This window comes from Amblyomma mixtum, chromosome 9 (genome assembly GCF_055824585.1).
Source record: "Amblyomma mixtum isolate Tamu chromosome 9, ASM5582458v1, whole genome shotgun sequence".
NCBI classification, from domain to species: Eukaryota; Metazoa; Arthropoda; class Arachnida; order Ixodida; family Ixodidae; genus Amblyomma; species Amblyomma mixtum.
In genome coordinates, this window is record NC_143020.1 from 87,605,592 (window position 1) to 87,676,417 (window position 70,826).

General features: G+C 45.3%; 5 protein-coding genes and 1 long non-coding RNA gene across 6 annotated transcripts in view; 1 reads left to right on the top strand and 5 right to left on the bottom strand.

Annotated features, from left to right (window-relative positions):
- Positions 1–8,571: 8,571 nt before the first annotated feature.
- Positions 8,572–9,540, bottom strand: LOC149330031 (uncharacterized). Its single transcript, XM_089559351.1, has one exon. It carries the CDS (start codon positions 9,538–9,540, stop codon positions 8,572–8,574), a length of 969 nt encoding a protein of 322 aa, XP_089415477.1.
- Positions 9,541–22,529: 12,989 nt separating this feature from the next.
- On the bottom strand, positions 22,530–32,162 carry LOC149330032 (uncharacterized). Its single transcript, XM_089559352.1, has 5 exons — positions 31,209–32,162; positions 28,557–28,628; positions 26,539–26,628; positions 25,727–25,815; positions 22,530–22,629 (listed from the first exon to the last, which is right to left on the bottom strand). Exons 1-5 carry the CDS (start codon positions 32,160–32,162, stop codon positions 22,530–22,532), a joined length of 1,305 nt encoding a protein of 434 aa, XP_089415478.1.
- A 6,517-nt stretch (positions 32,163–38,679) lies between these two features.
- LOC149330033 (uncharacterized) lies at positions 38,680–43,358 on the bottom strand. Its single transcript, XM_089559776.1, has 4 exons — positions 42,360–43,358; positions 40,534–40,605; positions 39,664–39,753; positions 38,680–38,856 (listed from the first exon to the last, which is right to left on the bottom strand). Exons 1-4 carry the CDS (start codon positions 43,311–43,313, stop codon positions 38,758–38,760), a joined length of 1,215 nt encoding a protein of 404 aa, XP_089415902.1. The 5' UTR covers positions 43,314–43,358; the 3' UTR covers positions 38,680–38,757.
- A 5,583-nt stretch (positions 43,359–48,941) lies between these two features.
- On the bottom strand, positions 48,942–52,892 carry LOC149330034 (uncharacterized). The gene is made up of 4 exons (XM_089559353.1): positions 52,840–52,892; positions 50,822–51,722; positions 50,287–50,358; positions 48,942–49,079 (listed from the first exon to the last, which is right to left on the bottom strand). Exons 1-4 carry the CDS (start codon positions 52,890–52,892, stop codon positions 48,942–48,944), a joined length of 1,164 nt encoding a protein of 387 aa, XP_089415479.1.
- A 13,973-nt stretch (positions 52,893–66,865) lies between these two features.
- Positions 66,866–70,826, bottom strand: part of LOC149330035 (uncharacterized) — a 6,879-nt gene continuing 2,918 nt past the window's right edge. The window contains exons 2-4 of the mRNA XM_089560744.1: positions 68,648–68,719; positions 67,697–67,786; positions 66,866–67,356 (exon numbers count right to left, since the gene is read on the bottom strand). Of these exons, the coding sequence (XP_089416870.1) occupies positions 67,258–67,356; positions 67,697–67,786; positions 68,648–68,719 (261 nt within the window). The 3' untranslated portion in view covers positions 66,866–67,257. The remainder of the gene's footprint in view (positions 67,357–67,696; positions 67,787–68,647; positions 68,720–70,826) is intronic.
- LOC149330036 (uncharacterized) overlaps positions 68,684–70,826 on the top strand; it is a 287,954-nt gene continuing 285,811 nt past the window's right edge. The window contains exon 1 of the long non-coding RNA XR_016285433.1: positions 68,684–68,693. This is a non-coding gene — a long non-coding RNA (uncharacterized LOC149330036). The remainder of the gene's footprint in view (positions 68,694–70,826) is intronic.

The following is a 70,826-nucleotide window of genomic DNA, read 5'->3' on the forward strand; positions in this document are numbered from 1 at the left end:
TTTTCTTGAGACGGTCGTTACCAGTTAAAATGGGGTGGTATTTCCGCAGGATATTGTTTATGTTTGGAAGCGCGTTTGAGTATTTCGTTATAAGTGCAGGGGGTCGTTGACTGTTAGCTTTTGTTCGTTTTTTAAGAACTACATCTCGTTTCAAAGTGGTTGCTCGTTGGAACGCATTATTAAGGGTTGTCTGTGGATGGTTTCTGGTGATTAGTGTGTTTTTTAGCGAGTGGAGGTGTTTCAGGTAGTCATCGTCGTCGCTACATATTCTTCTTAGTCTCGTTGCCTGTCCTACGAATATACCTTGTTTGCAGTGTCTTGGATGATGGCTAGTGAAATCTAAGTATTGTTGTCGGTCAGTAGGCTTCCTGTAAAGTGTGGTTTTGAGCTTACTATTTTCTAAATGGACAGTGGTGTCAAGGAAATTGACGCGTTTTCGAGGAGTTGAAGGTGAATTTAATGCTGGAGTGGAATGAATTGAAATGTGTGACGAATGCCTTCAGGGTCTCAGCCCCATGCTCCCATATCATGAAAATATCGTCTATGTACCGCAGGTATATGAGTGGTTTTTTTAGAAATGAATTTAGAAGTTTAGATTCTAGTAGCCCCATAAAAATGTTCGCGTAGGTGGGTGCGAAGGGAGTGCCCATGCTTGTTCCAAATACTTGAAGGTAGTAAGAAGAATTTAATTCAAAGTAGTTGAGTGTTAGTACCAATTCAAGTAGCGTGAGGTACACTTCAGTTTCGTGCGGGTGAGGACTTTGAGTTAGAATTTTTAAGAGTGCGTCGATACCTTCATTAATGGGAATATTTGTGTACAAAGCGGCGACGTCAAGTGTGACAAGTATGCTATCTGCTGGGATAATGGAAGCGTCATTCAGAGACTCTATTATGCGGAGAAAGTGCGGTGTATCCTCGACAAAGGAAGGGAGGTGGGTGGGAATATCTGCAAGATAGTTGTTCAGGAAAATTGATAAGTTCTCTGTGGGCGTGTTATTGTTTGAAACGATAGGTCTGCCGGGGATATCTGCGGTAAACAAGTCTTCTGCGGAAACCATATGGATTTTGGGAAGTAGGTAAAAGCGTCCTGCCTGTTTGTTTAGCGGATTTAAGAAGTGGTAATCGGACTGCGTGATTAGTTCTCTTGATAGTAAGTTTGCCAGTTTGTTCAGAATAAATTTGCAGAACTCTGAAGTGGGATCTGAATCTAATTTCTTATAATGACAAGGGTTGTTAAGTTGCCTAAAAGCTTCTTTTTTGTATTTTTCGGCTGGTAGGATAACTATGCTACCTCCTTTGTCTGCAGGTTTAATGACTATATCGGTTCTAGAAGCTAAGTGGTTCAGAGTAGCCTGTTCCGTTGGGGTAAGGTTTCTGCGTTTTCGAGCTTGCTTTGTTTGGTCTATAATTTCTTTCGAGACAGATTTAATGTACAAGTCTAATTCTGGACTCTGCTGCGCTTCCGGCGTCCACGTGCTTTCGGCTTTGAGAGGGATGGGATTAAGACTGGTTACTGCAGTAGGGTGAGCACGTGTTGATCACGTGTTACAGGAAAGAGCTAGGTTAGTAATTGGGGTGTTTGCTTTTTCGGCAAAGAATTCCTTAATTCGCAATCTTCGCGCAAATTCTGTGAGGTCTCTGTGAAGTTCATACTCGTTAAAATTATTGTTAGTTGGACAAAATGTAAGGCCATGCTTCAGAATCCGTTTGTCGCTATCACTTAGGGATTTGGAAATATCGACAATGTTGCTGTCAGTGTCCTGCGGCGGAAAATGCGTATCTTTTGTCTGTATCGAAATTGGAGGGCGGTTGTTAAACTGTCCAGATGTATTCGTATCTAGCGGAAATTTATCTCTAATTTGTTTATGCTGTTGTTTATCGTGCAGCTTGCGTTCCTTTCTGGCTACAAAATCTGCTAGTGCCTGGCTATCGCCCGAATTTAGTTCTATCTTACTAAGTTGATCATCGAGGGAATTTAACTGCTCTTGACAATGTTTATTAAAATAGCTATGAATGAAAGGGATGCGTCATTTGAAACCTTTTCTCATCGAGCGAGGAGTTCAGGCCTGAGCGCACCGAGGGAGCACCTAACATTAACTCGAAGTCCTTTGGGTATTGTCCTGTGCTGCGAGTAGGATTTGTAAGTGTGTAGGTGGAATCGGTAGTTAGTTTGTTTAGTGGCTAGTTTTCTGGCGACCAGGAAAATTCGTCTTTTGGGTTCGGGGCGATTGGTGCTGCCAGATGTGAGTCATCTGCGCTTGTGCCGAGTGGACCTCTTGACGGGTGTTGTGTGTTTAGGGGACTTCTGTTTGGGGGTGGTATCGGTGTCGAGGTCCGCGTCGGTGACAATCTGGGTGCTAGTGTGCGTCACTAATCGCTTAGGTGTCTGTGTGAAGTGGTCGCTTTGTTGTTTAGTGGCTAATTTCGGTGTGATTCCTACGTGCTGTTCCGCTGGTGTGGGATCCACGGTTACCGTCTGTGTGCCAGCGTCGCGAGTCTCTGGAGTGAACTGTGTGGAGGTGTCCTGGGTCCTAGCGGGGGCAGGCTGTGTTCGTTCAGGGGTGTTGTCGCTTTTGTGGGTGGTCTGTTGTTGAGTGTTGGCCAGAGTGGGAGAGGGAGCATGAGTGGGCTGTAGCGTCCGCCTAAATGTGTTTCTCAGCCGGTACTTTATGTTGTCTGCCATTACTTGGACGCCAAAAAAATTAGGGTGAAGTCCATCTCTGGCCAGAAGTGCCTCGGGGTCATGATGGATCTGAGCGTGGTGGATGATTTCAACGTCTTTTTGGTAATGTTCCATGTCCAGCAAAAAATTGTTGAGCTTAAACGAGTCCTGTGCGTGAGCTGCGAGTTGGCGGAATTGTGGCATGTGTCTGTGGTGCAAGTTGACTACCCTAGGAAGCACGGTTGTCAAGTGCAGTTTCGTGTTTGGTCTGTTGGCATGGACCTCGTGTACCAGTGTATTCATGGCCTCAATGGTCTGTTCCGCACTGCTGTGTTTCAGGTCATTAGTCCCGCAGTGAATGACGAAGTGCGTTATGTTCTGTGGTGCAGCGGCTATCAGTTTCCTTATGTCATTGGTTTTGGCGCCGCTCTGAAAACTAATGTATGGTGCATGTTCTCCGGGAGGAAAGTGATTGTGGATGTGCTTGTATTGACTATCACCTATCAACGCTACATGTGCAAATGAGAGAAGGGGGAGAGGCTTACCTGGTTCCGTCATCTTCCGTTGACTGAAGTCCATGGTAGAGAGAGGGTGCGGTAGATGGTCCTTGGCGATCACAAAATGAACAAGGGAGGGGAAAACCTCAGGTTGCTAGAGCCAACGTTTCGACAAGGGGACTTGTCTTCGTCTGGGCAAAGCGTTCATCATCGGCAGGGATTAAATAGGGCCTTCGCTCCCGGAAGCGCAGCAGAGTCCAGAATTAGACTTGTACATTAAATCTGTCTCGAAAGAAATTATAGACCAAACAAAGCAAGCTCGAAAACGCAGAAACGTTACCCCAACGGAACAGGCTACTCTGAACCACTTAGCTTCTAGAACCGATATAGTCAATAAACCTGCAGACAAAGGAGGTAGCATAGTTATCCTGCCAGCCGAAAAATACAAAAAAGAAGCTTTTAGGCAACTTAACAACCCTTGTCATTATAAGAAATTAGATTCAGATCCCACTTCAGAGTTCTGCAAATTTATTCTGAACAAACTGGCAAACTTACTATCAAGAGAACTAATCACGCAGTCCGATTACCACTTCTTAAATCCGCTAAACAAACAGGCAGGACGCTTTTACCTATTTCCCAAAATCCATAAGGTTTCCGCAGAAGACTTGTTTACCGCAGATATCCCCGGCAGACCTATCGTTTCAAACAATAACACGCCCACAGAGAACTTATCAATTTTCCTGAACAACTATCTTGCAGATATTCCCACCCACCTCCCTTCCTTTGTCGAGGATACACCGCACTTTCTCCGCATAATAGAGTCTCTGAATGACGCTTCCATTATCCCAGCAGATAGCATACTTGTCACACTTGACGTCGCCGCTTTGTACACAAATATTCCCATTAATGAAGGTATCGACGCACTCTTAAAAATTCTAACTCAAAGTCCTCACCCGCACGAAACTGAAGTGTACCTCACGCTACTTGAATTGGTACTAACACTCAACTACTTTGAATTCAATTCTTCTTACTACCTTCAAGTATTTGGAACAAGCATGGGCACTCCCTTCGCACCCACCTACGCGAACATTTTTATGGGGCTACGAGAATCTAAACTTCTAAATTCATTTCTAAAAAAAACCACTCATATACCTGCGGTACATAGACGATATTTTCATGATATGGGAGCATGGGGCTGAGACCCTGAAGGCATTCGTCACACATTTCAATTCATTCCACTCCAGCATTAAATTCACCTTCAACTCCTCGAAAACGCGTCAATTTCCTTGACACCACTGTCCATTTAGAAAATAGTAAGCTCAAAACCACACTTTACAGGAAGCCTACTGACCGACAACAATACTTAGATTTCACTAGCCATCATCCAAGACACTGCAAACAAGGTATATTCGTAGGACAGGCAACGAGACTAAGAAGAATATGTAGCGACGACGATGACTACCTGAAACACCTCCACTCGCTAAAAACGCACTAATCACCAGAAACCATCCACAGACAACCCTTAATAATGCGTTCCAACGAGCAACCACTTTGAAACGAGATGTAGTTCTTAAAAAACGAACAAAAGCTAACAGTCAACGACCTCGATCACTTATAACGAAATACTCAAACGCGCTTCCAAACATAAACAATATCCTGCGGAAATACCACCCCATTTTAACTGGTAACGACCGTCTCAAGAAAATATTTCCTGACGCACCAAGGGTAACATACAGACGCAACACAAACCTGTGGGACATCCTGGTGCATGCTAGGCTCGGTAAGAAACCACCACCGACAGTAACTTCATGCTCTCGACCTAGATGCAAGACATGCAAACATTTACAAAGGGACACTACGGTTAAAAGTACGGCAAGCGATTTCAGTTTCGATATAAAGACCAGTTTTGACTGCACATCGTCCAATATTATCTACATGCTCCAGTGCTCCTACTGCCAGAAACAATATATCGGAGAAACCGGACAAACAATGAGTGCCAGATTAAACGGGCACCGGGCTGACACAACACGGAATGAACAGAAGGCAGTGTCGACCCATTTTAATCAACGCCATCACAAATTCGACGAACTCAAATTGTTCATTCTTCAGTCAGGCTTCAAATCGACTAGGGACAGAAAATACAGAGAAGCATTCCTAATCCACAAATTTAAAACACTGCAACCAACAGGGATCAACATGTCCAGAGGAAACCTGGAATCTCTCAGGTACATTCCAGGGTCAGCATAATTTTAAATTAACAAATGTCTTGCACGTGGTCAGACTATTTCCTAGAACCTCACATAAGTATATTGTCGCTCCTTGCACCCTTCCCAAGTCATATCTTCCACCCCATTTCCGGCCTTGTCACCCTCTTCCTTTGTTCACCTTTTTTTTCTTTTTTTTCTTTTTCTCCTAATCCCCTGCTACCAGTTCTCGGAAACCATGACACTCCTGTTACCCCCTCTGCCCCCACTTTTTGGCTTTCTCTGAACACGAGCCATTCCCCCCCCCCCCCCTGCCTTGTCCTTCCTTGGAAATGTCCCCCTTCCTTTCTCCTTCCAGTGCCAGCCCCCCCCCCCCCCCCCCGTTTTTTTTTTCCCTTGTTACCATTTCCCTGTACCATGCTGACTAATCCTTTTATCTGAGTTTTGCAGATTCACCCAGCGCCTCCCCCCCCCCCCCCCCCCCGTCGCAGCCCCTTCAAAGCCTTTTGTTCATTGCATACCCCCCGGATATAGGTTGTTGCACTATTGCAGCCTAGCGAATGATGATTCACCTCCCTCCCCTCCCTGACACGCATCCCCTCCCACACCACTTTCTTTCCCCACCCCCGGGGCCTTCCTCCTCGGAGCGAAGGCCCTATATAATCCCTGCCGATGATGAACGCTTTGCCCAGACGAAGACAAGTCCCCTTGTCGAAACGTTGGCTCTAGCAACCTGAGGTTTTCCCCTCCCTTGTTCATTTTGTGATCGCCAAGGACCATCTACCGCACCCTCTCTCTACCATGGACTTCCTTTAGCGGGTCGCATTTGTGGCCCCGTCATACGTTCTTACTGCATTTAACCCTCACGCGAAAATTTCGGGGACAGAAACAGGAGTCCAGAAAGGGCATTCAATCAGGAAGTGAGTTCTGCGCAGTGCACCCCACCCGTACCAAGGCGCACTGCAATTGGACATAGGCTTCGTTGAACACTGCGGTTCTGTTCTGCTATCTTCTGCCATCCTTCTTACCTTAGTTAGAAGGAACCAACTTAGCAAACCTGGATGGCAACAGAAAGCAGTGCCAGGGGAATTTGATCGTTACGTTAAAACATAAACAACGATAATAGGTCGTGCTCAAGGGATTCCCTTAAGGTGCTGTGGATTTCAGTCACCATCACCATCATCATCACACTCAGCCTGACTACGTCTACTGAAAGATAAAGGCCTCTCCCATGTCTCTCCAATTAACCTTGTCCTTTGCCGGCTGCGGCCACCCTATCCCCCCAAACTTCTTAATCTAATCCGCCCACCTAACTTTCTGCCGCCCCCTGCCACGTACGTCTTCTCTTTGAATCCACTCCGTTACCCTTAAGGACCACCGGTTATCTTGCCTTCGCATTACATGCCCTGCCCAAGCCCATTTCTTCCTCTTGATTTCGACTAGGATGTCATTAACCCTGCGTTTGTGCACCCACCCACTCTGTCCGATTCCTGAAAATTCACGGTACACGTGTGATTTCTCTTTCCATAGCTCGCTGCGTTGTCCTTAACTTAAGCTGAACCATTTTCGTTAGCCTCCACGTTTCTGCCGCATAGGTGAGCACCGGTAAGACACAGCTTTCGTATACTTTTCACTTGAGGTATATTGACAAACTGCCAATCATGATCTGAGAGAACCTGCCATATGCTCTCTCCCCCCCCCCCCATTTTTATTCTTCTAGTTATTTCCCTCTCACGATCCAGATCAGCAACCACTACCTAAGTACACGTATTCCCTTACCACTTCCAGCATCTCGCTGCCAATTGTGAACTGCTGTTCACAGTTACTCATAAGTATCATCATGAGCGCAGTCACAAGACTAAAAAGGAAACATGAATATTAAAAAAAATATTTGCAATTTAAAAAGAGGAAAATAAATGTTTATATTTTGTTTCTAGCAGTAGCTTTGAGTTCAGATGGATGCTAATTAGTACTTACTGCATGGCTGAAATCTACTCTTCTTTGGGCTATTTACCTTAAGGCATTATACTAATGATGTTACCAATGGTCTTTAGCTGCGAGCTAATCTTTCTTCCAGTACGCCGCTGAAATACCCCTGTGGACCTCAAGAAGTTTGCAGCCCCCGAATAAAAGAAACGTCGTTCTATACGCTAGCAGTACACAGTGCTGGTGTAATTAAAAATTAAGAAGTAAAAAACCTATACTTTTTAAAAAATACAGCTGCTTTTAATTAGCTTTCTAAACTTACCGAGTATCAGTTTCCTTATTACTGCAGGTGATGCACTAAGCGCCCTGACTTGCAGAAGCAATAGTAATTGCTGTCATTCCAGGTTTTCTTAAAGAAAGCACCGTATATTATATTTTAAACGCCTAATTCATTTCTAATCTGAAATATCTTGCACTTGTGTATTCAGAGAGAATAGTTTATTGCCACGAAAGCTAGAGAGGTAGGCGTAGGTAACGTCGGTCTGACTTGCTACCCCACACTGGCGAAGGACAACGACCGTTAAGGTTAGATATTGAAGGGTGAAGAGGTGACGAAGTCGGGATATAGTGAGAACCGGTTTTCCTGCTTTCACGAGTGATATATGAGACAATTTTTTTGTTGATTTTCAGAACACGATGGTAATTGCAATTATGAATGCACAATAGTAAATTCGTAATGGCAAGCAACTCCAAGGACGAAGGACTGCAATAAAAGAGTACACAGCACAGACGCTGACAAGTCAGCGCCTGTCCTGTGCTCTCCTCATTTCTAGCTTTTCGTCTTCTACGGTGTTTGCTTTGCCAACTCGTTCAACAAACTGTACGACTAAGGTATGATGGGGAGCTTCTATATCACTTTGATTCCGCCAGGTATCATGCTCGTTAGCCTTCCATCTTTGCATGGCTACATGCATGCGGAACGATTAGCACACTTTCTTAATCAGTGGAATGGAATTCAGAATCGAATTCCTCGCGCCCTGGCTTTGGTGCATACAGGAATAAATACCTCTCTTACATCAAATTTGGGTGTGATCGACCAGTTCACGATTATTTGAAAAATTCGGCTTGGAGGTTTTATGGTAACTAGTGTTTCCGGCCGCTGTGTCCCAGTGAAGTGCCTTATTAACGCCGAAAAAAACTATTCGGGCATAACATGACCATGAGGCTCTCAGAATGTCTTAACAAGCAGTAGTTGTGTATTGCTAAGACACAGACGCAGGTATCACCTTTGTGTTCTTACCTGCAAATGTGCTGCGCTCCCGTACGCTCCCAGGGCAAAGAGCTCGGCGCACATGGCCGCAAAGCCAACGACGTCCATCGAGAGGTTTAAGAAAGACCTGTTCGACGTCAAGATGTAGTATCCCCACGGCGAAGCGTTCAGAATGTTGAGTGGTACGCTGACCAGCAGGCACACACTGAAGATCCTGTCAAACCGCACAAATGCGTTCCACAATTGGCAGAACCTGGTATGTTGGGCCTCCAATTCAGATAACAAGATAGGTTGGCCAACAGCCAAGCTTTCTATGTCTTCGTTGATGCACTTGAGAAAAGAGGCGAACGCTCGGCTCATGTACATCATCCAGCTAAAAGAGATCATGCAGACAGTTTCGGCGAACACCAGGCTGAACACTGCGTACGCGACCTTCATATGAAGAGGTTCCATGTAGCCGTCGAATTCTTCAATCTCATCGCATATGGAGAAGAGCGCCGCGACAGAGAAGACTACGTTCAGGAGGACGATGAACTTGGCTGTTGGTCGAAGATGTGTGGGGCGCTGGAATGTAGATTCTATGGCTTCCATCTTGTTCAAGATTTCGCATAGCTCGTGCGAATAGGTCACCAGAGTCACGATGTTAGCGAGCTGTATGCCTACGCAGCGGACGAAGTAGAACATGAGGATGCACTTGTCAATGGCAGGCAGCGGTTCACCATTTTCGTCTTGAGCCAGGGCGAGAACATGGTAGCCATCCTGGACCATTACAAGTGCGTATAAGCACCACGACGAGACGGCGAAGGCGAGGTAAGGGCTCCCTATGGGTGCTGACAAGCGTGAGTTTCCGTGGACAGTCTTCCAAGAGAAGAAAGAATATCCGAGGAACCTGTGGAAAGTGCTGATCATCTTCACACCATCCATGAAGGAGGCATAGCCGAAGATCTCGCTGTGGATGGAGGCAGACCTAAGACGGACCATGTCGAAGACGAGGTGGGGAATTCAAGCGCTCACTTCATTCCAAAGGGATGAGACATTCAGATGAGCAAACGTGTCCTGCCTGTTCCGAAGTGCAGGTAAAACACCACCGGCTCCCTGCTGCCGTTCACCGCTCGAGTCGGTCATCACTGTGTTTCGCATGCCTTCTTGTTTCTGTTTATTATTTGTGCTTATTTCTGTCGTACCTGCCTTCCATTGTGGCAACACGCTTCGAGTGCCATTAGCGCAATGATGCGGCTATGGGCGCGTCCCTAGCGGTTAAGAGGGTCGCTGTACGCTTAGCTAATGTTTACCAAAGGCGAAGGGTGCGAACTCGAGGCCATGCTTGGCGCCGGCAGAATATTTTCATTATTATGTTCGTGGAACGCACGTCTGGCGCTTGCGGGAGCAAGGGGTGGGCCGGATTCTAGTATGTATTCAGTTTAGTTACTGTGACTCGGGCTAGCTTGCGTCATCTCATTAACAGAGACCTCCCCTAATACGAAAGCCAGTGTTTTGGCATGCACTAAGCCTCGCCATTACTTAGATTGGACGTGTACTAAAGTTTAAAAAGTTTGAGAAAGGCTGCAACTTTTTAATCTTTTGGTGAATGTCGGTTCAGTACTTAATGAAATAAAGTATTTGAGGAAAGATTGCCTCGCTTTTGGGGCCCTTAGTGCCCTTCGGGCCATTTGAGGCCCTTTTAACCGCATTCTTAGAGAATGCGGAGGCTGCCTGCTATGGTGTCTACAGTGGGTATCTAACGTTCTTGCAGTTTTGCGACAAAACATCGGTTGGCACCGGAATGGAATGCTGAGTCATCTACTTATAGAATGTTCGAGTACCTTCCATTCGATTAGCATATATGATTATAATAATCCAACCTTTCGATCCGCCTTATTCGACCAACTGATCCACTTTAGTTTGTTTTAGGGGGTGGGCCTAATTCCGAAATTTCGGGCGTCCTTTGGAATTTCAAGACGTGGCGACGGTCAAATTTGGTGGTGACCTAAGATTGATCCACTGCTGGTAACATGGTGGCTAGATGTCGTGACACTTTCAACCGAATTCATGGATAACGGTGAGTCCTGATACCATTACTGGGGAAGCGGTGCAGCGGTTAAGCGATGCGCCACTGCCCCGTCAGGTGGAAACGCAGCCACTGGTGGGGCTTTTGAGTCCCAGGTTGCCTTTCCCGAGCCTTCATAAAGGTCCTGCGCAGCGCCACGGTAGGCAGGTGGTAATAAAATTTTACTTGGCAGCGGTGCGCAGTTTTTTCTAAAACAGGTAGGCAGGTTTTGATGATCTTAGAAGGGCACGCTGCCTCTCTCGACTAATTAAGGAATTTCATGGCAGAGAAGGCGCAGATCTATTGAGAGACGGGAGTCTAAATGTTATCGCAGTAGTAAAAGCCCACACTGATCGCAAGACTAACCACGACGAAGGTTTAAATGATGTCGCAGTAATAAAAACCTACACAGATGGCAAGACAAAACGTTTCAGCTGCCGCATGGAATCCTTGTACTCGTTGAAGAGAAGTCAAACATTTATGAAACTGGATTTAAAAAGCTTCCCGGCAGTCGAATCAAATTCCGGATGTTTTTACCGAAAACCACAGATTGGCACCCGTTTGCGGAGAATGGCAGTATCTGGGATATACGCGAAAAAATAGGCGTCAGTCCTATCACGCGTCTTTCTTTCTAAATCGGCCGGGGATCGCGACACCTGCCTTTCGGTTCTTGGTCTTTTCTAGAACCCAATTTGCTCTGAAAGTTGTCTTTCTGTGATTCGAACGCGGTACTCTTTCGATACAGGTTGACTGCTGCTTGTCCTCTAGTCCCTTCAAAACCGTTTTTTTTTCAAGTCTTTTTTTTTGGTATAAGGGCGTGGTGTAGAAGTGCATAATTTTGTCTTGAGAAGAAAGCAGCCGTGTTTGAAAGATTGTTAACTTCCATTTTTTTTCTTTACGTTTGAGCTACGCTCTGTGATGGGGCGAAATACGTGTAAAAGCTGCTTAATGACAGTAAACTCGCTAGACTCTATCGGTATCGGGACGCCTGAGGAGACGGATACTATTAATATGGGAAAATAGCTGCATGAATATACAAAGAGAAGCCTGAAGAAAAGCCTAAAGTTAGCCTAGGCTGGACATCATGCGAGTCACTGATTGTAGCGAGCTTTATGTGTGCAAAATATGAGGATATAGCTAACGCGGGTGCACCCAGCTTAAGGCTCCACCCCACATAAGGCAGTGACTGTAATTATAAGACTAACCACCGTAGAAGATGCACTGAGGTAACAGAGTTTTAGGGACGGCAGTATTACCTATACGGCGCTAAGTACGGTTCCTTCATGACCATGACAGTCTTTTGCAAGGAAAGGTTGAAATACTGAGGAAATAATTCCGGTAGTAGAAGCGATTGCAAGGTCTGTTATTGCAGTCAGGTCTCTTAAACCTGCACGTTAAAGCATAAAGAGGCCAACTCTGCTTTTCAGGTCTCTTAAACCTGCAAGTTAAAGCATAAAGAGGCCAACTCTGCTTTTATTTTTCGCTTCTTTCCTAAACGTGAAAATCGCCAAGGGAAAGGCACATGGAATTTGGCTACTGTTAATTTGAGCCCCGAAATGCTTGTTTTTTCTGCGCACATGGCAGCGTGGCCACGTACGGAACTGAATTAAAAACAAATTTTCACGAAGACAGCGGTTCATGTAAAAAACTATTTGGGCACTTCGGCATCCTAAAGTGCGCTCGGCGAAAGCCTTTGTCGCGCTACTTCGACTGCCAGTGACTGCCTATGTTTGTTACGGTTGCACCGCTTGGGAGCCGTCCTCCTCCACTAGCTGCCGCACACCGAGTGACGACGGAGCAGCGCTCGACGCCGCCGCGCCTACAGCTCCACCTGTCGACGAAGACTGGCAGCTGCGCTCATCGATGAGTCACCCCAGGGGCTGAATGTAACGCCGGATGGACGGACGGACTAGCACCAAATGTTTGGAGAATAGTGCCAGGCTGACAAGAGCACGCTGCTACCTTGTGGCTAGGAAGCTGCCTTGATTAGCCTTGATCTAGAGTTAGACAAAAAGTGCCCTTTAAAGTATATTGCCGCGTGTCTACAACAATAGCCGCTCGGCGGCTGTTCGGCACGCAGCTCGTGCGCCACGCGGTTCGCTGCTGAAGAAGACGAAGCTCGACGTTCCATCCTGGCCGTCTCGGTGTGCGCTGGCATCATCTCGGTGTTGGCGTTCCTCTGCCGTCTGGACGCGGCGCTACCTGTACCAACTGCTACGTGACACTGGTGGAGGTTGCGGGCTCGACGTCCCATGTCCAACACCTCTTCAGACAGCCGCTCATCGAGTCCCGACCAGCTACCCCTTGTCTGCACGCCCGTTCACCGCAGCAGCCGCCGCCTCCTGGGACTGGTCCCAGAGTTTGGTCTTCTCCCAAAAGAGGCACGCACTCATCGACCTGGTGAGCATACCACCATGGCGCAGGCTAGCGCTTCACACTTGACGCTCCAGCAACCCCGCGTGCCAGCCAGCTTCCATGGCGTCACTTTCGAAGACGTTGAAGACTGGCTTGACCAGTTTGAGCGGGTTGCCGATTTCAACCAATGGAGCCCTGCGCAGAAGCTGCGGAACGTGTATTTCGCCCTCGAAGACGGAGCCAAGATTTGGTTCGAGAACAGGGAGGCCGATCTCCAAAGCTGGGATACCTTTCGCCAGCAGGTCCGGGACACCTTTGCTAGCACGGACCGCCGGGATCGTGCGCGGCGCCTCCTGGACGCCCGCGTCCAAAAGCCTAATGAGAGCGTTGCCATGTTCGCCGAGGACGTGACCCGTCTTTGTCGGCGCGCTGACCCAGATATGGCGGAATCCACGAAGCTCCGCCACCTGATGCAAGGTGTGAAGGACCAACTCTTCGCTGGTTTGGTCCGCAATCCCCCGCAGACGGTAGCCGACTTCATCAAAGAGGCGACCGCCATTGAGCGGGCCTTGCATCAGCGCTGCCGCCGAAATGACTCCTTGTGCGGTGAGCCAAGCGCCAGTGCGGCTTCTTTGAGCGTGTCCAGCGACAATGCGTCGCTGCGTGAGCTCATACGCGCGGTGGTCCGTGAAGAGCTGCAGAACCTGACCCTTGCCTCGTCTGATCCGACGGCTGCGGCTCTTACCGAGGTTGTGCGCGGCGAGATTCGCCAAGCATTTTCACCGCCTCCTCCGGTCATGCCGGAGCCACGGCCCATGAGCTACGCCGCGGCTCTCCGTTCCGAGTTGCCACCTGTGCAACGCTTGCCGTACCACCCGCCGCCGCCCACCGCTCCGTCACCGTCATTCTACCAGCGGCCTCAGCGAGGACCTGCCATGCGTCCACCGGCCCGGAAGGCGGCTGTTTGGCGCACTTCTGATCAGCAGCCGCTCTGTTACCATTGCGGGGAAGCCGGCCACCTGTATCGCCGTTGCCCCTACCGTGAAATCGGCCTCCGGGGTTTCCCACGTGACGCTCCCTGTCCCCGTTTCGGTGAGCGACCCCACGAAATAGAGGAGTACCTTGCTGCCCATGACACCACCTCTCCCTGCCGACCCCGATCTCCGTCTCCCGCACGCATCACGTCGCCCAGCCGCCAGGCTTTCTCAGATGGACGGCGGGGCCGGTCTCCAAGCCCGCGCCGGGGAAACTGAAAGCGGCGACCTCAGGGGGGAAGGTTGCTGACAGCGGATATAACGAAGACCCCCGAACGCCGCCGGAGCGCGATGCCGAGATCCCGATGCCGCCGCAGCCCGATTCTGTGAACCCGAGTTTCCCTGACACCGATGCAGTTAGCGCCGACCTCCGCATTCACGTTGACGGGCACCCAGTGACTGCTTTAGTTGATACAGGCGCGGACTTTTCGATAATAAGCAAGCACCTCGCGGATCGCCTCAGCAAGGTAAAGACAGCATGGGATGGACCTCAAATTCGTACTGCTGGCGGTCACCTCATGACGCCTGTCGGAAGATGCACTGCTCGAGTCACCATTGCCAATTCTGCTTTTGTTGGCACTTTTGTTGTTCTGCCGCACTGCTGCAAAGACCTGATCCTCGGAATGGACTTCTTGCGTGAGCATGGTGCCATCATAAACCTTCCTGATCGTCTGGTAACATTTTCGACCACTGGAACGATTTCAGCCGACACCGAACCACGCAGAGTGGCCCTGCGCATAATCGACGCCGATGTGACCGTGCCTCCGCGATCCTGTGCCCTCGTTACTGTCATTTGTGACGACCGGTGCAGTGCTGACGGCGTAGCAGAACAGAACACTGCGCTTGTGCTCTCTCATGGGGTCTGCATCGCGAGGGGTATCGTCACGCTACGGAACGGCCTGGCAGATGTCCTTCTAACGAATTTCGGGACCGAACGGCAACACATCGCCAAGGGCACTGCGGTCGCATACTTCGAGGGAATCGCTGAAATTAACGACTGCTTTGCCCTCCAGAGCGAAACGTGCAATTCTTGCACACCTCAGCTGATCCTCGACGTGAACCCAGACTTACCCCCAGCCGATCGGGAGAGCCTAGTCGGCCTACTGCATCAGTTCCAAGACTGTTTCTCGTCTACGTCGGCAGTCAAACAGACGCCTCTCGCTAAACACCGCATCATTACGGACTACAGTACCCGACCAATTCGACAAAACCCATACCGTGTCTCACTGAGGGAGCGTGAAGCCATAGCTGAACAAGTCAAAGAGATGCTGCAGGATGGTGTTATTCAGCCGTCGAGGAGCCCGTGGGCTTCGCCTGTGGTTTTGGTTAAGAAGAAGGATGGTAGTCTGCGATTTTGCGTTGACTATCGGAAGCTTAACCAGGTTACCAAGAAAGACGTCTACCCGTTACCACGCATTGACGACTCTCTTGACCGGCTGCGGCACGCGCGCTACTTTTCTTCGCTGGACTTAAAAAGTGGTTACTGGCAGATCGAAGTTGACGAGCGGGATCGCGAGAAGACAGCGTTCGTGACGCCGGATGGCCTTTATGAGTTCAAGGTCCTTCCTTTCGGTTTGTGTTCAGCTCCGGCAACATTTCAGAGAATGATGGACGCTGTTTTGTCGGGCCTGAAATGGCAGACGTGCTTGGTATACCTGGACGACGTTGTTGTATTTTCGCCAACGTTCGAAGAACACCTCCAGCGCCTCTTGACCGTGCTACAGGCTATAAGATCTGCCGGCCTGACGTTGAAGCCCGAGAAATGCCACTTTGGTTATGAGGAGCTCCTTTTCCTGGGCCATGTCGTCAGCCATCGTGGAGTCCGGCCGGATCCTGCTAAAACAGCTGCCGTCGCCAACTTTCCCACTCCTTCGGACAAGAAAACGGTCCGGCGTTTTTTGGGCCTTTGCGCGTATTACCGGCGGTTCATTGCCAACTTTTCCCGACTTGCTGCACCGTTGACGCATCTTACAAGAGAGGACGTCCCATTCGCGTGGACAGAACAGCAGCAGCAGGCATTTGATGAATTACGGCGACGCTTGCAATCCACGCCTGTCCTTGGTCATTTCGATTCTCGTGCGGAGACTCTCGTCCACACAGATGCCAGCAACGTGGGTCTCGGTGCTGTACTCGTCCAGTGGCAGGACGGCGCTGAGCGTGTAATAGCATACGCCAGCCGCACTCTGTCTCGTGCTGAATTTAATTATTCCACGACCGAAAAAGAATGCCTTGCCGTGGTATGGGCTGTGACAAAATTTCGACCTTACCTGTACGGCCGGCATTTTCAAGTTGTAACCGACCACCACTCTCTCTGCTGGTTGACGAACTTACGGGATCCCTCTGGCCGCCTTGCGCGTTGGAGCTTACGCCTTCAGGAGTTTGACATGTCCATCGTGTATAAATCAGGGCGCCAGCACAACGATGCCGACTGCTTGTCCAGATATCCAGTCGAAGCTGCGCTCGACGACGACGAACCGGACTTTCCTCTCATCGCAGCCGTAGACGCAGCGACTATTTCCAGTCAGCAACGTGAGGACCCGGCGTTGAAACCTCTCATCGACTTCCTGGAAGCACGTACCGAGGAGGTTCCCCAGCCCTTCGCAAGAACCCAGTCCTCCTTTTGTCTGCGCAACAACGTGCTGTACAAAGCCAACTTTTCTCCAACCGGAAGCGACTACCTCCTCGTCGTTCCAGCGAATCTCCGTGAAGAAATCTTGCAGGCGTGTCACGACGAGCCCACCGCAGGTCACCTCGGCTACGCCCGCACTCTGGCTCGGATCAAAAAGAGCTATTACTGGCCTAAGCTTGCAGCGACTGTACGACACTATGTGCGCACGTGCCGTAATTGTCAACGAAGAAAAACACCCCCTGTCAAGCCAGCTGGACTTTTGCATCCCGTTCAAGTGCCCAGACTCCCGTTTGAGCAAGTTGGCATGGACCTTCTCGGCCCTTTTCCAACATCATCTTCGGGAAACCGGTGGATTATCGTTGCCACTGATTACCTTACGCGCTACGCTGAAACCAAGGCCCTCCAGCGCGGCACAGCAGCCGAGGCTGCGAAATTTTTCGTGGAATGCATCGTCCTCCGCCATGGCGCTCCAGCACTAATTATCACAGATAGAGGCACCGCTTTCACTGCCAAACTCTTGGAATCCCTCATGCGGCTGAGTGGCACTACTCACAGGAAAACAACCGCCTACCATCCCCAGACGAATGGCCTGACCGAGCGCCTCAACAAAACTCTCGTCGACATGCTGTCCATGTATGTTGACGTTGAGCATCGATCTTGGGACGATATCCTGCCATATATTACTTTCGCGTATAACACGGCTCAACAGGAAACAACGCGGAGGACGCCCTTCTGTCTGTTGTACGGCCGCGAAGTGTCGACAATGTTGGAAGCAATGCTGCCCCATGATGGCCGCGACCCCGACGTTGGCGCCCAGGAGTTCACGCTTCGCGCAGAAGAAGCTCGACAACTTGCAAGAGTGCGCATCATGAACCAACAAGACCGTGACGCCCGACGTTACAACCGCCGCCACAGACTGATGACGTTCGCCCCGGACGACAAAGTGTGGGTATGGACCCCCATTCGACGCCGTGGTCTTTCCGAAAAACTGCTCAAGCAGTATTTCGGCCCCTACCGAGTTCTCCGTCAGCTAAGTGACGTAACCTATGAAGTTCTCCCGGATGGGGCTTCCCAGAATACTCGCCGTCAGCAGAGACCAGAGATTGTTCATGTAGTGCGGATGAAGCCCTATTTTTCGCGAGACATTCAGTGACTAAGTGCTGTGTGTTACTGTGTTTTTTTTTGTTTCTTTCTCTATTTTCTTGTTAAAGCATCGGGCCGATGCTCTTTCCGAGAGGGAGGGTAATGCCGCGTGTCTACAACAATAGCCGCTCGGCGGCTGTTCGGCACGCAGCTCGTGCGCCACGCGGTTCGCTGCTGAAGAAGACGAAGCTCGACGTTCCATCCTGGCCGTCTCGGTGTGCGCTGGCATCATCTCGGTGTTGGCGTTCCTCTGCCGTCTGGACGCGGCGCTACCTGTACCAACTGCTACGTGACAATATTAACTCTATGCCTCTAAAACCAAGCTGTGAGATCTGCTTCTGGGGCATGTGCTGCCATCTGCTTTGAGAAAACGAACTAGAGCATCACCTCAGAGACTAGTAGATTTTCCAGCAGGAGACATTGGGCGGTGCGCTTTTCAAATTGTCTCCATAGGCTAAACAGCGTTTTTTTAGAACTCGAGAAGACTGAAAGCCAAGAACAAGAAACAGTTTGTTTGCTAGGCAGGAAACACTACTGCCTTTAGGCGATTCATAGCCTGTTATATGTATCGCTCTGTTGACCACGGGAAGGTGCCAAAATTGCGTCAGGGTTACGTCAGCTGCCGCTGGCTTTTGTGATCAGCAATGCGTATCAGTGTAGAATGCAAATATATGATTACAAAATATAGTCATTCCAATATACTGGCCCAGATATAAATTACAAAGACTGAAACGTTTAAGGTCACACACACTCCGCCTCAGTATGCAGATCTGCGGTGTTTTCTACCACACCGAACTCCGAAACAGCATTCCACGTAAGTTTCATGCTGTATTACTAAGCTAACCTATTTCAGAGTGTGGTGCTCATGTCATAGCTGAAAATCTGCTCGTTTATGATTTACGGTTTATAGGGTTGTACTGTCCCAAAGCGACTCTGGCTATGAGGGACGCCGTAGTTAAGGGCTCCGAAAATTTCGACCACCAGGGGTTCTTTAACGTGCACCGACATTGCACAGTGCACGGGCCTCTAGAATTTCGCCTCCACCGAAATTCGACCGCCGCGGCCGGGGTTGAACCCACGTCTTTCGGGTCAGCAGCCGAGCGCCATAACCGCTGAGCCACCGCGGCGTCCCGTACTGGCATAGATACTGTTTTTAGAGCGCAGCTCTTTGGCGTCCGTTCCTGGGTTTCGCGTCGTCGTCGGCGTCGGCCTCGTAACCAGCTCCGCTCCCCTTTCATCCCCCCAGCGCTATCGGCGTCAGCGGCATCAGTCAGTCGCTGCTATCTCTTCCCTCCTCCCTTTATCGTGTTGTCCGCTTGCTGCGCGCGCTTCTGACCCCATCGTTTGCCGCTGGGTGTACACGCCGCCCCCCTCCCCCCTCTTCCTGCGAGTCTCCGGTTGTCAAAGCGCCGGCTCGAACTTAATTCCTTTCTTCGCTCCTCCTCCAATGCAACCCCTGTGCGGTGGCAATCAGAGAGCCAGATCGGTGGCGGCGGATCTGTATATGTGCACCGCCCGAGCCGAAATTGCGAATACGTGTGAAAAATAAAAAAAAAAATTCTGTGATAGCGCATACATGTGTTGCTCGATTTCTTTGCCTCAATCTATCGAAAAGGTGAAACAGCTTATTTGCTGCGCTCAAATTTCGCATTAGGAAGTAACGTAATCGTCGGTATTTTTTCTCCGGTTAGTACAAATTTGCATCTTAGATCGCAGTTGATAAGTCTTAGTTTGGGCCTTTTCGTCATGTTTTAAACAGGAAGAAAAACAGCGCGTACAAGTGGCAGTAACAGTACCAGCAAACAAATTTATTTTAGCACGTTCTAATGGCCCTGGGGTGGGGAAGAGGTACAGAGCTTCGGCAGTGGTCTTCCTTAGTCGATCACGCTGGCCTCTTCCGCCTTGGCCTGTGTAGTCAGCATGAGCTGGGCGCCCGGGCCGCAGTCGGTGAGAAATGTTTCCCACTTTTGTAGACTGGGGCTATTAATCTTGGGAAATAAAGGGTTCTTTTCTAGCCCCAGGTAACGTGGTACGTCATGTCGCAGCCCCCACACCTCACGCTCTCTTTCGTCTATCTAGCCGGCCAGAATTTATACCTAATTCTTCTTGGATATGTGTCGATCTGAAATCGTGTAAGCATGGTGGCCTGCCCTCTGGTGAGGTTTTCCGCTGGAGCCACGTACTTTTTACACTCTGCCAACGGCTTGATTGCGTCTTCGCAACATTCTGGCATGCGGAAGAGTTTGTCCAGCAAACCCATTCTCTAGTACGTTAACTATCGGGCAAGCAGAGGGTGCCGCCCCTTCACGTTTAGACACGTTTAGATAGAAGGTCACTGTTATAGATCAGCGTAATGCCTCGCTACGTTTTGCTCTGTTTTCGTTTCATCGCTCTATTCCTGCACAGACCGCGGCAGCAGAACATAACGAATAGTAGTTCAGGAGTGCAAACTGCTGGGCTAGTTGGTTCATATTGCATAGAAAGGGAACCAGCGAAAACAGACGCAAGACAAGAACAAAGAAGGCACACACCACAACGCTGGACTTACAACTGATTTATTGCGATGAAGAATTGCTCATTTTAAAAGAATTTCCTGCCTGCGCACACACCCTACAGACAATACACTTCGCGCACCACATGGTGAAATTGCCTTAAAGAAGAGTTGCCCTCATGTGATGCAGCAAAGTCTGGCGGAGCAGGTTGAACGGCTACAATGTTCTGGGTTTCCTCCCTCGGTTTTGCTGGCGGTGGCGGAATCCTGGGGGAAAAAACTGAAGTTATCTTCAAAGGCTGCCAGGCCAGTAGAAGTGCAAACAAGAAAGATGGAAGTCATGCCTTACTTCCACAAGACTTCACGTGGTCTGAAAAAAGTGGCTCAGAACTTTAGTGTCACTATGGCATTTTCTGCTCCTTGCAAACTGTCCGGTTTGTGCGCCCAAACCTCTGCAGACCTGCGCAGAACTGGTGTTTGCAAGACGAAACACCAGACTATCTTCACCACATGCACAGTGGGCGTGGTGTATTCAATCCCATTGTCATGCGGGAAAATCTACATAGGCCAAACCGGAGCATGCTTGAATGAGCGCCTGAGGCAACATCGCAGAACTTTGGGCACTGGCACAGGCAGCAATCTTGCCTTGCATGTCAAGGACCGCAAATGTTATCCTAGTTTTCACACTGCCAGCATTATCGGTCGGGGGAAATCTAAACGTGAGCGTGAGCTATTGGGGGCATTCTTGGTCAGAAAGAATAAGCAGAAATGCGTCAGTGAGCCGTACGTGGTTATCACCGAAAAGGAGTGCAAGTTTTTATCATTATAGTAGCCATGTCACCATGTGGTGAGCGAAGTGTATTGTCTGTAGGGTGTGTGCGCAGGCAGGAAATTCTTTTAAAATGAGCAATTCTTCATCGCAATAAATCAGTTGTAAGTCCAGCGTTGTGGTGTGTGGCTTCTTTGTTCTTGTCTAGCGTCTGTTTTCGCCGGTTGTCTTTCTATGCAACATAACGAATGTGCGTCTGGTGACAGCGCTCGTCACTTAATATGTTCTTGTGCAGTTCCGCTGCAGCGGGAAGTGCGGTGGATTTCCAATGTGGCTTGGCTCTTGGTGCAGGAGCGAACTTAGAAGAAATGCGTGCAACTAGAACGTTACTCCAATTCTGCCATACGTGGTATAGATTTCAGTGTCGTTGAATATTGCAGTGACGTTTATGTCGTAAAGAAGCAATTTTTAGTCTGACGCTATCCTTAGAGGTGTTAATTTAAACTACCTAAATTCTTCAGTAATAGCCTCTAAGTGACCGATTTGACATTTTGCAATACATACTGCCAAGCAAGCCTGCGAGTGCGCTTTCTTTTTGAACCTGGAGGAGTGCTACCACACTCGATGGACGAGACTAATCATGACTGGGCAATAAGTCTCTATAAGACGCAAAACCCACAATTCTTTCAGGGAAAATGTATGTCTCAGCTATTGATTACTGAAACAATATCGCTGCCGCTGTAAAAATCCACTCTAAGCATATGTCACACGCACTTAGCTGCAAAAAACAGAAATCCCAGCAAAATTCAGCGTGTTTTCTTTTCTTTTTGCTGAAAACATCTGTTTGCTGAAATTCCGGACCCCCCCTCCACCACTGCTCTTGGTTGGTGCGGACACACAATCGCGTAATACAGAAAATAAGTGAGTAAAAATAATCCATGAATACATCATAGCAAAGTAACTCTGGAATACGAGTACTTCATAGAACAGAGCTTGAAAGTACGAACTGATGGGCGAGTTGGTTATGCATGATATGATTGAAACAGCGCAAGGCCGAAGGCCTAAGAAGAGAGCGGAAGAAAGGAGGAAACGGATAACACACCGCTGTGTTGTCCGTTTCTTCCTTTCTTCCGCTCTCTTCTTTGGCCTTCGGCCTTGCGCTGTTTCAATCATATCATTGATAGAACAGGTAGCAAACATATTGTTTAATAATATGTGACACATTAGACATGAAAACACACGTGAAGTTTTCAACTTTTACAGCTACGTGCCCTTGTAGTGAAAGTCCCAAAGATACAGGGAAAGCACGTTTCAGCCTTAGACGAGAAACACGTAGCGAATCTTGCCATCACAGTTCGTTCACTGTGATCCATGGAACTCATTGCCTTTCATTGTAGAACAGCCAGCATGGCAGCTGACTAGATGACTACAATAGCATATTCAAAATACAAGAGCTGCACTTGTCTGCTGAGTTCGAAGTCGATAGCGTGTGGCCTCTAGTATCAGTACGGTACCAGCTTCCCAGTGACCACAAGCAGGATGATGTAGTCTCGCAGCCAAAAGTAGTAGTCGCTGTTGCAGTCCAGGCACAACTTTATTACACTGTAAAATGCCGTGACACACTCTTTACATAGAACAGTGTGTATGAATCAGGTATGCTTAAAATGTTTGCAGATAGCCCCAAGGTAGTTCCATTTTTCTTTTCAGAGAAAAACACCGTTGCCAGAGAGCTAAAAACAAGGAGGCGAAATGTACGAATGATAAGCTTGTTTTAAGGCTCATCATTTCACGGTCCTCCAAAAGCTGTCCATATGAAGAAGAAGCTGGGTGCAGAAATGTCAGAAGTGAAACACTTTCATTGAGTTGCACTGCACCTTCTCAAGACTTTGAAACTATGACACCTTTTTGTTCAGAACCATTTTATTACCACCGTTTTATTAGCGCCGTTTTATTGTATTGGCAGGGAATTGGTATTTTATAACAGACGTTTCACGGGAAAACAGTAGAACTGACCATACAGAATTTAGACCGTCATGATCGCTTGCTGCTGCAGTGATCATTGAATCATGCTTCAGCTTGCCGCAAAAGTTATTTAACAATGCCCTTCCTGCCGTCGTATGTACAGCAGTTCGTGCAATGTGTTCTAGCTGTTTTAATGTAGGGTGAGTATCGATACAGAGGTTCTGTTCTCGTTCATGTTTCACGTGATGTGGACAGAACTGCTTTTATCTACAAGTGCAGTATTGTTGGCACAAGACACAGTGGACTCTATACACAATGAGATGAATACTGATTATTTAGCTTGCCACTTGGATCGCATGGAGATCGACAAGGCCTTGCGATCAGAAGTTAATACTGTTGAGGAACGGCCTCCTGGCTGGGAATCAGCGAAGAATCGCTATAAAACAAAGGTCGAGCAAAATTCTGCACTGGGCTTCCAAGCTGCGCATTTCTGATTTCACTTATAAGTCTTCTTGAGGACAGCATTCCACATGGGGCAAGAAATGCTCTGACGAAATTTTAAAAGCCTTTAATGATCCTTATCCGCTTGATGCTTGGAGTGCCACAACCAGACTTGCCTTAAAGGTTTCATGAGGATCAATATTATCACAGTCGTCTCAGCAGCTTCAAAGGAAAATTTAAATACAAACTTAAGAACTGAGCGCTAATGCCGCTTTCTCAAGCATGCTTTTTGTTTTCTTCTGGTTAAGTCAATTACCTTGCAAGAAATGTAACAGAGCGCTAACCCAAACTGACTGCACAAATTCCTGCGTCGTACAGTTCGTTGGCCCCAATGGGACTAACGACAAAAGAACACGCCAATAGCTTTGGCCGGAATTCGGCGAGGAAGCCGCAGCCGTAACTGAATGCTCTTAACTATTTGCTGTGCGGTAATTCCATGTTTCGCAGAGATGTACAACAGGATCCAGATACAAACACCGCAGTGCAGTTAAACATGTGATAGTTATTAAGCCCCGTTACGTTATCGGTTTCATTTTTGAAACTGCAAAAACATTGCTTGTCTGATAACAGAGAGCATGAGAAAAGCCTTCGGCTGGTATTGAACCAATACGAGGAAAAAGTCACCGTTAACAAGACTGTTGACGCAATATAACTCTGCAGCAAACTGCGGTAGAAATAAATGACGGGCTATTTAGTGTGGGTAGGCCAAATGCGAATTAAGTGTAGGAGAGCTTCGGCTTTCAAACCAGTTTCTTTTTTAGGGTCCACTGCGCACGAAAGAAAAATGGATTAGTGACGATATATGCGGAACTGGTCATTATCTACTTCACATTCATAGATCCCCTGGGAGTACTCACACCACTCCTGGTACAGCGGTGCAGCGGTTAAGTTATGCACCAGTGTTTTGCGATGGTAGGTGCTGCCATCGGCAGGGATTGTGGTACCCAACCAACTTCTCTCGAGCAATGATTAATTCAACTGCCCCCTCCGCAACCTTACCCGGTGGCAGTGTGCTCACAATTTTGTGGTGATGTTGTGATGACGTCAATTGATCAGTGACCTAGGTTGCCAACGAAGCCACCAAGGTCAAGATTAGCCAGGCACACAGTGGCGAAATCGGTTAGGGGGGGGGGGGGGGGGGTCTTAGAACTAGCGGACGAAAACGGTAGAGGTGACATGAGATAACAATAGCTCAAAAAGGAACACGAGGGACGGAAATGAAAGGACGAAGACAAGCGCTTGTCTGCGTCGCTTCATTTCCGTCCCTCCTGTTCCTTTTGCTCTATAGTTACATTATGAACGATAACCAACATGCCCAACTTTCGACTTTGCTTAAGGTGACATGAGAGGCATAGCGAGAGCACATGTCTAACTAAAGAAGTGTATCGTAGGTAAAATGAAGGACATTTGCCGGGCATCTTAGCAGAAAAATCTACTTTGGCTGGGGGTCAAAAGCTTCAGGGCTTGGTGGCAAGACAATTCGGCGGGGAGATGAAATTATGAAGCCTGAAGATAAAGTGGCTGCAGATCTTCTGAGGAGAGGGCTCAGAGAAGGGATACGGCAGAGGCCTTTGTACTGCGCTGGACGTAATTCGTTCTGTAAGGCAAAGTTTACAGTACAAAAACATGCATGCTAAAATTACTTGCAATCACACCTAGGTCCTCAAGCAAAGCTTGCGTCGCAAGGTATAAAGTGCACAATGCCACTACTAACAATGTACCCCTAAATCAATTGGAGATGCAAGTACAATCGCAACTTTATACGCCATGGCCAAAAACATCAACTTATTCCTAAGGTTTCCAGTTCTTGCGAAAACCATGGTTCGGCTTTAGGTGGACGCTTCATTTTGCACATGCTTGAAACAATTTTCGACAACAGCCGGCCCACTACACTTCACCATCTCTACATATCCAGCGCCATCGCAGTAGCAATGTGTCAATTCCATTGAATTTATTTGAATCAATTTCTTCTCCACCTGCTTTTTCGTAGCACGGACAGACGGACGCCGGCTATTCTCGTGAACGGGAATCATAATGCTATCGTAGTAGAACGCACGGTGTCTCCAAATTGCGAAGACAATTTCAGAGCGTTCTCCCAAGCGTTTCGACTTGTTCCGGTATCTTATTCAGTTTGCTTCTGATATATCTTTGTGAATAGATTTTTATAAAATAGAACCTAATCGCGTTTTGTCAAGGGAGTACAAGGTGTATACGCACGTAGAACCGTTAACCACACGTGACATTCACTGGTGCAGACGCTGCGACAGAGGAGGTGGTGTCTGACTGGTAGAAAATGACCGTGTACGTGATGATGGCGCCGGCGATCTGTAAAAACAAAGAAAAACGATGTGGGTTTCTCGAATGTCTTAGATTATTGGCCATTAGCTGCAACAAGCGAAAGTGAAAGGATTTCGCCCACTGCTCTATTTATTGCAGCGCGTCTTTAGAAAGAAACTAAGATCAATATCTCTAAAATGTACTTTGTAGTTGAAAAAAATGTTCTCTCCGCTTGAGGGGATCACATCTCGTGTCCATTATTTTGGGACAAAATTTTGAACACTGAAAAATTTAAGCTGCTGTTATGGAAATATCGAAGGTACCTGTCCATTCTTCTAATGAGTATCAAAGTCTTTCTTTTAACGCGTTTCCATCGATCGAATCGAGCAGTTGAGACTGCCACAGAAAAGCAATGGAGGGCGCCTGTTACAATAGCAAACACGGTAATAGCACAAAAAAAAAATCAGGGCTGCCGTCGGGTAGTTGGCGGATATATTGGTTGTATACTGAAATTATGTGCCGAAATTGTTATACCAAAATTATATGGATATATGGTTGTTTTGCTGAAATTATATGAAAAAATTGCGTTCATAAGTTGCTTCCCACTAGGAAATGCTTTTGTCCAGAATTGTTGGGTATGAGCGGCTTTTTCGCCTGGAGAGCTGGCTAGACCGGCCACAATAATATCCTTCTAACACCGGTTGCGTGGCGATTTGTATAAAATTTCACTCAGTTGAACAAAAACTGTCATTAAAATTTCGTTCTACTCACCGAGACTATTAGGGGTGGTCCCACTTTGAAGAAGCCGCAAGCGGAAAAACAAAAGTCTTGGTTTTGGCAAGTATGACGAAATTCTTGGATCTGTAAACCGAGGAAGATAGGATTACTTGTGCAGTATCATATAGAAGTCGAACGAATTTTTCAAAATTATGAGGACGTAGGAAAGAAACACACGCCAAACAAATGCCGCACTTGAATTGATGCTTTACTGATCTGAACCAGAAATATATATGCACAAACCAGAAGACTGATACTCCTACCTCACAAGCGCTTGCCCCGCAATACCCTCCCCCTCCCCCTCTCTTCCCCCCCTCCCCTCCATCCCCCCCCCCCCCCCCCCCTGTTCTCTTCTTTAGGAAGCCTAACTCTTTGCGTGAAAAAAATATTGAAGCACTGCCTGCAAAACTTCGCCTCAATTCTCTATTTCTAAAGCCTCAAAAATTTTCGAGGCCCTTCTAAATGCGCTTCTGCCTATATATTTCTGGTTCGTTATAATAAACAATTTATTTTTTTTATTTATAAATACTGCGGTCTTGAACTACAAGACCATCGCAGGTGGGTACATGATTTGTGTAATACCCAAGGACAATGAAAAGGAAATACAGCAGACAAGGCGTCACAGCAACGAAATTAGTACATCACACTGTACTGTATCAAATTCACAACCTCAGAATATATATACTGCAGTCATAGAGCCAAGCATATAATTCAGTAAATCTAAACAAATTACTCATCAACCGAACATTCAAAATTTCTTCACTTGTTGCAGCATCTCCTCAAAATGGGACAAATTATTCTCTTCGACTATATGACCAGCAAGGTTGTTCCATTCGGTAATGGTTCTCGGAAAATAGGAATATTTGTAGCAGTTCGTTCTTGTGGATAAAGGTTTTACGGAAAGAGAATGTCTCAGGCGTGTTGCATAACCACTAGAGTAACTAACAATTTTCGAGATGTCAATGTTGTATTGCCCATGAATTAACTGGAAAAAGAATTTCAAACGACAGATACGGTTTCTATCAGTAACGGATGGTAAGCCACTATTTTTAATAAGATTAGTGATGGAGGTGCGGCCATAGGAATTATAAATAAATCTTACTGCTTTCTTTTGAATCCTTTCTAATTTGTTAATGTTAATCTTGGTATATGGGTCCCAGATCTTTACGGCATATTCTAAGATTGGCCGCACAATAGTATTATACGCAAGGAAACGTGTTTCAGGAGTAGCGACCCGTAGTGCACGCCTCAAGAAGAATATTTTGCGCAGAGCATTTGCCGAGATGGTATCAATATGTTTGTTCCAGGAAAGATTATTGGAAATCCATAGGCCGAGATATTTGTAGCATATTACCTCTGAGAGTGCACTATCGGAAGTACCATACTGGTAGAGAAGAGGATTCCTTTTAAGCGTTATTCTCATATATACTGTTTTATCAAAATTTATCACCATTTGCCACCTATCACACCAGCGCATTACTTTCTGAAAGTCATTATTTAGCCTTATTTGATCTTCACTTGAGTTAATTCGTTCATAGAGGACACAATCATCAGCATATAACTTAACATTAACAGAGAGATCTTGGACGATATCGTTAATATAAATAATAAACAAAACGATGAATTAAAATTCAGCGTTTGTTTTGCGTATGTTTATTTCCTAAGTGCTGTGTAACTTTGGAGTGAAGAAATGCATTCTACTTATCAAGGGCAACAAGCTCGTCTTTCTACTTTAACGTCTGGGTAGAGATCTGTCTGATAACGTCTAGTTTGTGCAAAGGAAGGCCAATTACAAAATGTGATCCTTCCTTCCTACAAGAACCACACAGCCAAAGCTGGTTTGGGATAAAAAGGTGAAAACGTAGACCACGCTACAAAACTGTACAACGAAGAAACCCTGATTTATGATTTTTGCGCCGAAGAAAGCAGCGCAGTGAACACCGCTGTGATGACTAGAAGTAGAGGAAATCGAAAATAATTGAAAAAAAAGCTTAAAATGGCGTACGCCTCACCTGTTCTCTCACTTCAGGCGTGTGCTCTTGTGAGATGAGGAGTTTGGTAAGCACATCCCAAGTTTTCTTTGTCTGCGAGAAAAAGAGCTGTTTTTACGGGTCACCGATAAATTTCGCCATGTCTGATGTCGGCCGCTGTGGACGCTATTATGAACATAGGTGTTTTTATAGCTGCGAAGTATTCATTTTACATAGCATATGCCACGTCAACAGTTACTCTGTAGGTGCTGGGTTCGGACAGAATCCGGAGTAGATAGCTTCGTTTAGGTTTATTATAATTATTGTGCAACCCGAAAAGAACGTGCAATGCCCTGCGGTGCCAACGTAGCCCTTTCGACGTCCACGTTCGGCCCTCCTTTTCATGCACACGATTGCTTACTGTTTTCAAAATTGGCAAATTGGTAAATTGGTTTTTGAGGAATTGAAATGGCGCAGTATCTGTCTCACATATCGCGGCGGACACCTGAACCGCGCCCTAAGGGAAGGGAGGAAAGTGGGATTGGAAGAAGAAAGAGAGAAAGGGGTACCGTATTGGAGGTCTCCGGATAATTTCGACCACCTGGGGTTTTTTAACGTGCACTGACATCGCACAGCACACGGGTGCCTTTTGCATTCCGCCTCCATCCAAATGTCGGTTTTTCGAAGAGCTGTCGGCCCTGGATTTGATTGCTGCGTCAAGGGTTATGAAGAGACCGATTTCATTGTCTCTTTATTGACGATTTTAGTTCACTGTTTTCAGAACTATGCTCGATGACCATTTTTATTCGAGCCGCCGCGGTGGCTCAGTGGCTATGGTGCTCGGCTGCTGACCCAAAAGACGCGGGTTCGATCCCGGCCGCGGCGACTGAATTTCTTTGGAGGAGAAATTTAGAGGGCCGTGTACTGTGCGATGTCAGTGCACGTTAAAGAACCCCAGGTGGTCGAAATTTCCGGAGCCCTCCACTACGGCGTCTCTCATAGCCTTAGTCGCTTTGGGACGTTAAACCCCATAAACCAAACCAAACCATTTTTATTCGCTAAAACTTCTAAACTCGCTCTGCACAATCGCCTGCATTGCACGTACTACAGGGAACAAAAGTGATATATTCCACGCGGCGGGAGCCGGAGAAGTGGAAAACTGCGGCATTTTGGTGAAGCTAAAGCACGATACATTGAAACGAGCCAAGCGACATGCCTGCTGATAATAAAGGTCATGCACTGGGCTTTGCACTGCAGTTTTCCGTTGCTCCTGCTTCCGCCGCGAGGGGTATACCACTTTTGTCCCCGATAGTACCGGCCCCGCGGTCTTGCTAGGTGTACTCATACCGCTGATGAGTGTCTCGGGGCGAGCATATGAAATGTATTACTAATAACGTGGTTAAGGTATAGACAGCGACACCTAATCAGGTGGTCGTGTCATAGACGTGAATGTTTAGCGACGCTTTATATTTGCCGATCAGCCCACCGACCACCGGGTCGCCGACGCAGTGCCTGGCCGATGTCGCCCGTCGGCCTTCATAGTACGTCATGTTAGTGTATTCTGATGTCACTAATATTAATTTTTATCGTTTCTAATGGTATGCGTCGCCAACTATCGCGCGAGCGATGGGTCTGGATCGTGAGGAGTAATTAAGGAGTCTTGGAGCTGAACTAAATATATATTATAGGCGTTAGTTGCATTTGAAACTTCTCCTTGCATGGCCTTACATACAGATGAACCCCATAATAAGATTTTTAAAGCCTAAAAGTTTGCTGCCTCAACCCCTTGACGGTCAATGACTTTAAACATTTCGGACGCGTCAGCCCTTGCGATCTCCTTACGCCACCCTTTCTCGGCTTCCTTCCTTTCTTTTTCTTTGTTTTCGCTTTCACGCCGTGTTCGCGCGGTCGCGTCTGACGAGTTTAAGGCACCAGTTCTTAATGGACGGTAGGCGCCTAATTTTATTGCGTGCCTTGTTCTGTTCTTTCAAATCATACGTAAGACATTTGAAACAATGGATCACTGCGTGCTATTCATTAAGATCTAGAAATAATTTAGAACTCAATTTCGTTCACATTATTTCGGTTCCATAAACCGACCTATGGTTGTGACATGTAGTTGAAGTCACGCGAGTCACTGGGAAAAAAGCGGTATAAAAGCTGATCTGCATCTTTAACGCACTAAAACGGGAGTACTCCAAGAGCTAGGATTAGAAAAAAAAAAACGTATCATCTGTTATATTTCCCGTTTTCATGACTGCAGATTAACAGCGTACTCGAAAGAAAGGATCTGTCTTTCGCATTTTCACGTTGTCATATGAATGCCTTACCGTTAAGTACTGTTTCACGCATTCATCGGATGTTTCAAGAAAGAATTTACTTCTAGCAGTTATGCCTTCTATATTCATTTCTGAGAACCTCAGGGTCCACTGCATTCAGCTTAAATTGCGTATACGCCAGACGAGAAACAAACTTTCCCAATTAAATCTATCGATGTTTCTTCTTTTTTTTTATCGATACCGCCTATGCTGGTGCGGTGTGAAACTGTGTCATATGCCGGACGTCATCAGATACGAAAACACTGCTCATATTCAAGGATGTGGTCAGTTTGTGCAGTAATTTTTTGAATAATGCATAGAAAGCCCTGTGAACCTTAGCAGCGGGAAAAAAACATGGTTATTCTCGCGATCTTACCTCGTTTAAAGCAGCGCCACAGTATGCAGCCAGGGCGCACAACTCTGCACAAAAGGTGATCAACCCCACGACGTCCGTGATGACGGCCAGAAAAGAATTGTGCGACAGCAGAATGGCATGTCCCCACGGCAAAACGTTCAGGATGTTCAGTGGAATGGCGACCAGAAGACCCACTCTGAAGATTTTGTCGCACTGCACAAAGGCGTACCAAAGTTCACAGAAACGAGCGTGTTGCGTTGCCAGCTTTGAGCGCGACAGCGGCCGACCGACATCCAGGCTTTCGATGTCTTCGTTGATGCACCTCAGAAACGACGCGAAGGCTCGGCTGAAGTACATCACCCAGCTAAATCCTATCAAGCAGACTGTCTCTGAATACACGAGGCAGATAACACAGTAAATGACTTTCATATGAACCGGTTCCATGTAGCCGTCCAACGAAGGGATATCAGTTGAAATTGAGAAGACTGCCGCCACCGAGAAGACCACGTTCAGGAAGATAATATATTTAGCCGTTGGTCGAAGACGGGTGGGGCGCGTGAATGACGATTCGATAGCTTTCATTTTATTGACGACTTCGCACAGCTCGTGAGAGTAGACAACAAGCGTCACAACGTTAGCCACTTGCACACCCAAGTAACGACCGACTAGAATGATGATGACGACCCACTTGTCGAAATCACGAAATGGCTTTCCATCCTCGTCTTGCACCGTCAGTAGGACGCGGCATGTGTCTTGAATCAAGAAAAAAGCAAGGAAGACCCACGAAAGTATGGCGAAGGCCAAGTAGGGACTGCGGACGGTGGCCGACACTCGGGATTCGCCATGCTTGTTCTTCCATGGGAAGAAGGAGTAGCCAATGCACCTGTGGAACCTGCTGATGATGCTGAAACCATCCACGAATGAGCCGTTGTCGAAGATTCCGATTTCGATAGACACAGACTGGAGCCTGACCATGTCAGCATCGAAGAGGAACCAGCTTATGGGTAGCCTTCTCTGTTCCGAATATCCGCTGGAATGCAAGAGTCCTGAGGACGACTGTTTTCGTCCGTTGGAGAAAGGGTGCGACACTGGTGCAGCCGCGCGGCTGGGTCAGAACGTTGCAGTGTTTACACATGCGCTTATGACCTGCCCCTGTTTATTGACTAATGCTCCGCTAAAGTCCATTAGCGTAATCATTCCAGCGGGGCTCAGTCTGCAGAGGTAAGGACGCCCTCTAGATGCTTAGCGTGTGCTTACGAAGAGAAAAGGAGAGAACTGACCCATGAGAAAGCAATTTCGTATATTCGTTTACGCAATCAAAGATTCCCTGCCTGAAAGACCTGGACTTGTTTCTTACGTGCACCTTGTAATTGTTGTGTAGGTTTTCTGTTCCGATCGTTTTCTGTTACTACAAGAATAATTGAGCTTTGGTGCAAGAACAAAAACATCTGAAGTGCAACAAAGAGTACCGATGTATGCATATTCGTTAACCTAACCGTTATAAGAGCTTTTAACTCCCTATCTTTGACTGCAGCGCAATGTTCGCACATGTTTAGGAGGATAACCTGTTTAATTGCAGGAAAAACGTTGTCCAAAGGGTCCATGGAATTCGCTCGAATCAAATCGAATGACAAAGTTTTTTTTTTCTCATTTTTGCTTTCAAACAAAAATCGTCAAGAAGCCTTAAATGCTGCCGAAGTTTTTCCGAAACACTGCTGAGGAGTTTCAAATATGTGGCGCTTCCTTTTTTCCTGGGCTATACGTGAGCATGTGTTGTTTAATATCTTGTTGGCTACAGCTGCAAGGTTTTTTTTTATTTAGAGATACTGTCAATCCTTTTAGGGATTTTTACAGGAGTGGATTAAGGACCCGTATACATTTACTCATACAGCCATACACACGTTTGTACACAAGAGTATGCGAAGACCACTACAAGAAAAAAGAGGCAAGCGCAATATATAAAAAAAAAACACTTAAGATACCGTCATTCATGCACTGACGTAATCACAGATTTACATTTATACATAAAAAGCAAAAGAAAGACACATTAGTGATGACATCACATCCTCGTTGTTCAGTACAGAATTGCCAGCAAGTTCAACAAATTTGTCAATTGTAGACTGCGAGACCACATTCTAATGTAAAGAATTCCACTCACGCACAGCTCGCGGGAAAAACGAAAAACTGTAAGTATTATTGGCACAAAAATATTCTTGGAATGTGAATTGATGCTTATGACGGGTTTCTCTGCAAGTATTGATAGAAATGTAGGTATCAGGATTTACTTTAGGTTATTCCATTTTGCGTTATTCTCAGAACAGAATATATCAATGCTGTCTGAGTTGACTTATGTATTCTAGCACATTTCGTATTTCCTGACGCCAACTGAATTATCAGAATAAATTTCGCATGTATTGGTTACTGGGTACACAACATGTGTCTGCTACTCTTTTCTATATGCAAATCGCATTAATGCTTTTAGCATTCATGCTTGGTAGAGGCGTAACAGAAGATCTCGCAACGGACGAATGCATTCGTAGGAATTCCTAGCATTCAGCGACAGACGTTGATTGCTTATGTTATCCTTACAGAATTGCTGGTTGTCTCGAATCAGAAAGGCAGCTAAGAATAAATAGCGTTAAACTAAGTGAAATGTAGTAGTGTCCTTGCTTGACAGATAAAACTATCCCAGTCCTGGGCCTTCAGTGTAGTGCGGCTTTAAAGAAATCGCCCTCCAGGCTATCGAGATCATTTAAAGCTGCGTGTCTCTATTTAGAGTTCTAAGCCACGAATCACGGAGTCCTTGCTTAGTCCCTTTTCCTCAGTGCAGATGATAGCACATGTTCAGGTAACGCAGTTTGCTCTTAAAGGGCGCTGCTCATCTACTTGCTGTCGCTTGATTGCTAGTGCCGTTGTCTCCCTGGGACTATGCTCTATAACATATGGACGAAGCACCGATTATTGGACTCTCCTGCAGTATTCATTCCTTTTGGATCAATCTCGGCTTCATGTAAACTAGACCACGTTGGTGGGAACGCAGGGAAAACGGACTTCAGTGTTCCCTACAGTCTTCCCTCCAGCAGTTCTATGAAATATTTGTAATGGCGTTTTCGGCTTCAAGTATTGCGGTATAAACCATTTTCTGCCCGCGAAGGTATCAGGATCTTTTTTTTTTTACTTTTAGTATTCATAAAAACAGTATCGAAAAAATACAGATAAAAACTAAAACACTAAGCCCGAACCTAGATATGACGCAAAGCCCCCAATTCTTTCAGGAGAAAGATATGCGTCAATAGGCAGTTTCAGCCGTAGGTAACTCATTGAGCTGAACTTCAAGCTGGAATTTGCGCTTGACTATTATCCGTGCACACAGTATACTTGACATTGCGATGAGTGATCTCTGATGAGAACGACACCGCCAGCAGAATACGGCTGAGTTTTTCTCTGCGATTTGTTTCCATCATGAAGGACTATATGTTACAGTATGTTAAACCCTTAAAATGAGAAGCAAGTCACGAACCTAGCAATCACACTTCGATCATTGTGATCTTTGGAACACATTGCCTTTCACTATCGAACAGCCAGCATGGTTGGTGACTAGAATGACTACAATAGCATACTCAAAATGCAAGAGCTGCACGCGGGTGCGGAGTTCGAGGTTGGTTGCGCATGGCCTCTGGTATCTGTGGGGTACCAGCTTCCCGGTGACCACAAGCAGTATGATGTGTCTCGCAGCCAAAAGCAGTAGTTCCTGTTGCAGTCCAAGCACAGCTTCATTGCTTTGTAAACTGCCGTGACACACTCTTTACATAAAACAGTGTGTATGATCCAGGTACGCTTAAAATGTTTGCAGATAGCCCCAAGGCAGTTCCATTTTTCTTTTTAGACAAAAACGCCCTTTCTAGAGAGTTAGAAACAAGGTGTCCAGAAGTACTAATAATAGCCTTGTTTTGCGGCCCGTCAATTCATGGTCCTCCAAAAGCTCTCCATATGAAGAATAAGCCGGGTGCAGAAATGTCAGAGGTGAAACACTTTCCTTGAGTTGCTCTGCACCCTCTCATGACCTTGAAACTATGACGCCTTTTTGTTGAGCACCATTTTATTACCACCGTTTTAATACCGTCGTTTCATTTTATTGGCAGGGAATTAGCATTTTATTACAAACACCTGAGAGGAGAACATTAGAATTGATGACAAAGAATCGAGACCATCGTGCTTGCCTGCTGCTGCAGTGACCATTCACACATGCTTGAGCTTACCGCAGAAGTTATTCAACAATACCCTTCCTGCCGTCATATGTCCAGGAGTTCGTGCAATTTGTTCTTGCTGTTTTAATGTAGAGTCAGTATTGGAACAGAGGTTTTGTTCTCGTGCATGTGTCACGTGTTGTTGAACGAACTGCTTTTATGCACAAGTGCAGTATTGTTGCCTCTGGCCTCATTTAAAAGGCAAGAAGCTGCACATGACATGGCTCTTGTGGACGTGACGAACCTTGAAGGTCAATTTTTTTTTTGTTGAAGGTGCGGAAGCTAGTAATATTTCTCGTCACGATAGCATTCATACTGAATGAGCTGCGCACTGAGGTTGCAGCACATGACGGCACACGTATGGTTGTCTCATTCTTTTTTATCACAGAGTTCAAAGATGGGGAAGTACGATTTCACCTTCCTGCTGTGTCTACAGTTAAAGCTGCTGTCAACATCGTTTCAAATATGTTTGTATAGTCATGGAACTGAAAACGAACCTGACCATGCAAAGCCTGCAAAGAAAGAATTGGTCATACTCACAGATACATACTCACAGATTTTGGCTACAAGACACAATGAGACAAAGACTGATTGTTTAAGTCGCTAGTTGGATCCCGCGGAGTCCGGCAACAAGGCCTTACGTTCAAGGCTTAATAGTGTTGAGGAATAGCCTCATGGCTTGGAATGAGCGAAGAATTGCTATAAGGCTAAAATTCTACACTGGGCTTCCAAGCTACGCATTACTGATTTCACTTATAAGCCTTCTTGAGGACAGCATTCCACTTGGGCCAAGGAACGTGCCGACAAACTTTTAGCAGCTCTTAATGATCCTTATCAGCTCGATGCTTAGAGTACCACAGCAAGACTTTCCTTAAAGGTTTTATGAGGGTCAAGATTATCACAGTCGTCTCAACAGCTTCAATAGAAAACTTAAATACAAACATAAGAACTGAGCGCTAATGCTGTTTTCTCAAGCATGCCTTTTGATTTCTTCCGGTTAAGTCAATTACCTTGCAAGGACTGTAACAAAGCGCTGACCCAACCTGATGCACAAATTTTTGCTTCGTACAGTTCGTTGGCCCGAATGGGAGGAACTGCAGAAGACCATGCCAATGGCTTTGGGATGGCATTCGGCAAAGAAGCCGCAGTCGTAATCGACTGCTCTTCACTATTTGGTGTGCGGTCATTCTATGTTTTGTGGAGATGTAAAACGGGATCCAGATACAAGCACCACAATGCAGTTAATATTTGATTGTTAATGAGCCCCATGATGCTATCAGTTTCATTTCTGAACCTGCAAAAACATTGCATGTCTCATAACAGAACGCATGAGAAAAGCCTTCGGGCTGTGTTGAACCACTACGAGGAAAAAGTCACCGCTAGGGAGACTGCTGATGCAATATATCTTTCTATCATGCTGAGCTAGAAATAATTGACGGACTATTTAGTGCGGGTAGGCCGAATGGGAATTAGCTGTACGAGAGCTTCGGCTTTCACATCAATTTCAGTTGTCGGCTGCACTGCGCACAAAAGGGAAATGGATTAGTGACCATATATGCGGAAATTTTCATTATCTACTTCACATTCATAGATCCCCTGGGAGTACTCACACCACTCCTGGTGCAGCGGTGCAGCGGTTAAGTTATGCACCAGTGTTCTGTGATGGTAGATGCTGCCACCAGCAGGGATTGTGAGACCCAAGCAGCCTCTCGCGACCAGTGATTAATTTAACTGCCACCTCCGCTACCTTTCCTAGTGGCAGTGTGCTCACAGTTTTGTGGTGATGTTTTGATGACGTCACTAGATCAGTGACCTAGGTGGCCAACCCACCCACTAGGAAAGTCACCTAGGTCAAGATTAGCCAGGCACACAGTGTGGGGCTCATAGAACTAGCGCACTCAAACAGTAGATGTCACATGAGAGGCATAAAGAGAGCACAAGACTAGCAGAAGAAGTGTATCCTAGGTGGAATTAAGGACATGTGTCGGGCATCCTAGCACAAAAGTGTATTTTGCTTGACGGTCAAAAGCTGCAGAGAGTGGCGTCTTGGAAATTCAGCAGGCAGATGAAATAAGAGTCCTGAACATAAGGTGGCTTCAGTTGTTGTGAGGAGAGGGCTCAGAAAAGGGATACCGCACAGGCCTTTGTCCTGCAGTGGACGTAATTTGTGCTATAAGGCAACGTGGCAAAGTTTACAGTACAAGGACAAGCAAGCTAAAATTACCTGTAGTCACACCTAGGTCTTCAAGCAAAACTTACGTTAAAAGGTGTAAAGGGCACAATGCTGCTAACAATGTACCCGGAAATCAATCTGAGATTAAAGCACAATCGCAACTTCACACGCCATAGTCAAAAACATAAATTTAGACCTGGGTTTTTCAGTTCTTGCAAAACTGTGCTTCGGCTTTTGGTGGGCCCTTGATTTTGCTTATGTTGTTTAGAGACATCGCTAAATTACATGAAAATCCTCGAAATTACACAACACGATGCCACGAACACTGGCACTTCCACATCCGCGCACAAACTATGGTTTTGAAACACTTAGCTATGCTTTGCCATACACATTAGATAAATTTAAGGTCACACAACAAAATATTACCAGCTCTTCTTTTTCTTTTAAAAGCATATGAGAACTCTTTTTCTAATGCGCCTGTATATTGATCACACGAGTACCATTATAAAGTGAACATATAATAATGTCTTGCATTTTTGTATTGGCCCAGTTTTTGTTGCACTGTACTGCTTCTGGCTGATTTTCGTGATCTGTTATCTTTTAATGTAATCTGTGTTTTCTGTCCTGCAATGCCGAGTATAGAAGGAATATGGGGGCTTTGTCAAGCTGCTCTTGAACGGCTTTTACTCCCATACACCCCAAACATGTGTGTAAACATGCTTGTTTGGAATAAACTCCAACTCAAGCTCAAACTCATATGCTTGGAACAATTTTAATCAAAATCTGGCCCACTGCACTCCACCATCTCTCCATATCCAGCGCCATCACAGTCGCAATGTGGCAATGTGGCAGCAGCAAGGTGGCAATTCCTTTGAATTTATTTGCATCAATTTCTTTGCTACCTGCTTTTTCGTGGCACGTACGGACGGATGCCAGCTCTACTTGCGAACGGGACCTGAAATGCTATATCGGTAGCACGCAAGACGTCTCCAAATTGCGAACACAATTTCAGAGAGTTCTCCCAAGCGTTTCGATTAGTTCGGTATCTTTTTCAGTGTGCTTCTGATATATCTTAGTGAATGGACTTTTATAAAACGCGATTTAGCCGTCTTTTTTGACGGAGTGCAAGGTGTATATGCACGTAGAACCGTTAACCACACGTGACATTCACTGGCGCACACGCTGCCCCAGAAGAGCTGGTGTTTGACTGGTAGAAAATGACGGTGTACGTGATGATGGCGCCGGCGATCTGTAAAAAAAACAAAGAAAAGGGATATGGGTAGCGCGAATCTCTCAAATTATTGACGATGAGTAGCAACGAGCGAAAGTGAAAGGATTCCGCCGACTGCTGTGCTTATTCAGCGCCTCCTCTTTACTTTCAAAAAGTATAAAGGAGGCGCTGGCTTATTGCAGCGCGTCTTCAGAAACTAAGATCAATATCTTTGAAACGTACTTTTGTAGTCGAAAACGAAAACGAAAAATGTTCTCTCCGCTTGAGAGGACCACATCTCATGTTCATTATTCTGGGACCGAGTTTTGAATACTGAAAAATTGTAAGATGCTGTTATGGAAATATCGAAGGTAACGGTCCATTGTTTTCATGAGTATCAAAATATTTCTTTTAATGTGTTTCTATCGATAGAATAGAGCAGTTCAGACTAGTATAAAAAAACCAATAGGAAGAGCGCTTTTTACAATAGCAAAAACGGCAATAGCAAAAAAAAAAAAAACTCGACTGCTGTTTGGTAGTCGGCGGATATATTGGTTGTTATAGTGAAAGTTGTGTTTTTATACTGAAATTATATACTGAAATTGTTAAACCGAAATCATATGATCTATGGTTGTTGTGATAAAATTATATGAAAAAATTGCGTTCACAAGTTGCTTCCACTCAAAAATTCATTTGTCTAGAATCGTTGGGTATGAGCGGCTTTTTCTCCTGGAGAGCTGGCTAGACCGGCCACAATAAAATCCTTCTAACACCCGTTACGTGGCGATTTGTATAAAATTTCACTCGGTTGAACAAAAACTATCATTAAAATTTTATTCCACTCACCGAGACTATTAGGGGTGGTCCCACTTTGAAGAAGCCGCAAGCGGAAAAGGAAAAATCTTGGTTTTGGCAAGTATGACGAAATTCTTGAATCTGTAAACCGAGGAAGATAGGGTTATTTACGCAGTGTGATATAGGAGTCGAACGCGTTTGTCAAAATTATACAGGACGTAGGAAAGAGACACACGCCAAACGAACGCCGTACTCGAAATCATGTTTTATTGACCTGAACCAGAAATATTTACGAACAAACCACAAGACTGATACTGCCACCTCCAAAGTGTTAGCCCCGCAATTATCCCCCGCCGCCCTGGGCGCACGCGCCATTCTCTTCTTTAGAAAGCGTAACTGTTTGGGTGATAAAAATATTGAAACACTGCCAACAAAAATTCGCCTCAATTCTATATTTCTAAAGCCCCGAGAATTTTCGACGCCCTTCTATATGTGCTTCTGCCTATATAATTCTGGTTCATATCAATAAATCATGAATTGAAGTTCAGCGTTTGTCTTGTGTATGTTTACTTCCTAAGCGCTGTAGAACTTTGGAGCGAAAAAATGAATTCTACTTATCAAGGGCAACAAGCCCGTCTTTCTACTTTAACGTCTAGGTGCGGTTTGTCCAACGTCCAGTTTGTGCAAAGGAAGGCCAATGACAAAATGTGATTCTTCCTTCCTACAAGAACTACACAGTGAAAGCTGGTTTGTGATAAAAAGGTGGAAACATAGACCACGCTACAAAACTGTATAACGAAGTAACCCTGATTTATGATTTTTACGCCAAAGAAATCAGCGCAGTGAACACTGCTGTGGTGAGTAGAAGCAGAGGACTTCGAAAAAAACTGAAAAAAAGGGTTAAATTGACGTACACCTCACCTGTTCTCTCACTTCAGCTGTATGCTCTTGTGAGACAAGGAGTTTAGTAAGCACGTCCCATGTTTTCTTTCTCTGCGAGAAAAAAAGAGGTGTGTTTAAGTGCTGCCGATGAATGGGGCTATGTCCGATATCGGCCACTGTGAACGCTGTCATGAACACTCGTGTTCTTAAAGTGGCCAAGTTTTCAGTGTACTGAAGCGTACACTTTCGATCCTCCTTTTGATGCACATGATTGCTGACTGTTTTGCATATATGTTGCTTTTTCGAAGAGCTGTCTACGCTGGATTTGATTGCTGCGTCAAGCACTACAAACATACCGATTTCATTGTCTCTTTATTGCCGATTTCAGGTCAGTGTTGTCAGAACAATGCTCGATGACCATTTGTATTCGATAAAACTTCTGAACTCGCTCTCCACAATCGCCTGCATAGCACGTACAAACCCCGCTGACTTGCTAGGTCTACTCATAGCGCTGATGAGTGGCTCAGGGTGAGCATATGAAATGCATTAATAATAATGCATATAAGGTGTAGACAACAACAACTAATCAGTTGGCCGTGTCATCGACGTGAAGGTTTCGCTCTGCCGCCTCATGCGTCAGCGACGGTTTATATTTGCCGATCAGTCGCTCGACGCAGCGCCTAGCCGATATCGCGTGTCGCCGTTCATAGTACGTCACTTTACTGTGTTGTGATATCACTAATATTCATTGATATCGGTCCCACGGTTATACGTCGCAAAGTATCGCGCTAGCGATGGGTTTCGATCGCGATAAAAAGCTTTTGAGTACTATTTGGACCTGAATTAAAATGGTTTGTTGCATTCGATACATCACCGTGGGTGACCTTACATACAGACAAATCCCATAAGAAGATTTTTAGAGCCTCAAATTTTGGTGTCTCATCCCCTTGAAGTTCAATAATTTTAAACATGTCAGACGCGTCAGCCCTTGCAATCTCCTTACGTCTTCCTTTCTCGATTGCTTTCCTTTGCTTTAGTTTGCAAACTCTTTCAAACTGAGTTCGCGCAGTCGAGTCTGACGACTTTAAAAGGGCAGTTCGGAAAGGACTGTACATGCCTAAATTTATTGCGTACTTTGTTCTTTCAAATGATACGTGAGACATTGGAATAAATGTATCACCGCGCCCTACGACCTAGAAACAGTTTATAATTGAATTTGTTTCATGCTGTTTCGGTTCCATCAACCGATCTATGGCTTTGACGTGTAGTTGATGTCACGGGAGGCACTGGAAAGCAGCGGTATAAACCATGATACGTAGTTTTAGCGTACATAAATCAGCTTGCTTCAAGAGCTAGGATTAAAAAAAAACGACGTATCATCTGCTACATTGCGCTTTATTCGTTGCGGCAGATATACAGCATCCGCCTACGAAAAGATCTCTTCCGTGTTTTCAAGTTGTGATGTCAATGCCTTACCGTTAAACACAGTTTGACGCATTCATCGCATTTTTCGAGAAAGGAATTTCACTTTAGTAGTTATACCTTCTGAATTCATTCGCGACAAGCTCGGAGCCCACTGCCTCGCACCTACCGCTTAAATTGCCTATACAACAAACGAGAAACATACTTTCCCAATAAAATCTCTCAGTGTTTTTTATCGACGCAGCCTATTTTGATGCAGTGTGAAACTATGTTATATACCCGACGTCATCAGAAGCGAACACGCTCCTCATATTCAAGAATGCAAGAATGCACTCAGTATATGCAATCACTTTCCGAATAAGGCATACAAACCCGTATATAAAGTAACACCCGCACAAAGAGTTACGCTGTGAAATAAAAAACTGTTATTCTGTTCATCTTACCTCGTTTAGAGCAGCGCCACAGTATGTACCCAGGGCGAACAGCTCTGCAGAAAAGGTGATCAACCCCACAATGTCCGTGATGACGGCCAGAACAGAATGGTGTGACAGCAAGATAGCATGTCCCCACGGCAAAACATTCAGGATGTTCAGTGGAATGGCGACCAGAAGACCAACGCTGAAGATTTTGTCGCACTGCACAAAGGCGTACCAGAGTTCACAAAACCGAGCGTGTTGAGTTGCCAGCTTTGAGCGCGACAGCGGCCGACCGACATCCAGGCTTTCGATGTCTTCGTTGATGCACCTCAGAAACAACGCGAAGGCTCGACTGAAGTACATCACCCAGCTAAAGCCTATCAAGCAGACTGTCTCTGAAAACACGAGGCAGATAACAGAGTAAATGACTTTCATATGAACCGGTTCCATGTAGCCCTGCAACGAAGGGATCTCACTGGAAATTGAGAAGACTGCCGCTGCCGAGAAGACTACATTCAGGAAGATAATATATTTGGCCGTTGGTCGGAGACGAGTAGGGCGCGTGAATGTGGATTCGATAGCTTTCATCTTATTTACGACTTCGCACAGCTCGTCAGAGTAGACAACAAGCGTCACAACGTTAGCCACTTGCACACCCAAATAACGACCGACGAGGAGGATGATGATAACCCACCTGTCGAATTCTCGAAATAGCGTTCCATCCTCCTCTTGCACTATGGAGATGACGCGGCATGTGTCTTGAATCAAGAAAGAAGCAAAGAACACCCACGAAAGTATGGCGAAGGCCAGGTAAGGACTGCGAACGGTTGCCGACACTCGGGATTCGCCATGCGTGTTCTTCCATGGGAAGAAGGAGTAGCCAATGCACCTGTGGAACCTGCTGATGATGCTGAAGCCATCCACGAATGAGCCGTTGTCGAAGATTCCGATTTCGATAGACACAGACTGGAGCCTGACCATGTCGGTATCCAAGAGGAACCAGCTTATGGACAGCCTTCTCTGTTCCGAGCATCCGCTGGAATGCAAGAGTCCTGAGAAAGACTGTTTACGTCCGTTGGAGAAAGGGTGCGACACGACTACCACCCCGCGGCATTGTCGGCACTGCACTGTTTACACATGCGGTGATGACCTGCTTCTCTTCATTGTTTAATGCTGTGCCAAAGTCCATTAGCCTAATCATTCCAGCGGGGCTCAGTCTGCAGAAGTAAGGACGCCCTTGGATGCTTAGCGTGTGCTTTCGAAAAGAAGAGGGAACTGACCCATGGGAAAGCAATTTGGTGTATTCGTTTACGGAAATAAACATTCTCTGCCCGAAAGACCTCGACTTGCATCTTTCGTGTGCCCTGTAATTGTTGTGCAGGTTTGGCGTTCCGATCGTTTCCTGTCACTGCAGGAGACATTGAGCAATGGTGCAATAACGAAAACATCCGAAGCACAACAAAGAGTACCGCTGTATGCGAATTCATTAACCTAACCATTTTAGAGCTTTTAATTCCCTATCTTTGTCTGCACCGCAAAGCTCCCGCATATTAAGGAAGATAACCTGCCGGGGATATTTTTCGTAAGACGCTGTCGAAAGGGGCCTTGGGATAAGCTCGTATCAAATCGAATGACAAAGTATTTCTTCTCCCTTTTGCTTTCAAACAAAAATCGTCAAGAAGCGTTAAATGCTGCCGAAAATTTTCCGAAACACTGGCAACCCATGAGCATGCGTTGTGTAGTATCTGGTTGGCTACAGCTACAACCTTATTTCATTTTGTGGACGCGATTTACAAACAGAGGATATCAATGTTGTCACTGTTGACATGTGTAATATTACCACATCAATTATTTCCTGTCACCAACTGAATTAGCCTCAGAATATATTCCGCATGTATGTGTTACTGGGTACACAACATGTGTCTACTACCATTTTCTATATGCAAATCGTTTTAATGCTTGGTAGCACTCATGCTTGGCAGAGGCGTAACAGAAGTTCTCGCGACTAATGAGTGCAGACCTATGGCGGACCATGTCGAAGACGAGGTGCAGAATTGAGATGCTCACTTCATTCCAAAAGGGATGAGACATTCGTATATACAAATGTGTCCTGCCTGTTCCGAAGTGCAGGTAAAACACCACCGGTTCCCAGCTGCATTCATCACTAGGGTCATTATTGTGGTTGCCCTCTGGAGAAATTGCACATATCTACAGTGGGGGTTGGTGTGCGTTCAGTTTTTGCGTTGTGTGTGCTCAGAAAGATTTGCCAGTCTTCTTTGGACACCATTCTTTTGCGCGCGTCCGCGTGTGTGCCCTACATCGTAAACACTCCTCCTTTCCCACTGGAATACCTCTTGTTGGGTTTTCTTCGTTTTGTTTCTCTTCCTTCTTTCCTGCCCTCTCTACTCATTATGCGATGTTTACTCTAGCAGTCCATGAAGTAATTCACATCCCTTATTCTTGTTGTTCTCGCCTTTCCTTGGTTTTGTATGCCTTCCATTTGGCCACCAGTATGTATGGCGTAAACGAAGTTTTTTTACTTACCATGAATACCTTGTTCCACAAACGGGAGAACAGTGATTTGAAAGAATCCGAGCGGCGAGACTAAAATGAACTAGGCTTTATATTGTGCGCGCTTCCTGACATAGAGCAGGTTGTGGAGGTGTTCGGCAAGGTCATATGTAGGGCCCATAGTATGGTGAAAATTTGTTGGAAAAATTAAGATTGACGAAGGTGAAATTTTTTTGTAACGGAAAAAATTCAGATAGTTATATGTTTTAAAGAAGCCAATTTTTAGACCGATGCTATTCATAAGGGTGTTAATTTAAACTACCTAAAGTATTCAGTAATAGCCTCTAAATGGCCCATCAGACATTCTGCAATACACACTGCCATGCAAGCCAGTGGGTGCGTTTTGTTTTTGAACTTGGAGGAACGCTGTCACACTTGATGTATGGGACTAATCCTGACTTGCACCGAGCCTGTTGCCTGTAAATGACCCAAAGCCCGCAATTATTTCAGGGGAAAGGTAGCTGTCAACGAGCAGTTTCAGCTGTTGATAACATCTTCAGCTGAATTTCAAGTTGCGATTGCCATTTGTCTCTTTTCATGCACTCACTACTTGCTATTGTGATAAGTGAACGTTAGAGTGACGTTACTAGCGGTACTATCAAGGTCCTCTCGATGATGCAGTTCATGCATGAAATGTGGATAATTGTTTCTTTGGGCATCCTCTACTTGATAAGTGCACTACTTGATTAGCATATGGATCAGGTCTCCCTTGTGTTCCCTCAATTTGAAACCTAAGGATACGAAGGATTTGCTGGCTAGGCTGAAGCACATGCAAGTATTTATGACACCGTAACGCTTCCTGTTGATTACTAATGCTCTGAGTGTATCTCAGGGCCAATTATCACCGGATACTCTGTGCGTTGCGATGCGTTATGTTTGGCAAGTAAACGTCTCTAACGTAATATTGTTGTCTTAATGCAGTGCGGTTCTGGAAAATATTATTTTTGGTAAGAATTCAGTACTTGGCCTCACTTTGTTTATTGAAACAAAATTGCTGCCGCTGTGCAAATCTACTTTTTATGGAGATGTCACAGGCACTGAGCTGCTGAGTGGAAATGCCAGTAAGCTTAAGCTTGTTTTCTTTTTTTATTTGCTGAAGACATTTTCTTGCTGGAATGCCTTAAAAATCCCCTCTGCTGTCTTGGTTGGTGCAGACACGCAGTCGCATAATACAGAAAATGAATCAGGAGTAATAATCCATGAATACAACATAGTAATGCAACCCTGGATGCAAATACTTCCCACAGCAGGTAGCATATTGTTACAAAATATGTGACGCCTGGCAGCTACCTTGACTTAGAGAGAATATAATAGCCTTTATTTCCATCAACATGATGGGGGAGGTTAGGGAAAAAAAGCTGGAAAGCTTGACTGGTTCCCGCCCCCCCATATCAAATACATGATTGCTTCCATCAAGGCAGAAATCAGCGGACAACAGAATACATTTCAAAGACATACACAAAACTCTAGACATACACAAAACTACAAATGCATATTTACGCATGGAAAATAGCAGACTTCAAGCCACAACAAAAAGAGCACAAGATCCAAGAAAGGAGAAAAAAAAAATCAATTCAGGAACAGTAGGATGAAGGTAGAAATGATCTTCAAGTAAACACACTTGAGCACGAAAAAAAAAATCTTAGGTCCTGCTTTGATGCGTTTTCGGGATGTACGGTGTGTCTATAACAAATATTCAATATTTCTGGCAGTTTATGTTTAATCATTTGCTTTCCGTAGTTTGTTCTGCATCTCTCAATGTTCCAGATTTCCCGACAACGTGTATCATGCGAAGGTATTCTCTTTGTTAAGGAAGCTAAGGAAGAAAGGAAGTTGATGTTTTGTTTGACATCTTTTTTGTAAGTTAAGCACAGGCGGTAAGGGTAGAGCTGGGTGATTTTTATAATCCCTAACTTTTCATATAAAGGCAAACTTGGGTGATCCCGTGGAACATTAAAAACATGTCGCAGCATTCGTTTCTGCAATGTAAGGACTCTTCTTAAATTTGTAGCAGTAGTACTCCCCCAGACTAAGTGGGCATAATTAATGTGAGAGTCAAATAAAGGTTTGGTTTGGTTTATGGGGTTTAACGTCCCAAAGCGACTAAGGCTATGAGAGACGCCGTAGTGGAGGGCTCCGGAAATTTCGACCACCTGGGGTTCTTTAACGTGCACTGACATCGCACAGTACACGGGCCTCTAGAATTTCTCCTCCAAAGAAATTCTAGCCGCCGCGGCCGGGATCGAACCCGCGTCTTTTGGGTCAGCAGCCGAGCACCATAACCGCTGAGCCACCGCGGCGGCGGAGTCAAATAAAGCATTGTAAAGAATGACCTTCACCTTTAATGGCAACAACTCTTTATTAATGTATGTAACTCCTACGATGCTTCCTACGAGAAGTTATTTAACAATGCCCTTCCTACCGTCCTATGTACAGCACTTCATGCAATTTGTTCTTGCTCTTTTAATGTGGAGTCAGTAGTGATACAGAGGTTTTGTTCTCGTGCATGTTTCACGTGATGTTGTCAGAACTGCTTTTATCTACAAGTGCAGTATTGTTGCTACAGGACACAACAGACACAGGACACAATGGGGCAAATGCTGGTTATGTAGCTTGCTACTTTGATCGCATGGAGTCCGACAACAAGGCGTTACGTTCAAAGCTTAATACTGTCAAAGAACGACCTCATTGCTTGGAATGAGCGAAGAATGACTATAAGGTAAAATTTTACACTGGGCTTCCAAGCTAAGCATATCTGATTTTACTTCTAAGCTTTCTTGAGGACAGCATTCGACAAGGGCCGAGGAATGTGCAGACAAAATTTTAACAGCTGTTAATGATCCTTATCCGCTTCAATAATATACAGAGAATTCTGTTTTTATCTGGAGGATTTTAAAAACAATCCTGTGAGCAAACTACTGGCCTAATCGAGAGAAAACTTCGCTCACGGGGTAGCATATTATGGTCTACGTTATATGAGACGTAATTAAACCTTGGTACTTGCCTGCATTTCCTGAAATTAAGAAAAAACTGCTGCCAGCTGCGAGTAAAGCGGTCGCAGACGCGAGCAAAGCAGCAGTCATTTCGGCGAGGAGAAGAGCCGCATCTTCGAAGCCAGCGCGCTACCCTCCCATCCACCGAGCCGGGGCGCCGTTTGCCTCGCCTTTTGGCAGATGGCGCGCCCTGTCAAAGCAGCTGCTTGGGCTCGCGTCTGAGACAGCTTTACCCGCAGTTTACAGCAGTTTTTTCTTAATTTCCGGAAATGCAGGCAAGTACCGACGTTTAATTAGATCTCAAATAACGTACACCATAATATGCTACCCCGTGAGCAAAGTTTGCTCTCGATTAAGCCAGTAGTTTACTCACAGAAATTTTTTAAAATCCTCCAAATAAAAACAAAACTCTCTGTATATTCTTTATCCGCTTCAATAATACAACTATCAGTTTTCCCGGTGAATCCGTGAAATCTGTGACAGGGAGTCTTAACTCTAGCGCACTGAAAAGGTAGAGGTGACATGAGAGAGGCACGAAGAGAGCACAATGATTAACGCAAGAAATGCATCCTAGGTAAATTTAAGGGCATGGGCCCTAAAGTGGATTCCATGAGAGGGGAACAGCAGCAGGAGTTGGCGGGAAAGAAATTGGACGGGCAGATGGAATTACGAATCCTACAGCTAAGTTGGCTACAGCTGTTGCGGGAGAGGCCCCATAGAAGGGATATAGCAGATTCGTTTGCCCCGCGGTGGACGTAATTAGCCCTATAAGGCAACGTGGCAGAGTTTACAGTATAAAGACAAGCATGCTGAAATTAACTGCACTCCAACCTTGGTTTTTCAAGCAAAGCTGCGTTAGAAGGAATGACTCCCACTCTGCTACTAACAACGCAACCATCAATAAATTGAAGATGTAAGCGCAATCGCAAATTGACTCATCATGGCACAAAACATCAACTTATTCCTGAGGTTCGCGGTTCTCGCAATACCATTGGTCGGCTTTTGGTGGGCACTTGCTGTCTGCATATGCTAAGTAAAACCATTTTCAGTTACAGTTGTCCACTGCACTCCACCATCTCTCTAAATCTAGCGCCATGGCAGTAGCAGTAGGTTTGTTCCGGTTCAGCAGCTCAATGTTCATCAGGCTCATAGTCATAAATTGCACAGTGCTGAAAAACAAGTTCTGGCGGCAAAATGCATTTGAAAACAGTTGGCACTTTTGAGCAGCATTAACGCGCGTTGGCATGATTGCAGATCCGTTGAACATAAACATCCAAGGGAGTCAGTAATGCAAAATTGAAATACTTCCGGCTGCTAACAAAGAGGTGCATCTGTATTTGATAAGAGTATCAATGCCGTCTTTTCAACCGCTGCGTGCAATTACGACACAGTTTCAAACAGTCCGTGACTTTATTCGTAACATTAGGTACACGGGTAGACGTGCAGGCTAGTTGGTGAACCATGATTATTTAAAACAGCGCAAAAGACAGGGACACAGATAGAAAAGACACACACAGCGCTGACTTACAACTAAATTTATTCATGGAAAATACATGTATATATACATAAGGCAAGATGCGCGAAGGCGGCAAACTGGTAAAATGCGCCAAAAAAATTGAAAAAAACCTAATGACGTGTCGCGCGCTTTGCCAAGTACGCCCGTTCTTTATCAGATAGCGCAAGAGAAGGGGTGCTGACACAAAGGTTACCCAGAGCTGATATCCTTTGGGCCTCAATTATTTCCCTCGTGGTTCGGTCCTTGCTTCTTTTGAAAGTTCGGCACCTATGAAACATGGGTTTACACACTTCCTGATTTTCTTTTGTGCATTCAGAGCAGTGAAGCGGCAGGTTGCGGTCATTGGAGGTAGCCAAATCATTTTTATGTTCCCTTAATCTGTCGTTGAGGCAACGCCCTGTTTGTCCGACGTATATTTTTCCACAAGATAGCGGAAGTTCATAAACTATCCCTTCAGTACAATCAACATACCTGTTTTGATGCTTTTTCTTGCATGCAACCATAGGCTTTGTCACGGGACAACTCATGCGACTAAGGCTGGAGAGCTTACACGGGGCGGAAAAGGCTACGCGAACGTCTGAACGCTGCGCTAGCTTCTTTAAGTTGTGCGAGAATGTATGCATATAGGGTATTACTGCCGTTTTTTTCTGCTTCCGTGATGACACTGTGTCGGGGCTATGTTCGCCTTTTTGTTCGTGCTTGAGCAAGGCCTCTGCGACAGATATCTGTAGATGCTTCGGGTAGCCTGCTGACGTTAGCCTGAACGACTGCCGAGCTAGCCGAAGCTAGCGCAGCGTAATTGGCTTTCGCCTACTAGAAGTAGGCGAAATCCAAAACGATTGAAAAAGAAAGCTTAAAATGAAGTACACCTCACCTGTTCTCTCACTTCAGCTGTGTGCTCCTGCGAGACGAGGAGTTTGGTAAGCACGTCCCATGTTTTCTTTGTCTGCGAGAAAAAAGTGATGTCGACCACTGTGGACGCTGTCATGAACACAGGTGTTCTTATTGTTGCGAAGTATTTAATGTACCGAAGCGTACTATGCCCCGTGAACAGTTACTCTGTAGGGGCTGGGACCGGACAGAATCAAGAGCAAATAACTTCTTTTAGGAAAACAGAATGCAATACATCGCGGTGCCAACGTGCGTCAAACACTGCACGACAAAGTTTCGGAATCAAATGTATCGACGTTTTATTTTTTTTTATCTACGCAAGCTATGTTGATGCGGTGCGAAACTATGTCATATACCGGACGTCATCAGAAACCAGCACACTGCTCATATTCAAAAATGCAAGAATGCGCGGAGTATGTGCAATGATTTTATGACTAATGCATACAAACCTGTGTATAACGTCACACCTGCATAAAGAGTTACGCTGAGAAAAAAAAATGTTATTCTCTTAATCTTACCTCGTTTAGAGCCGCGCCACAGTATGCACCCAGGGCGAACAGCTCTGCACAGAAGGTGACGAAACCCACAACGTATGTGACGAGGCTCAGGACAGAGTCGTGCGGCGTGAGGACATCATGTCCCCACGTAAAAACATTCAGGATGTTCAGTGGAATGGCGACCAGGAGACCCACACTGAAGATTTTGTCGCACTGCACAAAGGCGTACCAAAGTTCACAAAACCGAGCGTGTTCAGTTGCGAGCTTTGAACGTGACAGCGGCCGATCGACAGCCAGGTTTTCGATGTCCTCGTTGATGCACCTCAGAAACGACGCAAAGGCACGACTGAAGTACATGACCCAGCTAATGCCTATCAAGCAGACTGTCTCTGAATACACAAGGCGGATCGCACAATAAATCACTTTCATATAAACTGGTTCCATGTAGCCGTCCATTGAAGGGATATTAGCGGAAATTGAGAAGACTGCCGCCACCGAGAAGACCACGTTCAGGACGATGATATATTTAGCCGCTGGTCGGAGACGAGTAGGGCGCGTGAATGTCGATTCGATAGCTTGCATCTTCTTTACGACTTCGCACAGCTCGTGAGAGTAGACAACAAGCGTCACAACGTTAGCCACTTGCACACCCAAATAACGACCGACGAGGAGGGTGATGATAACGCACTTGTCGAAATCTCGATATGGGGTTCCCTCCTCGTCTTGCACCGTCAGTATGAAGCGGCATATTTCTTGAATGACGGAAAGAGCAAAGACGACCCACGAAAGTATGGCGAAGGCCAGGTAGGGACTGCGAACGGTGACCGACACTCGGGATTCGGCATGTGTGTTTTTCCATGGGAAGAAGGAGTAGCCAATGCACCTGTGGAACCTGCTGATGATGCAGAAGCCATCCACGAATTGAGCCGTTGTGGAAGATTCCGATTTCGATAGCCACAGACTGGGGGCTGACCATGTCAGCATCCAAGAGGAACCAGCTTATGGGCAGCCTTCTCTGTTCCGACTATCCGCTGAATCGCGAGAAAGACTCTTTACGTACGTTGGAGAAAGGGTGCGACACTGCTGCAGCCGCTTGGCTGGGTCTGGACGTTGCAGTGTTTGCACATGCGCTGGTGACGTACCCCTCTTTATTGTCCAGTGCTGTGCCTAAGTCTATTAGCTTAATCATTCCAGCGGGGCTCAGACTGCATAAGTCAGGACGCCCTCTGGATGCTTAGCGTGTGCTTACGAAGGGAACGAGAGGGAACTGACCCGTGGGAAAGCAAATTCGTATATTCGGTTTGCGCAAGCAGGCATTCCCTGCCTGATACACTTGGACTTGTTTTTTATGTGCGCCCTGTAATTGTTATGTAGCTTTTGCCTTCCGATCAGTTTCTGTCACTGCAGAGATCATTGAGCATTGGCGGAATAACGGAAACATCCGATGCGCAACAAAAAGTACCGCTAAATGCGCATTCGGTAACCTAACCTTTATCCGGGCTTTTAATTCGCTGTCTTTTTCTGCAGCGCAATGTTCCCATATGTTTAGGAAAATAGCTTTTTTAATTACCGGCTATTATTTTCATAAAAAGCTGTTCAAAGGGGCTTTGGGTAAGCTGGGATCAAATCGAATGACAAAGTTTTTCTTCTTATTTTTACTTTCAAACTAAAATCGTAGAGAAGCGGTAAAGGCTGCCGAACTTTTCCGAAACACTCCTAGGGAATTTAAAATATGGGGCGCGTTCGCTTTGATGGGGCCAACCGTGAGCTTGCGTTGCTTAATATCCGGTTTTCAACAACTGCTACCTTATTCCATTTGGCAATCATCTCAGAAAAGAGGTGTTACAGTTGATATGTATAACAATACCATAATATTATTTCCTCTCAGCAGCTGAATTATCATCAGAATATATTTGGGATGTATTGGTTAACGGGTATACCACATGTCTATGCTAGTGTTTTCTACATGCAAATTGTTTTAATGCTTGGTAGCACTCGTGCTTGGTAGCACTCATGGTTGGTAGCACTCATGTTTGGTAGAGGCATAACAGAAGATCTCGCTACGGACGGATGCAGACCTAAAACGGACCATGTCGAAGAAGAGGTGGAGAATTGAGACCCTTACTTCATTCCAAAGGGATTAGACATCCGGATATGCAAATGTGTCCTGCCTGTTCCGAAGTGCAAGTAAAACACTACCGTCAGGCCTCCTGCTATATTCACCACTTGGGTCGTCGTTGTTGTTGGCCTCTGGAGGAATTGCACGAACCTACTGTGGGAATTGGACAGGCTGCCTGGCACATTCAAACATTAGGAACAACTAAGATTGTAGGTGAAATTTTTTGTATTGGGAAAAATTCAGATTGTTATAGCTAACGAAGCAATCTCCTTGACGCAATGATCTTAGTCATCGCGATGTTTCGCATACTGGCATGTTCCTCTCCTGCACCTGCCTTCCATCGAGGCCACACGCATCGCATTCCATTAGCGCAATAGTACCGCCATGGGCACCGCCATATCATCAAGTGGTGTCTCTGTACGGTTTGCTAACCTCCGTCAAAGGGAATTTTTATCGTTGCTCTTTTCTTGGATTTCTCCCGCTCTCGTCACAAACAATCCGTCCCATCGTAATAGGTAATTAGTCTACAGCGCTTGTGTCGTGTTGCCGTCTTCGTCTGTTTTTTTTTGCGCTGGGAAACTGCATAGGTTTTAGAAATCAACGAGCTTAAGAGGGTCGAATGTGTGAAACCTGCAGGTAAAGCATGCGAAGTCTTTTTGGGCTAGCACTTGAAATAGTGAAGTAATCGCCGATTAAAATCCGGACGCCGTTCCAGCTTCTCCGCAGCGCACAACGCCAAGTGGGGGGCGCATGATGACGTCATCGAAGGTATGGGTACATCTCCAACGCACAAACGCGTGCTTTGAAAGAAAAAAACCAACGCCACCGAAGGCGAACCCTGCCGAGAGTTGTTTGGCAGCGTCTAACGCGTCAGGGCAGGGTGTGGCTGACGACAGCGGTAATTTGAAATCATACCTTCCATGACGTCACGCTGAGTTTCCCTGCACTTCTCTGGTGCATTGAGGAGAAGCGCAAAATTCAATCGTCGATTACGACACTATTTTAAATGCTAGTGAAAAAACACTTGGCATGCTTTACCTGCAGCCTATAAAGATCTGTTTCCTTGAATGTCGAGAAATTCTCAAAAAAGTGCTGCAGTTGCCCTTTAACCATGAATACGTGTCAGCTATCCCAACTTCTTACGTTAATTTAATTAGTCTAGTTGCCTGATCGGGCTTGATGCTCCATCGTTAAAAGATTATAGGTACCTAAGTTTTGGATGCGTGTTTTCGTCTTTATAATGATCCCAGAGCATTATTAGACATGAATTGCCACGTTGTATCCTCCGACGACCACTAAGTAATTTATAATCGAATTTCTTTCTCGTGCTGTTTCGGCTTCAGTTTCCATAACGGACCGATGACTATGACTTCAAAGTGTGGTTATAGGTCACGTGCAGCATAAAAAAAAAACTTAGATATAATCGCTGCTTCAATATTCTTTGTCATTGCGGCTCTCGAGGAAGGCTGGCTTCAGCACTGTAGTGAATTAAAACGATGAAGCAGCGATTATATCGCAGTTTTTCCGCGCCCCACGTGACATATAACCACACTCTGACGTCACAGCCACCGTTCGGTTGTTGAAACCGGAACCGAAACGGCATGAGAGAAAAATTTGATTATAAATTATTAACATAGTTTAAGAGCGTACGTTGTTGGGCTAGTCGGTCAATCATGGTGAACACAAGGGGGGGTACTGCGCACAAAAAGACAAGGACAAGAAGATAACACAACAAGCGCAGTGCGCTTGTTGTGTTATCTTTTTGTCCTTGTCTTTTTGTGCGCAGTACCCCCCCTTGTGTTCACCATAAATTATTAAGCAGTAGGGGAATAGCACGTGATGATTCATGCACAGCAATATCTTCCGTATCATTGTAAACAAAAAAAAAACATGCCACCAAAATTAGGTGTCTATACTCCTTTAATATAGACGTTAGCAATTGTTGCAGTTAATGTTTTGGCATGTTCTAAGCCTCTTGATTGCTTCGGCGGTTTGTGTACTAAAATAAAAAAAGTCGCAAAAAACTGCAACTTTCAAATTATTTGTTGAATATCGGCTTGAGTACAGAATGAAATTAAGACTTTGAGGTGAAGCGTTCTCGCACGTATACTGTATGACTTAGAATCTAAAACGGCATGATGGAAAGACAAAACTTTCTAGCTTTCCATTCTTTTCAATGAAGAGAAAACGAGAAAATCCAGCCAGCGCTGCATTCAAAGTACGCGAATTCATTCCCCCTCAGCGTAGGTTTCAATTTCTAGTGGGTAGAGTCAGGCTGCTGCTGATGATGATGATGGCAAACTTGGTTATTTTCAGCGATGGCATATCTTCAAAACCGATGTAATACGGGGCTTGGAAATTCAGTACACAACTATACAATTTTTATCGCTTCAAAAGCAGTAAAATCAGCCTTATGACAGGTGCAGTTGCCTGTTGCCTCGGGAGTCTTTAGTAAAAGATAAATACTGCCCTTGAAGAAAGAGCGCACAAATGATTCAGGTTGCTGTATGAAATCAAGTACAAAATCAAGTAGTTAACGACGATAGTAGCTTAAATTCAACTTGTAACTCCAAGTTGCTGTTAGGTACCTCTAGATTGGTAATTGGAAGTGAGGCTTCTATCCTAAGAAAATTAGATGACGAGAGGCGGTACAAAAAATTGTGCGGCAGAAGGAAATTGATAATTTGAACGTAAACATGGCGCTGCATTATGGGCTAAGCCCGCTCTGGATGAGCTTAGAATCGTTGCTGGCCTTAAGTGTAGTGAAGTAGTTTACTATACACTCAACTAGTTGCCATATATAGTGTATAGTGAGCTAATTCACTATACATTATATATGCGAGTGTAGTGGTCTGGTTCATTATGCTCGTATGCCACAAATAAGCAGCAACACCGCCTGTAAATTGTAATCAAGCTAATAAACAGAACGGCAACTCGAAGCAATAGCTAGCGCATATTTGTTTGTGTTGTTCGCATTCGGCTTTGCAGAAAAAAAGGCGAACTTGATACTTTGGTTCCTTTAATCAACGTGGTGGTGGATAAGTCAACTTTATTTCATAATAATGATGTACTACTTACAGAATTCGTTTATACCAGAGGATGTCGAAAAGTCAGGAACTGTAGGAGGGCCTTTTAAAACAACTATTATTGAAGAACAACTACATGTAGCAAATTCCGAAATGCTTATACAATACTGAACATGTTGATAGAGTGCAGTGGATAACAGTCGTTAATACTGCAAATTATTTCATGCATCAGAGAGGGTTCCAAAGCATGCACGAGCAACGTTAAACATCATGTAATTTTCTTCAGTTATTTCTACCGTAGGATCCGGCTGAACCAATATACCCTGTCGACGATAATTACAAGCGCAGTTGTAAAAGACGAAGAGCGGATTTGTAGGTAGAAATGCTTAGTGGCCCGCCGAAACTGGCTGGTAATGAAATCTGAAGAGTGGTAGTGAAAAGGTAAACAGTTTCTTTTCTGCAATTAAAATTGGGATCATTCAAGCGCGTATAAGGCCTTCAAATTAGAGTACACATTTGGAAATATTCCTTTGGGGCGTTGGGATTCTTAATGCGATGTTTATTGTCATTTGGCGCCCACTATGCATTTACGTGTATTACTCAGGTAGTCGTACAATGGCCGTTTAAGCTGTGAACTGCGTAGGAAGGCAGGTTGACAATTACTGTAGTCCGTGTAGCTACACGGAGCTTTGACATAAGTGAGGTAAAATAAAATGAAGCCACTGCATTAAAAGAATAAATGCATTTCTTTTCGAGGTTGTTTCGTATACAGTCTGGTATGAATCTGCGTGCAGTATTAACGTAAAATTGAGCATTGAAAGAAAGTCAGCCGTATTCGAAAGCTTTTACCTTCCTGCCGTTTTCTTTTACATGTGATGTGATGTGGATTGGATATATGGCGAAACGCGTCACAAAGAAACTTAGGGAGTGCAACGCTAGTTGCCTCGTAGATATCGGACTCCCTTATGTGTGGTTTATTATGTAATGAGCATACACACGGGAAAAAAAGAAATCAGTAAACAAGAGGGGAAGGCCTAAAACAGGCTGGGGTGAATAGCATACCTGGGATGAATAGTCACCCTTATGTGTGGAAAATTTAACATTGTAATGAACATGCATACAGGGCTGCTCAGTTTTCTGCAGGGGGAGTTAAGGCCGTAGCTGAAATTTGAGGAACAGTCGCTGTAGAAGAGGCTCTTGGTTTACGGGCCTCCTTGTGTAGCAGTAATCTATACACTGTGCAAAGGACAGTTCCTTCATTACGAGCTCAGTCATTTTCCTTCACAAGTTCATAAGCTGAGTAAATAATGCCGACCATTTTATAGCGATAGCGAAGGACATAGTCGAACTAAAAAAAACTAGCATGCTAAGGCATGAGGAGTTTAACCCTTCTTTCATTTTAACTTCTCGACTAATATTAAAATCTAAATTTTTCTTTTTCTGCTGAATACGTCGGAATGTATGTATATTACGCCTGAGCTGTGCGATGTTGCACTAGGTTAGACCGTAATATAGGGCCAAACTTGTTCGTTAAACGCCATTTTTAAGTGCAGACTGGTAGAAGAAACCGGAGACTTGAAGATTGAAGGGCGCTTTGAGCAAGCTGAACTATTATTTGAAGTCCTTTCTGGTGCCCTATGTTCTGAGCACTTTATTTCCGATTAACACATTTACCTTTTACATCAATACGCTTTGCAATTCCAAACTGTCGGCCACAAATTTTGCTTGCTGACGTTATCCTGACGAAATTTTTGGCTGCTTCCAATCATAAAGATAGCTGAGTACACTTCCTTGCTTAGTCGATAAAAATAATTCCTTCGCTGAGCATTTAGTGTTGTGCAGTTTGAAAGAAATTGCTCTCCAAGCTTGAGAGATCATTTGAAAACTGCGTCTCTCTCACAGGCTGGGCACGAATCACCGAGTCTTGCTGTAGTTTCTCTTCTCAGTGCAGATGGCAGCACATACAACACAAACAGCTTTCGCGGTTCGCTCTTAGAGGGCGCTGCTCGTTTACTAAGTGCCAATTTATTTGTAGCCGTATAATAACACAGTGGCCTTGTCATCCTAGGAATGTTCTCCATAACATATGCAGTGAGTGCTTACCATGTCGACTCTCCAGCAGTATTCTTCTCTTTTAAATTGTTCACCGACTTCGTGAAAACCAGCTTTATTTGAGTTCCGAATTAGACCACGCTTCCGTGAATGCAGAGAAAGCTAATTTCAGTGTTGCTTATAGTATTCACTGCAACGTTTCTACAGAAATATTTTAATGGTATTTGATGCTTAAGGTATTACGCTATGAATCATTTTTGCTGCCAAAGAAGGCATCTGCAGGGACGGTTTTTGTTTTACTCTATATAGCGATGGAAGCAGTGCGGATAAATAGAGTGTATGTCACAGTTAGTGCATGGATGTAATGCCTTGGCGCATTTTCCCTGTTCCCTTCTGATAGATTTTTTTTTGCTGCACAGAGCGCGGTAACAAAATGTAATGAATGTGCGCCTTGAGCCAGTTCGTGTGCAAGGCCGATGCAGCGGGAACAGCGGTGGTATTGGTTCCTGGTGCTGAACGAAGACAACTAAATGAAATGCGTGCTACTAGAACGTTATTCCACTGCTGTCGTACGGGGTTTGGACTTGAGCATCAGTGCATATTACAGCGACGTTTACGTTCCAAAGAAGACAGTTCTTAGCCTGACGCTGTTGTGAAAAGCTTTGGTTTAAGCAAGAGGTCTTAGATCTGCCTAGATGAGAAACTACGCTTCGAAAAGTCATTGGTTTTAATAGCCACTTTCCGTGTGCTTACGGATGATGACGCCACCATGGATACAAGAGGCAGTTAAAAGCTGTTGCCTTATGTCACCATTGCCTTCTAAAAAGCTTTTTACCTTTTTCCTTCTTTCATTCTTAATTTATCTGTCGGTCTTCCCAACCTGAACACAGTTTACTTCATTCACCGCGAGGGGCACGGCAATCCGTAAACACCGGAATTTCGGCCCCCTACAACCGCCGTTTTTTTTTAGATGGCCCAATAAAAAGCTTCGAGCTGGATATATCTGAGTACTTTGGTTTAAGCTGCCTAAATTGCTCAATTAAACTGTGGAGGGTGCAGTTCTGCCATTCTGCAATACATGCTGCCACGCAGGCCTGTGAGCACGTTTTCGTTTTAAAAAGGCAAAAATTTGCCACACTTATTGCGGGACAAAAATTTTGACTGGGCCCAAACCTCCGGTCTGGAAATGACGCCAAGCGCGCAAACTTCTTTTGGGAAAGATGTGTGCCGTAGGGCAGTTTCAGCTGTGGAAACTCATTCAGATAAATTTCAAGTTAGAATTCGCACTTTGCTATTATCCTTACACACAGTACTTGGCGTTCTGATAAGTGATCCCTCAAGAGAACGAAATCACTAGCAGAATACTGATGAATTTTTCTCGATGATTAGTTTCACGCTTGGGGGACTACTAGGGAGATATCCTTATCACGGTATAGCTGGGAAAAGTAGATAATAACTCCTTTTTTGAACAGCCGCTGCGGTGGCTCAGCGGTTATGGTGCTCGGCTGCTGACCCAAAAGACGCGGGTTCGATCCCGGCCGCGGCGGCTAGAATTTCTTTGGAGGAGAAATTCTAGAGGCCCGTGTACTAAGCCATGTCAGTGCACGTTAAAGAACCCCAGGTGGTCGAAATTTCCGGAGCCCTCCGCTACGGCGTCTCTCATAGCCTTAGTCGCTTTGGGACGTTAAAACTCCATAAACCAAACCAAACCAAACCTTTTTTGAACAGCTTTTAGATAACAACTGCAAATTCCTGAGGTCTTCTGCGATTTTATTTAATTCGCCACCTGTGGATAAGGAGAATTTTATAATTAGGTTGATGTAAAGACGCGGACAGAAGAAAATCGGCCATGCTTGAAGCAGCCAAAGTTTTATGATACGTTACTAGGCAAAAAATAATAAATGGTTAGTGCATATGCAAGTAAAGTTTTCCTTTGCCCTGGCCCATCAACGAAGGAAACGTTTCTTTTTCCGTAACCCAACACGACAAAGGAGAGTGAACACGGAAGCATGGTCTATATTATACTCTCTGGGACTGTACATGCAAGTAGTTTTCTGGTCCAGTGATGACTGTTGCTCACCACTAATGACTGTCGGTTCATCTGAGAACCCATTCTTGCAACAGGGCAGAAAGCTGAGCTAGTTGGTATACATTCATTGTGAAAAATCCAGGCGCTAACAAAAAACGACATGTGTTAGTGACCCGTCGGTTGGCTTGTCTGGCAGAGAGAGAGGTTTTTTGAAAGAGCGATTGAAAACAGTGAGGTAATCTTTTCCTGCACATCGGTCGGCATGTGGCGTGTGATTACTCTGGGTTTGTTTTGGTGTTTGTTGTATATATAGAAGCTTCCGAATAAAAATTCTTGTAGTTGAGAGTAAGCGCTGTGTCCCCTCTGTGTCGTTTTTGTTAGCGCCTGGATTTTTCACAATGAACCCATTATTAGCCTGTACTAGAGGCGTTAGGATGTTTTATGTTATGCATGTAAATGTTCTCAGCATACTATAGCTTTTTTACGTACTGAAGTGTTGGAAAATGAAATATTGGTAACAGCTGAAATTGTAGCCTCGCTGTGTTTATATAAACTAAAACACTGACCTCGTGCAATCAAACTCTCAAAGCCACAAGCGCTTAGCTGCAGTAGAGACATTCGAGTAAAGCTCAGCGTTTTCTTTCTTTATTTGTTCAAAGCATTTGCTTCCAGAAATATCTTGAGAAACGCCCCTCTCCTTACTCCCTCTCTGGCTGCTCCGCACACAGAACCACACATTGCAGCAAATAACAAAACAAAGTAATACAATAAATCACAGCAAAGTAATGCAAGTAATGCAAAGTAATTCACAGCAAAGTAAAACAGCAAAGTAATGTAACAATAAAATAGAGATACTTGACACCGCAGGTAGGATAGAACTTATATCTGACACACTAGTCATGAGTCCACGGTAGAGAGAGGTTGTGCAGATCGTTCTTGATAACCACAAAGTGAACAAGTGGGGAAAGCCTCAGGGTGCTTGCCTGATTGGGCAAATGGATCTTGATAAAAGGAAAGGAAAACCTCAGGGTGCTTGCCTGACTAAGCAGAGGGTTCTTGATAACCACAAATTGAATAAGGGAGGGGAAAGCCTTAGGGTGCTTGTCTGTTTGGAGAGATGGTTCTTGATAACCACACAGTGAACAGGGATGGGAAAGCTTCAGAGTGCTTGCCTGGTTGGGCAGATGGTTCTTGATAACCACAAAGTGAACAAGGGACGGGAAAGTGTCAGGGTGCTTGCCTGGTTGGGCAGATGGTTCTAGATAACCACAAAGTGAACTCAGGGTGGGAAAACCTCAGGGTTCTTGCCTGATTGGGCAGATGGTTCTTGTTGAGCGCAAAGTGAACAAGGAAGGGAATGCTTGAGGGTCACCCTGAGACTGCTTCCCTACTGGCACAGTGGTATAGCAGTGAAACGATGCGCCTCTGCATCGGCAAGTGGCTGTTTCAAACACAGCCACTGGTGGGGTTTGTCAGACCCAGGTTGCTCTTCCCTAGCTCCCGGTCCCCTAATTTTTTCTGAGACAATCCTTCTGGAGGCTATCTCTCAACCAATGTGTTGATGCCCAGTTCCACGGTGGGCACGAGGAAATTCCACTGAATTTATTCGAGTCAATGTGATTGCGACCTGCTTTTAGAGCTTAAGCCTTACTTGATCCATTGACCGAAAACCCGTCTGGGGGTGTGACAACGCTCGATGAAGCCCATAAAAGATGACATCGTCATGCAACCTGGCAGATGGCTTTTAAATTAACGGCTGGTCGCGCGAGGTTGCTAGGAGCAACCTGTGTCCCACAAGTGCCACCGGCGCCAGCACCCGCAGTCCCAAGGCAGTGGCGCATCGCTTGCACGCAGCATCACTGCGCAGGGAGTGGTTGAGGACTCCCAGGGATCTATGAATGTTAAGCAGAGAAAGAGCAATTGTGCAGATATGGGTATTAACCCATTAGGTATCGCGTCGTACCCTTAAGGAGCAGCGCGGGCCGCGTTGCGGCGGTGACTGTCTTCATGGGGGCGTGGAACCGGCGATACCGAAATGGCGTTGCCGCTCACGCATTTACTGCTTTTCACGCAGGTATTCATCGCTGGTTATTCAAGTCACTGCTTTCATGCCGAGGAATTGTCTGCTGTGCATGATTCGTCTACGCTGGATACTGGTTCCTTCACCAAGCTTTCACCTGTGCTAACCACGGTCGACTTCAACGATTGTGTGTGCCTCGCAGCCGATTTTGGACATTGTGCGGTGCCAGTCAACCCACCATGGTTTTACAGCCCGTGCCACTACACTCTACAAAAGGCGGGAATCGTCACTTCATCGTTGGGGCGTGGAACCGGCGATACCGAAATGGCGTTGCCGCTCACGCATTTACTGCTTTTCACGCAGGTATTCATCGCTGGTTATTCAAGTCACTGCTTTCATGCCGAGGAATTGTCTGCTGTGCATGATTCGTCTACGCTGGATACTGGTTCCTTCACCAAGCTTTCACCTGTGCTAACCACGGTCGACTTCAACGATTGTGTGTGCCTCGCAGCCGATTTTGGACATTGTGCGGTGCCAGTCAACCCACCATGGTTTTACAGCCCGTGCCACTACACTCTACAAAAGGCGGGAATCGTCACTTCATCGTTGGGGCGTGGAACCGGCGATACCGAAATGGCGTTGCCGCTCACGCATTTACTGCTTTTCACGCAGGTATTCATCGCTGGTTATTCAAGTCACTGCTTTCATGCCGAGGAATTGTCTGCTGTGCATGATTCGTCTACGCTGGATACTGGTTCCTTCACCAAGCTTTCACCTGTGCTAACCACGGTCGACTTCAACGATTGTGTGTGCCTCGCAGCCGATTTTGGACATTGTGCGGTGCCAGTCAACCCACCATGGTTTTACAGCCCGTGCCACTACACTCTACAAAAGGCGGGAATCGTCACTTCATCGTTGGGGCGTGGAACCGGCGATACCGAAATGGCGTTGCCGCTCACGCATTTACTGCTTTTCACGCAGGTTAGTGACACATATTTCAATATATGTTTAGTGTATGCTTTGCCGGTTCCACCCCCTGTATTGTATGCATGCGTTTCTTCTCATTCTGTAGCACACAGACCCATGTTACGCAGAAGGTGTCGTTTTTCTTTATTTCGAAGAGCTGCGTTTTACCTTTTGCTTCTGGTTTTGTGCGGCGACATAGAAGTTAACCCAGGACCTAGCGATGCAATCCTGCAGCAGCTTTTGCAAGGCCAGACAGAAATTAAGGAAAAACTTGCAACTATCGAGAGTTATCAGGATGAAAACAAAACAGCTATGTCGGATCTGAATGCCCGTATGGCCAATTTAGAAGCAAAGATTGTAGGTCTTGAGGAAATGAGGGCCGCTGTCGAGGACTGTAGGGCGAGTAGTGAAAGACAGCGTTCCGAGTGGCAGACTCTGATGAAGAAAGTGGACGATCTTGAAAATCGATCTCGACGGTGCAATCTGCTCTTTTATGGAATTAAGGACGAGGATGAACGCGAGTCACAACCAATTTCTGAAAAACTTGTCCTAGATTTGTGTAGATCTACTCTGGGAATAGACCCCAGAATTGAAAGAGCCCATCGCCTCGGACGGTTCCGTTCAGAAGGAACTCGCCCAATAATTGTTAATTTTAGTTCATTCAAAGAGAAAGAGGCTGTTCTGTCAAATGCGAAGAAATTGAAAGGAAGTTCTACTAGCATTTCAGAGGACTTCTCTGAACCAGTACGAAACAAGAGGAAAATGCTATGGGACTACGCCAAAACTTGCAAGGGACCCAATGGCAAAGCACATCTGAAATACGATGTCCTTTACTTGAATAATGTCAAGTACATTTACGACGAATCTCAGGGGCAGGTAGTTCGAGCCTCTTGACAAGTTAAGCCGGATCACTCTGTTTTGTCGATTCTAGTACTAAACTGCAGAAGTATTAAGAATAAAGTGGACAAGCTACATGGTCTAATTGACATGGCGAGACCTTCCGTTGTGATCGGATGTGAATCATGGCTGGATGGGGATGTTAGCGATAGCGAAGTTTTTCCGAGTAACTATATCAGCTATCGAAAAGATCGACACAGGCACGGAGGAGGCGTATTTATACTGGTGGACGTCTTAGTTAGTTCTCGTAAGATGGAAATTGATGTTGGGACATGTGAGGCAGTATGGGCTCAAATTAGACTTTTAAATGGTAAATTACTATCAGTTTGCTCGTTTTACAGGCCACCTGGAAATCAGCTTGAACCCATCAGCGACCTAACTGATATGATCGAAACTGTTAAAACTGACTGTTTAGTTGTTGGAGGTGACTTTAACATTCCTGAATTAGACTGGAGCTCAGGATGTCTTCCGTCTAGAGCCAATTCAACAGTAGGCAAAGAATTGTTAAATCTGTGCAATTCATTCAGCTTATCCCAATTAGTGCTGCAGCCAACCCGTGGCAACAATGTTTTGGATTTATTATTCACTAACCAACCATCGGCAGCTTGTTCTACCCTTGTAGTGCCCGGTATCAGTGATCACAGTTGTGTTTTAGCGGAAATGAACTTTCAGTATGTTAAACTTGAAGACTGTGGCAATCGGCGCATTTACAGTTACCGAAAGGCAAATTTCCCCGAGATAGCCCGGGCACTTGAATCCTATGTCGATGTGTACGAAACATTGTCTGATTCACTCAGCGTTGATGAGCTGTGGCGCACACTGACAGCCAAACTTTTTGATTTGCGTGAGCAGCATGTGCCGTCATGGGTGATGACGAAACGTCGCAGCAAAAGCAAGCCATGGTTCACAAAAGCGCTGCGCAGAGTCGTTGAAAAGAGGCAACAACTATATGCGCGCTTCAAAAGAAATCCGTCGGAAGATAACATGGATCAGTTAAAAAAGATTACAAAGGATATGAATGCTTCGGTCAAAGAGGCTAAATTTACCTACTTTCAGTCTTTCGACATGCGTATCCAGGATCGCCCTAAAGAATTTTGGCAGTACATAAAAAAAAACAGAAAGGATGAATTGTCTATCCCGCCACTCGATCACAACGGAAGTATCGTTCATGATAATCTGGAGAAAGCCAAGTGCTTTAACACGTTTTTCAGCTCAGTTTTTTCTGCTGAGGACAGCAATAGCCCTGCCGACTTTCGCCTTGCCTTGAACTGTACGGAACCCATGGAGAACATTGAATTTGATCAGCGAGGAATTGTGTCGCTCTTAGAACGCTTAAAAGATAACAGTGCCACCGGTCCGGACGGCTTACCCACGATCCTGCTCTCTTCTTGCGCTTTTGCGTTGTCAAGGTACCTTCAAATTCTTTTCACAAAGTCATTACAGGAAGGCTCCTTGCCTGATGAATGGAGGCTTGCTAATGTTGTACCTATACATAAATCGGGACCTAGGAATGTTGTTTCAAATTATCGACCAGTGTCCTTGACCAGTGTATTATGCAAAGTTTTAGAGCATGTGTTTTATACTAGTATTATGAATCATCTTAGTATACATTCATTATTAAATACTAATCAACATGGCTTTCACAGTGGTTACTCGTGTGTCACCCAGCTTACCGAATTTGTACATGACCTGTCAAGTGCTTTAGATAAGGGATATTCTGTTGACTGTATATTTCTAGATTTTAAGAAGGCCTTTGACGTTGTATCACATTCCTTATTAATACAAAAATTATACTGGTACAACATAAATGAGAACGTTATTAGGTGGATAAAAGAATATTTGAGCGTTAGGCGTCAATGTGTTGTTGTCAACGGGAAACAATCGCATGAGGTGGCTGTAACATCAGGGGTGCCTCAGGGATCCGTCTTGGGCCCATTACTGTTCATAATTTACATGAATGACATCTTTTCAGGTATTTCTTCATACATGCGTCTTTTTGCGGACGATTGTGTATTGTATAGAATTATTAACGATCAAAGTGACTGCGATGCATTACAACAGGATTTGTGTAAAGTGGCCCAGTGGTGTGAGAACTGGAGAATGCATATTAACTTACAAAAATCTGTACATATGTGTTTCACTAAAAAGAAGGTTCCCCATAGTTTCACTTATAACATAAATAATAGCAGACTGCTTTCAGTGTTGGAATTTAAATATCTTGGTGTATATTTAACAAGTTCAATGTCTTGGCATCGTCACGTGCATTTCGTTACTGCCAAAGCCTGTCGTGTTTTAGGTTTCCTGCGACGTAACGCTAAACTTTTCCCTTTAAAGACTAAAGAACTGCTGTATAATACAAACGTTAGAAGCATACTTGAGTATGCTTGCACTGTCTGGGATCCGAAAACCTTGCTTGACGTTCAAAAGCTAGAAAGAGTTCAGAATTTGGCCGTTCGTTTTGTTTTCAATAACTATGGGCGATATTTTAGTGTAACGAGCGCGAAAAAATCTTTGGGTTGGGACTCACTTCAAAAACGTAGGAAAGTACTGCGTTTAAAATTATTTCATAATATATTTCATTCTAGAACTGGAATAGACAGAACCAAATATATAGCCAACCCTGATTACGTGTCTTTACGTAGAGATAATTCACTTAAAGTTAAAGAATACAGGTGCCGGACTGACCTTTTTAAAATGTCTTTTTTCCCCAAAACGGTTTCGGAATGGAACAAGCTGCCTGAGGAAGTAGTGTCCATATTATCAAATGATTCATTTTCTTCCATGCTGTGACATTTTTTTGTGTATAATAATTCCGTGTTCTTTCTATCTCATTGTTATCTTTTTTTTTTGTAACCACCTGCACGCGGTGGCATTTGTGTACTTTTTCTTCTACCCCCCCACTGTAATGCCAGCCAATGGCGCTGTGGGTATGATGATAAATGATAAATAAATGAAGTTAGCGCGCCCATCAGAAAGGGTGAGGCGGCGTCGCGGCGAGGGCTACGCAGAGCCATGCAGAGTTAGAACAGTCAGCTGCGTGGCATCGGGTTACATCACGCCGCAGTGCTGTGACGGGCTGTCGCCCTCTCCCACATAAGCATTGTTGAATGTCTCTGCCGACTTTTTTTCTTTCTTTTTTTCTGTGGCGGGGACGGACGGCTTTTCTCGTCAACGGGTTGTCATATCTGCCGCATTAATACGTCTGGCGTATCCAAAGCGAGATCTCATTTTCAGACCTTTCTTAGCAGCGTTTACACTAATACTGTGAACTTTTGCTGTTCGCTTCTTTTTACAGCGTGCATCGCGCTTTCGTCACGCGAGTGCAGGATGTAAAGGTTCGTAGAATCATTAACGATCGGTGACATTCACTGGCCCGGACACAGTGTCGGGGGAGCTGTTGTCTGACTGGTAGAGAATGACCGTGTAGGTGATGATGGCGCTGGCGATCTGTAAAAACAAAGGGAAAGGAAATGACTTTTGCGAGTCTCCGACATTGTTGGCAAAGAGCTGCAACAAGCTAAAATGGAAGGATATCGCCTATTGTTGCTCTTATTGCAGCAATGTCTTTAGAAAGAAATTTAGATCGGTATCCTTTAAGGGCACTTTGGAATTAAAAAAAAAACTGAAAATATTTGCTCCGCTTAAGAGGAGCACACCTAGTGGCTTTTGCTCGAATGGCTACCTAGACGCAGTCGAATAATACCCTTCTAACAACAGTCACGTGGCGAATTGCATAAAATTTTTCTTGGTTGAATGAAAAATATTATTGAAATTCTGTTCCACTCACTGAGACTATTAAGGGCGGTCCGACTTTGAAGAAGCCGCAAGCGGAAAAGCAAAAATCTTGGTTTTGGCAAGTGTGACGAAATTCTTGGATCTGTAAAAGAGAAAGATAGCGTTATGGAAGTCGGATCTGAGATCATTATACGATGCGCCACTGCCGTAATCATGTAAACGCGGCTTGAGATAACACAAAAGTGAAAGCCCCTGCCCATGCCGTCAGCTGGCCTTCAGCTTGCGAAGAGTGAGGTTGCGGCGCTACTGAGTCTTTATCGTCCAAGTTGAACCGCTCGCGTCTACATCATCAGGAGTTGCTGGAGGTGACAGTACACTGCCGACGAAGTACGCAACCATCTCAACACAGGGAAGCGAGATAACGTTCACCCCCCCCCCCCCCCCTCAAGCGCTCGACAACTCAGCAACAAGCACTGCTGTCGCATTTACACATCATAAGAAAGAATGGCTTAGGTGCCCCGATAGTTATTTCGTCTTCATTTTGTATTTTTAGAGCTACGAAAATTTTCGAAGCCTAAGTTGAATATGTTTCTGCATATATATTTCTGGTTCATATCATGAAATCACTGATTTAAGTTCATCGCTTGTCTGGCGTATGTCTATATCCTAGATCCTGTACAATTTTGTGCTTAAAAACGCTTTTCAGTTATCAAAACCAAGTGGCCCGTCATTATGCTTCAAGATATGAGAAAGGATCTGTCGGATGGCGCCCACTTTTTGTAAATGAAGGAAAACGCTAAAATTCATTGTTTACTACAAGAACCTTACAGCGAGAGCTGGTTTATGATCAAGAGGTAACAACCTAGACCACGCTGCAAAACTATTAAAGTTGCCCGTATTTATGTTTTGTTTTCTATGCGTACTAAAACAATGAGTTCTGTGACGTCTAGAAGTAGAGAAAATCTAAAGGAAATGAAAAAATCTGAAATGACTTGCGCCTCACCTGTTCTCTCACTTCAGGTGTGTGCTCTTGGGAGACAAGAAGCTTGGTAAGCACGTCCCATGTTTTCTTTGCCTGCAATGCAATCAGATCTGTTTTTACCGCTGGCAATAAATGGGGTCACATGCGATGTCGGCCACTTGCCGAGAACATAGTTGTTCTGATAGGCGCACGATATAAATATACCAGATATACGGAAGCGTACGATATACCTTGAATGAACACTCACACTTGGGATCGGGGATTTCAATTCTGGGATCGGATTGAATTAGAGACGGGACAACTCCTTATGGCCACACTTTACGTATCCAAGTTAGGGTCTGGTTACGTAACTTCCCTTCAGCCATTCAGCAGATATTATGAGAGGTGACCCTGCTTTTTTTTTTCGATGAGGCTTTTGGTGCTATGGCAACAAACATGAGAAATTTACACTGTTAGTGGCGGAAAGATTGTCGGAGCATTGGGCACTAGCGCTTGATCTGTTGGTGACATCCCGCCAAGAAATTGTACAGTGCGGACGCTTGCACCATCGACGGGTATCGTAATGTTACGTCGGTGGTGTCGGAGAAAAAACTCAGCAATCAAGATCCATACAGAAAGCGCCAGCGTACAGTGCGCCGCACGACGTTCGCTGCGCGTCAGTCGATATATACTCGTAGACACTTTCGTAAGCACGGACGGAATATGAAACTGAAAAAAAAACTACGTTAGAAATGTAAAAAATTTAACTACTGTGTTTGCGTTTGATGATACAGCAGTCAGTGCATCATATTTCGAGGATCTGGTACGGAGGAAAATCAAGCAAAGACTTTTAAATGAGTTTGGTGACCACTGACACTCACGCAACACATTTCTCCATGCGCAGACATTGCAGTTGCCACGTACCAGTTGTTGCACACAGTATCGTCTCTAGGTGCCACAGTATTTATGGACGCTTCCAGCACATCTTCTTACGTCATTGTAAAACACTGGCAGAGTGGAAATGTGTACGTTACACAGGTTTCACGGTGCATGCGCCAGAGCCGACTTGCGATGACGCGCCATTATGCTTCGAAACTGCTTCCTCATTTTGACCTGTACAATAGCTGTTAATGTCGAGTTTATTTATGAACAGAAATAGGCGCCTGCGGAAATCACTTTCTTAGACTAGGGAATGAATTTTGAGCTGCCTATTTGAAGGAAGGCTTTGAGGAAAATGAATGCCTCAAGTGTGAAACGCGTCTAAGGTTTCCACTTGCCACTTTAACAATAATGAACCTGTGAGGAATGAAAGAGCCTTTCAAAGCCTAACAATAGCTTTCGAAGGTGTCGTTTACCTGTGCGTAAGAGAAAAATATACAATATCTGTATCTTACCGGTACTTATCTATGGGGCAGAAGCATGGAGGCTAAAAAGAGGGTTCAGCTTAAGTTAAGGACAACGCAGGGAGGTATGGAAAGAAAAATGATAGGTGTAACGTTAAGAGATCGGAAGCGGGCGTAGTGGGTCAGGGAACTAACGCGGGTTAATGACATCCTGGTCGAAATAAAGAGGAAAAAGTGGGCTTGGGCAGGGCATGCAATGCGACGGCAAGATAACCGCTGGTCCTTAAGGGTTAAGGAGTGGATCCAAGAGACGGCAAGCATAGCAGGGGACGGCAGAAAGTTAGGTGGGCGGATGAGATTAAGAAGGTTGCTGGGGTACGGTGGCCGCAACTGGCAAAGGACAGGGTTAATTGGAGAGACATGGGAGAAGAAGCCTTTGCCCTGCAGTGGGTGTAGTCAGGCTGATGATGATGATGATGGTGACCTGTGTGTATGAATGCGTCCGAAATATTCGCAAGATTTTTTACGGGGTTTTACAGCTTTGGTTGCAGAAATATTCAGTTCTCTGGAAGGGGAATTTCCGGGTATAAATCGTTTTTAGCACGATATTTAAGACATTTTTTCCGGGTGCAAGAATCGTGTGAAATCGGTGTTTACCTGATAGCGTAGGGCCATGTCTAGATGCAACTAAAAGGTTAAAATAAAGAGTGTTCCTGACGAGCGAAACCTAAAAAGTGCTGTTGAGAGCCGTGTGGCCTAGTCTGCAGAATTATTTCTTATTGCAAGCCTAGTTAGTGAAAGCGAATCGGCTGTTTTCTAAAATACTGATTTCAAAAAAATAAACCGCACATTTTTAAGTTGTAGATCACATTAGCAAG

Coding starts and splice junctions, on each gene's coding strand:
- LOC149330031 (XM_089559351.1), bottom strand. CDS start 9,540: ATGGTCCGTCTTAGGTCTGCCTCCATCCACAGCGAGATCTTCGGCTAT.
- LOC149330033 (XM_089559776.1), bottom strand. CDS start 43,313: ATGGTCAGGCTCCAGTCTGTGTCTATCGAAATCGGAATCTTCGACAAC. Junction 40,606..42,359: donor GTGGCGCTGCTCTAAACGAG/GTAAGATGAACA, acceptor TTTTTCTCGCAG/AGAAAGAAAACATGGGACGT. Junction 38,857..39,663: donor GACCACCCCTAATAGTCTCG/GTGAGTGGAATA, acceptor TTTTTTTTACAG/ATCGCCGGCGCCATCATCAC.
- LOC149330034 (XM_089559353.1), bottom strand. CDS start 52,892: ATGGTCCGTTTTAGGTCTGCATCCGTCCGTAGCGAGATCTTCTGTTAT. Junction 51,723..52,839: donor GAGATCTTCTGTTATGCCTC/TACCAAACATGA, acceptor CACAACGGCTCA/ATTCGTGGATGGCTTCTGCA. Junction 50,359..50,821: donor GTGGCGCGGCTCTAAACGAG/GTAAGATTAAGA, acceptor TTTTTCTCGCAG/ACAAAGAAAACATGGGACGT.
- LOC149330032 (XM_089559352.1), bottom strand. CDS start 32,162: ATGGTCAGGCTCCAGTCTGTGTCTATCGAAATCGGAATCTTCGACAAC. Junction 26,629..28,556: donor CGCCTGAAGTGAGAGAACAG/GTGAGGCGTACG, acceptor CTCGGTTTACAG/ATCCAAGAATTTCGTCATAC. Junction 25,816..26,538: donor GACCACCCCTAATAGTCTCG/GTGAGTAGAACG, acceptor TTGTTTTTACAG/ATCGCCGGCGCCATCATCAC.